Source organism: Hemicordylus capensis, chromosome 2 (genome assembly GCF_027244095.1).
Source record: "Hemicordylus capensis ecotype Gifberg chromosome 2, rHemCap1.1.pri, whole genome shotgun sequence".
Classification (NCBI taxonomy): Eukaryota; Metazoa; Chordata; class Lepidosauria; order Squamata; family Cordylidae; genus Hemicordylus; species Hemicordylus capensis.
The window spans coordinates 307202561-307274649 of record NC_069658.1 but is presented as its reverse complement, the minus strand read 5'-3'; the positions used below and the strand labels follow the sequence as shown (position 1 = coordinate 307274649).

Here is a 72089-nt window from a genome sequence, read left to right as displayed (position 1 = left end):
CTCTTACTCTCTGAGGTTTTGTTCTTTATTCTTGCCCCAACATGAGACTGTTCACATGAGGAGCCCTACCTGGGCTTGTGCAGCCCTACCGGAGTGGGGCTGCTCTTGTGAGGTGCCAGGATCGTGACTGATCCCGGTGCTGTCCCACCAGGTAGCCCAGGAATTTTACCCTGGGCTATTACCCAGGTAGGGGGGTGAGTGCACCCTTCTGCTGGGGATCCTGCTTGGCAGCCCAAGCAGACACAGAGCTGGGTGCCTAGAGCACCCACCTTGAGAAGGAATCCCCCAATGCACTGCACTCCTCACACAGTACATTGTGGGATTTCTGGAGGCCGGGCAGCATTTCCCCAGACTCCAAAACATCACAACGCTCACCACGCAGCGATCGTGTATGCGGTGGCACAGCAGAAGTCTACAGGAGACTGTGTGGGGGAGAGGTAGGTATATACTGCTGCCTTCCCTCCCCCCCACCGCCCTAGCTATCAGGGATTTCAGACATGTGAACGCCCTTTTTATGTTTTGGTATTTTGGGTGAATTTTGGTGATTCGCACTGAAATTTTTATTACAAGATGACTAATTGGGGTTTCTATTCATATTCATTGTTCTGTTATATTCAGAACAATTGTTCTAATTAGAAAATAGATAAATTGAGCTGGATTAAAGAGTTTAGAAGCTGAATCTCCTCTTACTCTTAGGCAAACCACCCTTCTGGAATTTGTTCAGCTCAAAACCATTGTTGCCAACCAGCAAGAGATTTCTCACAATATACTCCATGAAGGCATTAGGTACTCTTTTCGGAAGTGGTGCAGACCAACATTCTAAGGTCTGTAGGCAGTGGCTTGCTCACATTTTCACTGCATTCTGAGGCACTGGGACTACTTCTGCTTTACATGCAGAAGGTCTGAAGCCAGTCCCTGGCTTTCCATATACAATTGGGAAATACCAGTTTCTGAAATTCTGGAGAGCAGCTGATCTATCTAAGACACAGAGATAGATCAATCTATGGTCTGATTCTGTATAAAGCAGTTTCATATGTAAGGCAGAGAATGAGTGTTCAAATAACTTCCACCACACTGCAGAATGGTTGTCTTCACCAAAAGGTACTGATGAAATAATTTGAGGGCATCGATAAGAGCTGTCCTGGCTTTTAGCATATATCTATGGTCTTTCTAAAAATATCTGTGTGTCTTTCTAAATTCCTTAACCATAAACTGACACTTTGATTTGTTGAGCACTGGTAAGTTTGGTGAACCAACTGTTAAGAACCAGAGCAGTTTAATCCTTTTTTTCCATTTGCACTGTTATGAGAAAGGAATCTTCACAGTCTCCTCAGAGATTCAGCAAAACAATTTGGACAGGCAGGATGACTCTGATATAGATAGTAAACCAAGGCCACTCCCCGAACTCTGAAGTTAAATTTATAACATGTAAATGAATAAATAAATACTGTACACTTAGAAAGCAATCTTGCTTTCACTTCACTGAATCCATTCCTTTCTACTCAAAATAGCAATCTCCTTCACAAAAGATCTGTTAAGATTGATGTCACTAACCAGACACAAAGACATGAAAATTCTGTTAGGTTTTAGAACAAAAGGGATCCCAGTAGAACATTGATTGATAACTGATTAATGAAGCACCGGTGCAACTGGAGAAGCACCAGTGTAGACCAGTGCTTCTGGAGAGTTCCATACTAACACTACACTGATACTAGTATGTGGGGGGGGGGAATTTCAGTGATCTCCCCTTCCCTCTCTGTGTCAACCAAAATTATGTTCCTGAGAGCTGTGTGACCCTCAGGGACATATTTTCAGATGGCACAGAACACTACCCATGGGAAGCCTATATTTATTATTCATTCATCCATTAATTTATTAAATTTCTATACCACCCTTCCAAAAATGGCTCAGGGTGGTTTACACAGAGAAATAATAAATAAATAAGATAGATTCCTGTCCCCAAAGGGCTCACAATCTAAAAGAAACACAAGATAGACACCAGCAACAGTCACTGGAGGTACTGTGCTGGGGGTGGATAGGACTAGTTACTCTCCCCCTACTCAATAAAGAGAATCACCACATTAAAAGGTGCTTCTTTGCCAAGTTAGCAGGGGTCCGCAATACCGAACCATTTGTCCCCAGTATAGAACTAGCAGTGGTGATGAGTTAGTTGAACTTTTCAGAAGCACTGATGCTTCTTCCATTGCACTGTGCTTCATTAGTCGGAATGTCAGTCACTGTTGAGTTTGGGGGCTTTTGCCAGGAATTCAAGCTAAACATCAAAAACAGACATTCTTCTTCCTCATTTTGGAATCTTCCTCATTTCTATCTTAGTATTTTAATTTAATTTAATTTAAATTTCTTTTTAATTGTGGTTAAAATTTATACTGCATTCAGGAACTCTAATATTATTCAGGCACTATTTGGCAAGAATTGAATTCTGTCAAAGAAATTGGAAATAGGGCTGTTGTGAACCGCCCTGAGACCTTGGATTAGGGCGGTATAAAAATGTGCTAAATAAATAAATAATAGTAACTATACAAACTCTATAGTGATACAGGCAGCAATAATGAAGTTTTCCTACCAAGGCATCTAGGCTATCTTTGATTCAGTCTCAGAGGACAGTTCGGTACAATCAGGCAACTTCAATTATTCTTGGTCATGTTAAAGATCAATCAGTCACAGGTGATTTGAGATTTTGGAGGATTCATAAGGGCATGCCCTATAAGCATTGCCTCTCCTCAAATTCTGGTCTCTAAATTGTGTTGTCAAATAATACATACAGCGGAAATGTGGAGGAGAGGTAAGAATTCATTAGATTTGAAAGCTTTTCAGAATGGAATCTAAAGATCATTGTCTTGAATTCTAACAAGCCACTCAATTTTCAGAGGATCCTTCTGTGCATGAAAGAGGAGTTTCATCCACGTAAATGGTCCTTCCACAAGTGGAAGGTAAGAACCGAGCTCGAGCCAGTTCACCATTGAACTTGGCCAGCTCGAGGGCTCACCCCCGCCTTGCCCTGGAGCCAAACCAGACCCAGTTCAGCTCGAACTTGAGCCGAACCCCACCCTCATGGCCGGCCCAGGGGTTCCAACAACAACAACAAATATTTATTTTGAGAAACTCATCCCCTCCAGGGTACATTGCATTGGGTGGGTCTCCAGAGGTTCCCCCTCCCCCTTCCGACCTCCCCCAGTCTTTAATTGGCCCCGTTCGGACTATTTTAGACCATTTTGGCTCACTCTGGGCCTCTTTGCGCTGTTGGTGGCCATATTGGAGGCCACCAAAGATGCACACTGGCCATCTACATGCCCCTGGTCATGTAGATGACCAGTGTGCATGCACCTCAGTCTCCAAAATGGCTGCTGCCAGCACAAAGAGACCCACAATGGGCAGGAAATGGACTAAAATGGCTAAAATTGGCCAATTGAAGACCAGTGGGGAGGCAGTGGGGAAAGGGGGAACTATCAGAGACCCTCCCATGGCTGCAGCAGTGCCTCCAAAAGTGGTGAGATTTTTTAAAAAAAAAAAAAATGTTAGAACCCCTGGACTGGCTCGGATTTGAGCCAAACTGAGGGATCTGTGGGGGGGGGGGTAAAACCAAACATGCCAGGTTTTGTTTGAGTCCTGTTCAGACTTGAACTGAAATGGGCATACCAGTTTCATGCACACCCCTAGTGGAAGGGGTTCTCCTTACATGGGTGTACTCTCTTTCTATATAAAGAAGGCAACTCTATGAGAAGAGCATTAAGCCACTACAGTCATCCCTTGCCAACCACGAGGGTTCCATTCTGGGAAAATCTCATGGTTGGCGAATTCGCAGTAGATGGGCCATTGGCAAACAGGGGGTTAGGGGAATCGCGTTCGCCAAAGGATTGAAAAATACAGTAAAAGAAAAAAGAAAATAATTCCTCCAAATCATCAGGAGTGAGTATGAGGAGTGAAGGGGACCTCAAAACATTACCCCGACCCCCGAAAATAACCCCCATCCCTCCAAAATGACCCCAACCCCCCAAAAATCACAACCACCCAATTGCCAAAATAATCTCACCAAACCACTCATGTTGGCGAGATGTGCCACAATTTCCTGGTTGCGGATACTCAAAATCATAATTGGGAAGCCTGCAGCTGGAGAGGGATGACTGTATTTAGAGACTCAAAGGATACTCTTCTGTCTTTATTTAGCTAAAATTGTCTGTTTTAAAGATTTTGTCTGTTGAGATGAAGATTCATCTAGATCTGGTTAAATACTGGATGAAATGTTCATTTTTATCTCAAGACAGACTTCCTAACATTGACCTGGCAGAACAACTGCAAATAAACAGTTTGTTAAAGTTATGCAGATGGATTTTCTAATGAGAAAATGAGAAAATCTGTCAACATGTGTAAACAAAATATGCCAGATGATTCATGATTCATGACTATGGTTGTTCTGTTGAATACTTGAGTGGAATCAGGCTAGGTGTCTCTAAAAAAGAATTTGAAATGTGTTAATTGTATTCAATCTGATTTGACAGTCTAAGATGGCCCCATATAGGAATGCTGCCAGTGACTTCAGGTTGCTAGAAGCCCAGCAGAGGAGAGGGAGAGTCCATCCGCTTCCCAACCAGTGCTGCCTGGGGTGAGAGACCAGGTGGGTGCTGTGGGCTTCTTCTGCTGTTGCCTGCCTGCTCCTGCTTCCCCTATGGGGCTGCTGCCTCTGGGTAACATCTGTGGGGAGTGTGTGAGGTTGCCCCTTTGGGGGAGCCACTTCAGGGATAACGAGGATGAGAGCCAGGCTGTTTGGCTCAAGATCCCTTGTGGGTGTGTAAAGGAGGATGGGTATTATAATTGGGCTTCTCTTTGAAATCGTGGGTGAGTTGAGTTTCAACGTGTCTGGGTCTGTCTGGAGATGGAGAGACAGGGGGTGTATCCACTGATTATGGGGCAGATATTCCAGTGGTGGTGGGGAATAGAAGGAGTAACATTGACAGGTCAGCAGGTCGTTGCAGGGCAAGGGAAATCTGAAACTTAATTGCTGTCTACCCTTCTTGCTGTCCTGCCAGCTCTTTGACTTTGGAAAGCAATGCTAACCATCCACAGAGCCTGTTCTTGCTCCTTTGTAATGCCAGGTCAGTCCAGAATAAACCTGAAATCCGAGCCGATCTGGTATGTTTTATGGAGACTTGGTTGGGAGAAGCTGGTGGCCCAGTCTGGTCCGGGCTTCTTCCTCCAGGGTACTCTGTTGAGGAGCAGGGATGGGGAGGTGGGCGGGGAGATGGATTGGCTGTGGTCTACAAGAGCAATATCTCCCTTGCCAGGATCCCTGTCAAAGTGTTTGACCATATTGAATGTGTGTACCTAAGTTTGGGGACCAGGGATAGACTGGGACTTCTGTTGGTGTACTGATCGCCACGCTGCCCAACATAGTCCCTAGCTGAGCTGACTGACTTGGTCTTGGGTTTGGCATTGAAGTTTCCCAGGCTTGTGATGCTGGGGGACTTCAAAGTTCACTTTGGGACCAATTTGTCCGGGGCGGCTCAGGAGTTCATAGCGGCCATGACAACTATAGGCCTATCCCAGGTGGTCTCGGGACCAACACATATTTCTGGTTGCACGCTTGATCTGGTCTTCCACTCTGAACAGGGTGGTGTTCCGTGGGTGGGGACTCCTGTGATTTCCCCTTTGTCATGGACAGACCAGCATCTGGTTAAGGTTGGATTCATGAACATGTCCCACCTCCACAGAGGTGGAGGACCCATTAGGATGGTCCGCCCGAGAAGGTTACTGGATCCAATAGGATGCAGAGAAGCCTTGGAGGGATTTAGTGGTGGCTCTGCTGGTGACCCTGTCGACACCCTGGTGAAGAATTGGAATAATCAACTCACCAGACTAGTGGACACGATCACTCCTAAGTGTTCTCTCCGACTCGCTTCGAAACTGGCCTCTTGGTATATGGAAGAACTACGGGGGCTGAAGCAGCAAGGCAGACGACTAGAGTGCAAGTGGAGGAAGACTCAATTTGAATCCGGCTGATTATTACATAGAGAACAGTTGAAGATCTATGCTCAGGCGATATGTGAGGCAAGGAATCAATTCTTTATCTCCCATATCGCCTCCACAAGTTCATGTCTGGTGGAGTTGTTCAGGGTCGTGAAGGGGCTAATGTGCACCCCTTCCCCCTTGAATCAGAACTAACAATTACGTGCTGTAACATTTTTAATGAGTTCTTTGTGGACAAAATGTCTCTTATTTGGACCGACTTGGATTCAAACTCCACAAATGTTACAAAGTCTGATACCAAGCTGTCCAGCAGCTCCTTTTACGTTATGACCCTGGATCAGTTCAGTTTGTGAGTCCTGAGGATGTGGACAAGTTGCTCAAAATGGTGCGGCCTACTACGTGCCCATTGATCCTTGCCTGACATGGCTTATACTATCTGGCAGGGAGGCTGTTGTAGAGGGCCTGGTATAGATTATAAATGCTTCTCTGAGGTAGGACAGCATGCCTCCTTGTCTTAAGGAGCCACTTGACCACTTCTGAAGAAGCCTGCCTTGGATCCCTCAGAGTCAAACAATTACAGGCCTGTCTCCAACCTTCCATGGTTGGGCAAGGTGATTGAGAAGGTGGTGGCCTCCCATCCCCAGGCGGTCTTGGAGGAAACTGGATTACTGCAATGTGCTCTATGTGGGGCTGCCTTTGTACGTAGTCCAGAAGCTGCAGTTGGTTCAGAACGTGGCAGCCAGGTTGGTTTCTGGGTCATCTGGAAGAGACCATATTACTCCAGTGTTGAAGGAATTGCACTGGCTGCCGATACGTTTCCGGGCAAATTATTGCTGGTTATTACCTATAGAGCCCTAAACAGCTTAGGCTCTGGGTATTTAAGAGAATGTTTTCTTCACCATGAGCCCCACCGCTTGCTAAGATCATCTGGAGAGGTTCACCTGCGGCTGCCGCCAACTCATTTGGTGGCTACTCTGAAACGGGCCTTCTCCGTTGCAGCCCCTGGACTTTGGAATGCACTCCCTGTTGAAATAAGAGCCTCCCCATCTCTGGCAACTATTTAAAAGGCACTGAAGACACATTTATTCACCCAGGCTTTTAATTAGATTTATAGTTTTAAATAATGTTAATACTGGGTTTTCATGTTTTTAATCTTTTAAATGATTTTAATAGTTAATTGATTTAATGTTTTAAATTATTTTAATTGTAAACTGCCCAGAGATGCAAGTTTTGGGTGGTATAGAAATATTTTAAATAAATAAATAAATAAATAAATAAATAAATAAATAAATCATGATTAAGTATGCTCATAAGCTCTTAAGAGCTATGCTTATTTTTCATTTCTTTCCACACTTTATTGTGCTTAGAATATAATCAGCTATTTTAGATGGGAATTATTCTAATGGTCCTTCAACCCCACACTTATATTTGCAAAAGAAAAGGAAAAGGAAATATTTCTCATTTACGATACTATTTAAGACACTTTTAAGTTCCATTTAAGATACTAGGCAACATTTCCTACCTTGTTTACAGATCAGTCAAGCTCATTGACTCTAACTTGCAGAAGTTAGGTTATTTGCTGGCCAATAGTAATAGGAGATAACACAAAAGATAGCTAATCTCACTATGGCCACAGCAAAATTCTATAAGTTTCTGTGATGCTCTTATTGGATTTTTGATTTTTTTATCATTGTAGCCTAGTGATTTCTGTCATTTTATGTATTGTTTTATGCTTGATTGAGCATTTTGTATCTTGAACTTTGCTATGACTATAATTAAAGCAAATAATATATTGGAAAAATAAATATAGCAGCATAGAAATACAAGCAAAATATGTATGGCTTGGCATTAATAAATTGTACTTAATAAAGTCAAGATGTTATTTTTTCCCCCTTTATTCAGAAAAAGCTATTATTCACATGCACAGGATGAAATTCTGCTTGTGTTCCTGTTAACAGTGAATCCCTTTTTGGCTCTGGCAGAACGAAGATCTCACCATGCATCTGCAAATTGATACTAACCCTTTATCATTCTGTTCTTACATTTCTTTTCTTTACGGTGGATGTGGGGATTAAATATTCTGCCTTTTGTCACTGTCACCTATTGCTGGCACTCAGATCTTCTATTTAATTTAAACATAGCCTTCTTTCTTTCTTTTAAAAAGTAGAATAGCAATCTTTTCTTTACTCCTCCTGATTTCAAAACCTCAGGTAACATTAAAATATTTTATACGCCTTCTCTGATTAAAGGAAGACGTGGCTTGGTTTTGTACAAATTGTTGGGGGTGGGGACAGAATCTAAATAAAACAGAATTAAAAGCAGACTTATTTGGAAGAGGCCTTAACTCATGATCTCACCTATAATTATCAATCAGCACCACGAAGGAATGTTCAGTATCTACACATGAGCTACATAACCCAGGCACAGATTTCTCTCAGTGCTTCAGGTAGCTTTATTTTTCCATCAACAATATCCCTTATGATTTCCACTGCTGTTCCTTTCTGGTAAAGAGCACTTTTTAACTGAAATTGAGTCATTTTGTAAATTTGGGGTCTGAATGAAACTCCAAGACCAAATGGTTTTCTATGAGGTAGTACACATGTGTAGGCCCACCACATATTAGCCTGAGCATTATAGACAATCCAGACATCAACTATACTGATGTCGGGACATGGCCAGACTTGTACCTGAAGAAGCTTCCACAGAAGAGGAAAAGACCCTTACAGAAGCTTCTGACACTGACCAAAATCCTTCAGTGACTAATTAGAGGAGGAGGAGGAACTTCAAGGAGGAGCTCCAAGGAGAACTGGAGGAGGAGCCAGCGCTAACTCCACAGGATAATTCAGAGAACTTGGAGGATCTGATGCCCCCATCTTGACCATGGGCCCCATTTCAGGCTCCTTCCAAAACCCAAAGAGCAACAGTGGCCCAGATCAGGGCTAACATTCAGAAGCAAAAGAGTGCCAACCTGGCTGCTGAAAGCCTCTCTTGTGATGGCCCTAATCAGGAGGAGGAGGAAGCAAGTGTAGGCACAGACCTCAGAACAGGACCAAGAAGAAGAGGAGCTGCCTGCCTGGTTCTATTATCAGCCCTTAACTTGCAGTGAGACTCTTGGTGGTACAGCAGCTCAGTCTGGGACTTGTAATAACATTGGTTTATTTGGCAAATTAAATGCAAAAGTTTCACAATAGAGTAAGGCCATCACATGTGAAAATAATATGCCCCATTACATTTTCAACCCACTATTGTGATTTCTTTTTGAGAGCCTCCTTGGAGTGAGATATCATAAATGAATTTTAATACACAGCTCCTTCAACAACAACAAATATTGATTCAATTGTGATGACAACAACTACTACTACTACTTATATACCATTTTCCAAAGAAAGTTCTCAAAGCAGTTTACATAGAAAAATAAAGATGGCTCCTTGCCCACAAAGGGACAGGGGAAAAAACCCCTACAAAAACAATCTACAAAAAACAAAACAAAAAAGACACCAGCAACAGCCACTAGAAGGATACTGTGCTGGGGTCGGATAGAGACTAAGGATGTGTGAATCTATTTGGGTCCAGAATGATTTGTACCCAAATCTAGCTGATTTGGGTGATTTGTAGACAGAACAAATCACCCCTGTGCTCTATTGCCCAGATTCAGGTACAAAACAAATCACCCAGATTCAGATCCCCCCAAAATTAGGGATTTGGTCCTCCATTTTGTGGCCACAGTGGTAGTGCCCAATGGGTAGAAGCTACCACCCAAATTTCAAAGAAATTTGGCCAACGGGTGGTTCTTAATTTTTTGAAGTTCATGCATCTTTAAGCTTTTCCCCATAGAGAATAATGGGGATTTCAGCAGCCTTATAACTCCACTTGGGGGACATCAGGGTGGCCCAGAGGGGATTGTGGTGGGTGGTAGTGCCCAATGGGTTCAAGGAAGCTACCACCCATATTTCAAATAAATTGGGCAAAGGGGTGATTGTTAACAATTTTTTGAATTTCACGTGGCTTTAAGCTTTTTCCCAAAGGGAACAATGGGGATACAGTTGTAAAGGGGAATCTGGTGAGGATTCCCCTTTACAAGTACAGGTGATGGGAGATCCTTGCAAGGATAAGGGGCGGCTGGCAGGGGCAGAAAGAGGGCTAAAAAGCTGCTTGCCTGGCTGCTGTGGATGCCTGCATGGCCGCTTGCTGCCGCTCACCCACCCAGCATGGCCCCAGGCATGTTACCCCCTCCTTTACCAAGCCATTGCTGAGCTGTGGGTGGAGGGTGGAGTGTGCTTGGGGCCATGCAGGGAGGACAAGCAGCAGCTAGCAGCCTCACAGGCATCCATGCTGGCTGGGTAAGCAATTTGTTTACCTATCTCGCAGCCTCCACCCAGCCACTGCTTAGTGTGTCAATCCAATTAACCTAAACCAGGTCATTTATGGACCCAACAGCCCCCAGTTTGGTCTGCAATCAAACCTCCGACCCAGCCCCGCTTTGAGGTGAACTGATTGGGTATGAACTGTTCGGGCACACCCCTAACATCGGTGGTCTGTGTAAATATTTAAAGTAGCATGTCTCTACTTGAAGAACTCTACTTAGATTGGAAACAATGGCCACATTCACATTCACACGTAACATGAAAACAGAGGTCGCAAGACCCGCAATTTTTCTAACAGTGAATAGCATCACCGATGTTTGTCTAACTGTGGTCCGACAACCTCCGTTTTGAGGGCAGGGAAGCCCCTTCCTCATCCTGGTCCACCGAGGCCACATCCCAGCAAGTTCTGTAGCACCCCATCACCAGACTGCAGGCGAGGCATCAGAATGTCACAGGAGCAGCAGCCATTGGCCACAATCTTGGGGGGCACGCCCGCCCTCAGCAGGGAAGGGCATTTAAATCCTTTTAAATGCCATGCCATGCAAGCCCTTCTTCTGACAGAGATTGCATTGCCACCCTCACAAGAGCCCCACAACAAAACTGTCTCACAAAAGCACAATTTCTGGGAGAGGGATCCTAGGGTGCACTATTTCCCTGTTACGCAGAAAAGGGAAGGCATGATCACTTCCGGGGATATGTATATGAGGGAAGGTAAAGAATCCTGCGGTCTGGCCCTCTGTGACCTAGGATGCTCTTGCAAGGGATCACTCTGGCAAAGCAATCCATGGAGACCTAACCACACTTCTGTTCCCCTGGCAGCTTGCTCCCAGGGGACTAGCACTGGGGAGGATCTTAGGCTTGCCAGAGCCTTTGGTCTTCCACTGGACTGTGTGCTCATGAGCTGAGGTAACCCAACAAAGGGAGTCCACTTGTGTGAGGCCCCAGCTTCAAAGGTTAATGATAGAACCTTTGCACAGCTACTTCCTCCTCTTCTGGGAAGCCTTTCATGCACCCAAAGGATATTTTGATGCTCCATGTGTCCAGGCATTGCTGGGTGGGGAGACTGGGGAAACAACGGGGACAAATCTTTACTCTCAATCAGAATTCCCAGGTTCAGTCCAGCACTGAGCCGTATGCAGATCTGCCACTGCGGGGAATCATGGGAGTGGGGAGCCCCAATTTTCAGCAATCCCAGGAGACTGGAATCGCTGTTTCAGGCAAAACCAAAGATGGATATGTTCAAATGGATGGGCAGGCTACGAAGGGCACACTTTGACAGCTTCTTTGCGACAGTTGCCAGAACAGGGAAAGCTGTTTCTGGGGAAGCTGTCCCCATGACTTACTTGTATAGAGCAACCTGGCTGGGTGGCATCTGCCACCCGTCCCCCATGAGAGCACGGTCCATGGGAGAAAGGGGATTGTCATCACAAATTATTAGAAATCCTTCCCAACAGCCCTGTTCCCACAGATGGGTCCCACAGATGCATTGTGAAGGGGTATCGCCATGGCCTTATGCTCTCATGAGTGAGCGGTCTACTCAGGAACAGCATCCATCCTCAACATATATGAGGAATTGCTCCTTTCGCTGGGGCAATGCTGATCCTGATGCCTGGCCCTTCTCATGAATAAGCCTAGAGAATGCACTGGTACCACCAAGGGGAGGGGGCTGGGGCCCCCTTCCCCAACATCAATGTACAAAAAATAGACCTTGGCCATTCAAGAATTCCTGGCTGGGGCTACCTTTTAAACCTGACTCTGGGTATCTCCACCCTGCCATATGCCAGAATGAGAAGAGGGCATGCCCCTGCATGACTTTGCTTTTTGACAAGCTGTCAAGCTTGGGATGGGATGTCATGGCATCCCAGTTGCTGGGCAACGGCTTTGTTGGATCAGAGACAAGGAAGGTGGGGTGAGTGCTTGGAGTGGGAGCCAATGAGAAACACCACAGGCATGGAGCAAGGGCATTCCCAACTGGGTCTGTGCCACCATCACTATGATTAAGGTTCCAGAAAGTGAACAAAGCCGTGGTTATGGTGCCATCCACGTTCAGATGTAATGCTGCTTCTGAAAAACCTCAGGTTTCGGCAGCGAAACTCACTACAAACTGAAGCTTCAAATTGGAGTTTGGCAAGGCAAACCACAGGTCACTTTTGCAGCAAAACTGTGGTTGCACACATTCGGATGTAGCTGAGTTCCAACCTCTTCTCCATTTACCTCCGGTTTTGTGTACGTGCAAATGCTATCAATCAATAGTGGGTGAAATCAATATTCAATGTAAGCTCTTGCTCAAAAACTCAAGACGACCAGATGTTGTTGGACTACAACTCCTGTGGCCTTGAATTCTAATATTTGGCAGGACAAAGACTGGGAACCCCTGCACTAGTTTATACCGCCTCACAATAATTTCTGGGTTATGTTTTGTTTTTGAGAGGAGGGATGAAGAAACATGTACATTCATAATTGGGTTGGAGCCAATATACATCATACTTCTCCAAAATAACTTATATGTATTTGTATTTCTTTTTAAAAAATATACTTGCTGTTGCTCTTTGTTGCCTCTTTTCACAAATATATAACCTGAAACTGAAAGCAGCACTAACATGTTTTGTCTTTACAAAACATGTGGACAAACTCCCTGCATAATACATTTTCTACTTATTATGGACAGAGTACCTGAATACTCTCTCTTGAAATGAAGGGGTTGATCAGTGTCTGGTTAGGATAGTCCCAGGTAAACTGCTCTAAGCTTTCCAAGAAAACAGGAATAATAAATGTAGTCCCATGCCAAGTTTTGGGCCCATTAATATTTGATTGCAATATGGCAGTTGCTTATCAAAAGCTGAGTTCAGCTCATGATATCAGCATTCACATGACCTGCTTAGCAACAGATCTGAAAGTTAGCATGAGCTGATGAAAAATTCCTGCTGCCAGAAGCATAAGCCTTTAGTGGGAACACTACAGAAGTAGGAGTACTATGGGTATTTCTGGTAAGGAGCTCTCTCAAGTATGGTTGCCAACTTTACAGGATTGGCCTAGAGAACCTAGTAATTAACAACAATCTCCAGGTGACTATTTAAAGCAATCCTGGAGATTTTGATGACTTGGTATTGTGAAAAATATTGTGGGGAATTTGGGAGGTGGGGGAGTCTCCAGGAATAGCCTCAGTCAGGATTGTCAACCCTGCTTTCCATGTTTCCCATACAAGAGACCTGCAGCAGTCTCCAGGCCCTCCTATCCACTCTAAACTGGGTGGCTCCTGCTCCTACCAACTCTGTCACTGTGGCCACTACCGTCTTGCTTCCCTGTAGAGAGCTGCTTCCTCTGCTGCTGCTTCTACCTCTCCCTCCTTCCCCAACCCTTCCTAGCATGTTAGTGACCTGCCTCTGCATAGGAACATAGGAAGCTGCCATATACTGAGTCAGACCATTGGTCCATCTAGCTCACTATTGTCTACACAGACTGGCAGCGGCTTCTCCAAGATTTCAGGCAGGAATCTCTGTCAGCCCTATCTCAGCGATGTCAGGGAGGGAACCTGGAACCTAGATGCTCTTCCCAGAGTGGCTCCATCCCTTAAGGGGAATATCTTACAGTGCTCACACATGTAGTGTCCCATTCATATGCAGCCAGGGTGGACCCTGCTTAGCTAAGGTGACATGTCCTGCTTGCTACCACAAGACTAATTCTCCTACCAAGACTGATCAAAAAGTGAGGTGGGGGAAAACATGTGGCACATAGCAAGGGCTCCCATTCCAACACCAATTAGAGCTGGAAGGTATTATGAAGGTTGGAGGAGATTATGGAAGAAGTGCCTTGAGTACTCAGTACTTGGTTGTGCTGGGAAAGGAAGGGGTGAGAAGGAAGGATGAGAGCAGAGGAAAAGGCAATGGGAGTAAGAAGGTCATGGAGGCCTGGCCCCTCTCAGGGTGTGGGACTCAGCAGATGCCCAGAAATGCAAACTGCTGATGCTTCCTGCAGTAGCTTCCTGCAGACCAATAGTGAAGTTGGTAATAGTAAGGTAAGTGGCCCAGTACGCTGGCTTGATGGTACGTGCTTTGAAGAATGCTGCTTGCACCACAGCAGCCAAAAGTAGCATCCTGACAAATGAGACAGAGTTGTCCTGCTTGAAAACATAACTCCCTTCTTTTCGCCTTCAGCTTTTCAAACTTCAGTCTGAGCACGTATTAAAGTTTTGCTCCCATTACTCAGTTGCTCCAGACAGGAATATCAGCATTCTGCTCAGCCAGCTGGAATGAGAGATAATGCATGTGGCTAACTTTGCAGCCTATGCCCAGTCCAGATGTTCTTCCCTAAATAATATGCCGATGTGAACAGTCTACCAGAAAAAGCAGGATCCTGGACTGTGGTCACACTCAAAATGGCTCTTTGGTGTCCACAACTGGAAGCCTGCCTTGGACAATAAAAAAGAGCAAAATCTCTTGAAGAACAAGTAGGTACTAATTGCTGAAAATATATTTGTCTTTATGCTCCTGTCTCTCACAGAAGCATATGGCATTTCCTTTTGGAACTTCCAAACTGTTTCCAGGACCTAATTATAGGCACATCATTCTACATGGAAAGGACATGTTTATATAGAAGTGGGTGCTTACAGCCAAATAAACATATAAGGAGGTTTATGAATGAGGTGATTCACACACTTTTAACTGAACACTAGCCTGTTGCTTCAGCAAGGAGTTCTGCCCTTTGTTGTGCGAACTTTATGGTTATGGGATCACCAAGATGAATATTGTGATATAGCCATGTACTACTATTTTCTGTGAATCAGACTATTTCAAGGGTCTGTAGGCGCTGTTGGGATACATATGCTGCATATGCTGCATGTGTATGCTGCATGCTGTTGGCCCAGAGAATGCCCAGGAAGAACCTGATGTTGTAGCATTGTTGAAAGTTCTTAGAGTGGACCTAATCAGTGCTTAGATGGGAGACCATGAGAGTCTTGTGCTAGCTCTGAGCTTTTGGAAGGAAGGACAGAATATAAGTGTAATACAGTGGTCCCTCTACTTACGAAATTAATCCGTTCCGAATGCACATTTGTAAGTCGAAAAGTTCATAAGTCGAAAAGCGGTTTCCCATAGGAATGCATTGGGAACGGATTAATGCGTTCCAGAGCCTAGAAAAAAGACCCAGACCCCCAGTAAGGCTTGCAAACTGCACAGGAACATTTCTTTTCAAGAATAAACAGGCAGTAAACAGGCAGGCAAGTCAAGGAAACCGCATGTAAAATTCGTAAGTCAAGGAAACCGCATGTAAAATTCGTAAGTCGAGGAAACCCCATCTAAAAATTTGTAAGTCGAAAAAACCGCATCTAAAACCGGATCTAAAACTGCCGTTTGTAACTCGAAAAATACTTATGTCGAGTAGTTTGTAAGTCGAGGGACCACTGTACATCAAACAGATAAGAATATCATATATCAATGGTGAGTTGACAATTTGTACTGGCTGACAGCCAGAGAATGTCACTTCTGCAAATGGAGAGGCCATTGTCACAGCAGAAGAGGTCCTTGCACTAGTGCCATAGCCCCATTTGGAGAAGCAGTGTGCCACTGATGGAACATTAGTCTGGATGTTGGCTACTGTTTCCTGCCGGCTATCATGGTTGGCAACTAGAGCTCAAAACTGTGGGTCATCGTAGAGACAGTATGGGGCTTTTCTGGAGATCGATTAGAAGTGCTTTCACAAAACAAAAATTAGTTCTGGACTCAGGATGAGGTTATAGCAAGGATATATTAAAACCTTATATATCTCCTTATCTCCGTTAAACTGAGATACAGCCATGGCTTGGATGGCTAGGTTTATCTCCACCCACTCTACAGCAGGGGCTGTAGATTTAGATCAGATAGCTAACATAGCCGACAATTCTGGTGACATGCTTGCTATAGATTTAGGCATGGACCCCATGGCCAAAACAGCCCTCCATCCTTTAGACTGTATACAGGAGGTGCTAGTCATTTTATGCCCCAACAAGTCCATAGAGTAACTCTATTTTATGAGAAGGCATAGTGCTTCAGAGCTTCCCAAGCAGTATATAATACACAAGCAGCTGCTGGGACTCCTCCATGGCTCCCACATGGCAAACCAACCCCCACATGGAAGCATTCTTCAGGTGCAGCCCCTGGAATCTTCCAGAGCACCTACAATAGTCTACACCCCAAGTTGAAAAATGCCGTCGGTCCATTACCCACTATCTGCACATGGGCACAGTTTGTTAAAAGAATTAGAATGGCAGGGAACCTATGGTGGGACTCTGGAGAATAAAAGTGAAGTGCTCCAAAGTCAAGGGCTACACTCAAGCTGGTGCAAGCCATTATTTTGAGTAATTTTGGCAGCTTCTCTTCCACCAGGTATTCATCCGCCAACCCTAACTCCCCCAACAGAAACTCTTTTCCTAAAAAGCCCTTCAGCCCTTGCTCAGCAGAATGATGAAAAGGCCTGGACTGCATTAGCAGCTTCGGCTGATACATTAGCTATGCTAGTTTATTTCTGGAGGTAATGACCTTAAAACAGCGGTGCTGCATGTGCTGGAAACTTCCAGTCTCAACTATTGCAAGGCACTCTGCATGGGGCAGCCTTTGTACATAGTCCAGAAACTGCAATTGGTACAGAATGTGGCAGTCAGACTGGACTCTGGGAAAACGTGAAGGGACCATATAACCGATTTTAAAAGAATGGCACTAGCTACTGATATGTTTTGGAACAAAGTGCTGGTTATCTTCTTTATATTTAATTCTCTAAGACGTACCCATGGCTAATCCCATGCATGGCAGCTCTTCCGAGAGTTCAGAGAGCTGCCAGATAACTACAGGCACGGGCGGGGGGCAGGGAATGGCGGTGGCTGGCGGGCAAAGAAAATTGTGACAGATGGATGGCAGTGGGATGGACAAGTGGGCAAGCCAGTGGTGAGCTGCGCGGGCAAAACAGCGGTGATGACAGTGGCGGGTGAACAGGGGAGGGAGAAAATGACATCAGGCTGGCACGGGGGAGAGAAAAACAATGGCAGGCGGGTAGAGAAGTGGCGGTGGGGGCAATGGCGACAGCGGGGGGAAACGGCTGCTGCGGTGGGGGGGGACCGCGGTGGGGGGTGGCTAGAGATGTAGATGCTCTGTGCCCAGCCCAGCTAGTTACCTATAAAGCCCTCAATGACTTTGGTCCAGGGTACTTAAGAGAGCACCTTTTATGTTATGAACCCTGCCATCTATTAGGATCATCTGGGAAGGTCTGGTTACAGTTGCTGCCAGCTTGTTTGGTGGTGACTCAGGACCAGGCCTACTCTGTGGCTGCCCCAGGCAGAGGTGTAACTATAGGGGGGGCAGGGGGGCACGTGCCCCGGGCACCATCTTTTCTGGTCACGTGGGGGGCGCTGCCATGACCAAACTTTTTTTTTAATTTTTAATTTTTTGTTAATACAAATGTTTCCTGCTCAGTGCAGCAGCGCTGCAGCAGTCAAGGGAGCGCGTCGGTGCCCCCTTCCCCACGAGCGGTCCCTTCCGTGCCGCTTGTGCCCCCCCCCCCATTGCTTTGCTGGCACCTGGCGGCCAGTCAGTGGCCTGGCTTGGCAGCGGCGGTGGGCACTTGTGAGGAAAAACCTAAGTATAATGTAGTATGTTGGGGGGGCGGGGGGGGGGCCATTTCAGTGCTTGCCCCGGGCGCCGTTTTCCCTAGTTACGCCTCAGGGCTTTGGAATACACTCCCTATCAAAATAAGAATATCTCCATTTCTGATTGCTTTTAGGAGGACTCTCAAGACACACCTGTTTTCTCAGGCTTTTATCTTAAAATAATTTTAAACTATGTAATTGTTTTTATGCCATGAAGAGGTTTTAACTTTTTTATTCTGAGAAATTGTTTTCACTTTGTTTTATAGTGTGTTTTAAATTGTGTGCACCACTTAGAAATACACATATAAGGCCGTATATAAATATGATAAATAAATAAAATAATAAAATACATATGTGGATATTTTCTGTATTTGAGTAGCTATACTGTAATACAAAACATTCTGGCAGGAGCTGAAAAATGACTTTAAGAATTTTTGCATGTGAAGGCACTGAATTGAATCTGTTGTATCTGGGCTAGTAGGGCAAGGAAGAGTTCAGAGTCTGAAGCACAGAATCAAAAGGGTGTGCCTGGGTGGAAAAATATGTTAATTATAGTAATCACAATCACTAAAAAGAAGCAAATGAGTTTGCATAGTCTTGAGTTAAGCTTAATTACCCAAGTAATGCTAGAAGTTGATTTTATGTAACAATAAGATTTGACAGTTGGTTTTCTTTTCTTTTGACATTTTTTTTTGCAGGGTGCAATAGTATTGCATACATGTGTAGATTTAGATTACCACCTGATACTGTTTTGACAGCAAATGATGAATGGCATCATTACCGGTGTAGAATTATGGAAGTAAAATGAAGCTAGTTATTTTTTATTTTTGTAGTTAAAGCAATTACCACAAATTACTTTCAAATTATAGTGTGCACAGCTACGACTGCACTACAGGTGAACAATGGAAAGCAGCCATTTTGAGTGTCCTTTGAGTTGTCAACATGCACATCACAAAGGCGTCAGGCTTTGTATTAGAACACAGTGGTGAGCTCATGAACTAGAAAGGAGAAAGATTGAAGGCACAGTCTTTTCCTATGGCTCTCCTATGACATTTATGCAAGGACTAGAGGTCTTTTAGGTAACTCCTAGAAGTTTTCCACACCCGGCTTTTAGCCTGCATCTCCTCTGGAATGGAGTGGGCGTGTTCACATATTGGGCAGATTTACCCCAAAGTCCCTCCTTACGAGCTATTGGGGATCACTTCACACACAATTTGGGTTTCTCACTGCTCATTAGATTGCAACCCGATTTATATCCATGGTAAACAAAATCCGCTGTTTGCATCAGTTTTTGGATAACATTGAGTTCGCAATAAAACCGCGCGGAAAACTCACAGTAAAGCCTGCTGTGTGAAGAACTCTCTAGTGCTTATAGAGAACAGGGGAATGTGCTGATGAGTGGGAAAGAAAAGTGAGCCTTTTTTCTCTTCACCCTCGTGAAAGTGCTTCCCCATACACACATACATAATGCCTGAATATCACTACAGGCTGGCTGGAGTCCTGAATAGGAGTATCCCTCTTAGGGGCCAGATATTGCAATATTTTGATGTAGGTTGTGCTTATCTTCTCTCATTGGATCAATACATTATTTTGATTGATTCTTTTTGTAGTTGTTTCCCCCTATCTAGATCTAAAACTCTCTGTTGGGGCGGGGGGTTACATTAGTGGGGAGGATGGAATTCCCAGGCCACAGGCCTCCATGGCTAATGCAACAGAGCAGGTGCAGGGCAGGTGAAATCAAACTATCATATGCGAAGAGTCTGGAAGTCTTCTTGGAGTCTACCCATTTTATATCAACTCTGTTCCCTATGTTTAAAGAACAAATTAGTTTAATGGCAATGAAAATTAAATTTATAGAAATCAAAAATAATAATAGAAATCAAAATAATAATAATAATAATAATAATAATAATAATAATAATAATGAGTGAGGCACTACCATGGCGTGGTTGTGGGGCTTGCATGCTCTGAGGAAGGTGAGAGCTATGCCAAGGTCCAACCATACCGGACAGGTCTCACCAGAGGAGCCAGATGAAGAGTGCCTCTCCCATCAACAATATGGTGAGACGTTACTTTAATAAATCTATACCAGATCGGTCATCGCCCAGGTCAACAAGGACCGTGCCAGGTGCTGGAGTTCCTGCACATCTGGTGGCAAGTGGGCAACAGCACTCAGGAACTTCAATTGAGCAACCAGGGCTGAAGACTGCAAAGTTACTGGAAGAAACGTCGCTTAACTGGAAAAAATATACGAAAAATGCCAACAAGGAAATAGTGATCTGCTATTACAAGTCTAGTCCAACTAGAAGAGGTTATTTTAAAAGAATGTACCAAATTTGGAAAGAGAAGCATCCAGATACAGAAATAACGGAACAAAGGCTAGCAGACCAGAGAAGATTCATAATAAGAAACAAAGTATTCACAGGAGTTGAGAGGGAAGAACTGCAAAGAGCAACACAGGCTAAAGATATGGAAGAAGAATTACTACCAACTGAAGAAGTTGCTCAGGCACAGGTGGAGGAGGTGTTGGAAATAGAGGATGCCACTGTTGCTGAACTGTTTCAAAATCAAAACCAGGCAACCTCCCCTTTGTCTTCACCTCAAAAACCCAAATTCTGTTTTACAGAAAAGCAACAAGAACTAAAGCAAAAAATAACTGAGCACATCAACCAAACAACCACCAGGGTTTGACTTCCAGCTCTAAAAAAAGTTGCCAAAAAACAACTTGCTCAGGCATTAAAAGATGTAGATGCTGCACTTGCAGAAATAACCAATAATTTGCAAGAAACAAACCAACTAATGTACAGTGCAGCAACAATAACAACACAAGAGCTCAGATATAAGATCAGTGGGCCTGTAAAAAAAGAAAGCAGTGCATCACCTAAATGGAAGATTAGATTAGAAAATAAAATCTCCAGGCTTAGATCAGATGCTGGTAAATTGAAAGATATGAAAGAAAAGAAGCTGAAGAATGAAAACACCAAACAGTATCTGATCCAAAAATACCACTTAGATTCAAGGAAAATTAGAGAAGTCCTGGAAATAATAAAGCAGCAAATAACAGCAGTGTCAAAGAAGATTAGCAGATACGAAGCCAGAATTACACAACACAGGCAGAATCTCCAATTCCAGTCGAATCAGAGACGTTTCTACCAAAGCATAGAAGGAGAAACTGCAAGAAACATAGAAACACCAAACAAAGAAGAAACAGTGCAATTCTGGGGAAAATTATGGGACAATCCAATCGATTATAATAAAAAAGCAGGCTGGATGAAAGAGGTCAAAAAATGTAACCAACAAATGCAAGATCTAATAATAACACCAGAATTAATAAGTGAAAGAGCAAAGAAAATTAAAAATTGGACTGCTCCAGGCGACGATGAACTGCATGGCTTTTGGCTTAAACACCTAACAAACCTTCATAAACAACTATCAAAACAGTTCCATCACATTTTGCAAGGAGGTGATATTGAACAATGGCTAACAACTGGGAAAACTTATCTCATCATGAAAGACCCAGCAAGAGGTGCAGTTCCAAGTAATTATAGACCGATAACCTATCTGCCAACCATGTTCAAATTATTAACTGGAATAATAGCAGATGAAGTGATGCAACACTTATTAACTAACAAACAGCTTCCAGTTGAACAGAAAGGAAATTGCCCAAACACCAGAGGCACAAAAGACCAGCTGCTGATTGACAAAATGATTTTAGAAAACTGCAAGAGAAGAAAAACAAATCTAAGTGTTGCATGGATTGACTACAAGAAAGCCTTTGATTCATTGCCTCACACATGGATACTAAAATGTTTAGAAACAACTGGTGTTAGCAAAAACATTCAGATATTTATTTTAAAAAGCAATGAGCATGTGGAGTACACAGTTAACAATCAATGGCGAGACACTTGGACAGGTTAGCATTAGAAGAGGCATTTTCCAAGGGGACTCACTATCCCCTCTGTTGTTTGTAATCGCCATGACTCCACTTTCACAAATACTAAACAAAACAGCCCTTGGATACCAAACATCTAAAACATCAGGTAAAATAAACCATCTGCTGTACATGGACGATCTGAAGTTGTATGGAAAGTCCCAGTCAGAAATCGAATCACTGCTAAACACTGTCTGTATATTCAGTAGCGATATAGCAATGGAGTTTGGACTAGACAAGTGTGCTGCATTAATAATGAAAAGAGGAAAAATAAGAAAAACAGAAGGAATAGAACTGCCCAATGGAAGCAAGATCAAGAACCTTGAAGAGAAAGAACATGACAAGTACTTGGGCATTCTCCAGGCTGATACATCGCACACACTGAAGTTAAAAGAAAAATGGGAAGTAAATACATCAGGAGAGTGAGAAAAATCCTCAAGTCCAAACTCAATGGTGAGAACACCATACAAGCCATAAACACCTGGGCTATACCTGTTATCAGATACACTGCAGGAATAATAGACTGGACCCAGACAGAGCTAGAGACGCTGGATCGTAATACCAGGAAAATAATGACCTTCAATCATGCTCTGCACCCCCGCAGTGATGTCGATAGGCTATACCTCCCTCACAGCTCAGGAGGAAGAGGAATGCTGCAAGTCCATCAAACAGTAGAGGAGGAGAAAAGAGGCCTTGAAGAATATATCAAGGACAGTGAAGAAGATGCACTTCAAATGGTTAATAACGAGAAACTATTCGACACCAATGAAACAAAGCAGGCCTACAAGAAAGAACAAGTCAAGAGCCGAGAAGAAAAATGGAAAAATAAGCCCCTGCATGGTCAATACTTGCACAATATAAGTGGAAAATCAGACATCACCAAGACCTGGCAATGGCTTAAGAATGGCAACTTGAAGAAAGAAACAGGGGGTTTAATACTGGCTGCACAACAACAGGCACTAAAAACAAATGCAATAAGAGCAAAAGTAGAAAAGTCAACAACAAACAGCAAGTGCCGCCTTTGTAAAGAAGCAGATGAAACAGTGGACCACCTAATCAGCTGTTGTCAAAAGATAGCACAGACTGACTACAAACAAAGGCATGACAAGGTAGCAGGGATGATACACTGGAACATCTGCAAAAAATACAAGCTACCTGTAGCCAAACATTGGTGGGACCATAAAATGGAAAAAGTGGTAGAAAATGAAGATGTAAAAATATTATGGGACTTCTGACTACAAACAGACAAACATCTGCCACACAATACACCAGATATAACTATAGTCTAGAAGAGGGAAAAACAAGTCAAAATAATTGACATAGCGATACCAGGGGATAGCAGAATAGAAGAAAAAGAAATAGAAAAAATCACCAAATACAAAGATCTATAAATTGAAATGGGAAGGCTGTGGCAGAAAAAGACCAAAATAATCCCAGTGGTAATTGGCGCCCTGGGTGCAGTTCCAAAAGACCTTGAAGAGCACCTCAACACCATAGGGGCCACAGAAATCACCATCAGCCAATTACAAAAAGCAAATTTATTAGGAACAGCCTATATTCTGCAACAATATCTATAACAACAGCAACAACATTGACAATAAAATTCAGCCATCCCAGGTCCTTGGGAAGGACTCAATGTCTGGATAAAACAAACCAGTCAATCACACCTGTCTGACTGTGTAAATAAATAAATAAATAATTGGTCTGACATGATCTGTTCTTAAGAAATTGAAGTTTTCAGCTACAGTATTACATAATTATTGCTGGGATTGAAGAACCCCACATGAGCACTTAATACACTTCCACATGTGCACAAGAACACCACTGATGCTTTACTTCTGGCTGCAGTCCTTACACTGAATTCGGATGGCACTCTGGAGAGTCCCTCAACATGAGTTGTTTGGGGGGCAAAAAGGGGATACTGTGCAAATCCTTGTGGAAGGCCACACACGAATCCTGGCCTATATATTTTAGCTCCCTAAAAATAAGTGAAAAATGTGTAAAGTATAGTCAACTGCCTTGAATTATATAAAATTCTAGTCAAAGGTCTTTTGATAGCCTTTCCTTTCAGTGTTCAATATTCTGCTTTATTACAAAATTATTTATCAGCTATCCTAATTCCATTTCCCCCCCACCGCCCCAGTGCATCTTCTCTCCACTCAGTGTAGTTGCTGTTGTGCCACTATATTCATAGTCCATCTTCTTGACATGTTGAAATTTTTCCTTCCATCCTAGCCGCCTTTTTATCTCCTGTTCTCTCTTGTTTCACAAGGGTATGATGTTTCATAAGCACCTGGTGATTTGGTTAAAATAAGGAACTGGGCTTTTTACAGGCTAACATTCTTAAAAGCTTGGCATTCAGATATGAAACAGATGTTTGTTGTGCTTTTTCAAAACGTCCAGGAAATCTTATTGGAAGAGTCTGGCACGTCCTCCATTTTTATGTAAAATTGTAGAGTACCCTTTAAAAGAAATAATAATATTGCTCGCATAGGCTTGCCTTTTAAATAAATACATTTATTATTGAAGAACAGAGTTTGAAGGGAGACACTAAGTTATGACCTTTGGTACATGCACATGACAATGGGCTTCACAAGTGTCTGAATCAAAGGCTTCTGCTAGGGCTTTATTAACAAGTCTAATAAAACTAACTGTTGATTGATGTCAAACATCTGTCATGTCGAGACCCTTTCAGGTTTACCTGTGCATTCTGGAGACTAGATTGACCCATGCCATCTGTGCACCAGACATATGGGATGTAGCATGCCCACAGGGAAGTATCCAGTGTGGAGACAGACAATCTGCCCTAAGCTTCACATACCAACGGGGCTCCAAGGTGGGTTTCCCAACACAACACAAGAGAAAGAGACTTCTTTAAAGGAGAAGACCTTTTTGGTACTCGTTGTTTCTGCTGCCGCCCTTGCCTATCATTCAGGGGGCTTTTTGTGCATGAACTGTTTGACGGGGTTGCTACCATGTTGGCCCTGTGCTGGGCTGAAATGTGGAGCTCAGCTATTGGTTGTTGTTTTGGTTGTTGTAGAAGGTTCCTGATAGCAGCCTTCTAATGGTCAGGAAAAACATTTTTAGGACGTGATGGTGAAATCGAGTGTGGTTTGCCCCTCACACCTCCTTTTCAGTTGCTTTATTAGAAGGCTAAGGTTGTACCAGCGGCAATTATCAACCGTGTAGAGAAGCCATTGGAGAGGAAAAAATTTAAAATATCCCAATTAAGCAGCTCTGTATCCCAACTCCCCTTTCTCTGTCGTCCTCAAATTTATATGATTCAGCTATGCTCCCTTTTCTGCCCCCCACTACCCCGAGGGAGCATTGCGTCACACAGTGCCAACATCACCAAATAGTGCTGTTCCTAGCCATACCATGTCCTGGAAATTTTCCCTGATCCTAAATTTTAGAATATCCTAAATTTTAGAATATGGGGTCTAATTGCTGGAGAGCCAGCGTGATGTTGGCTACTAGACCAGGGATACCCAAGTTCAAATCCCTGTTCAGCCATGAAACTCACTGGGCGACTCTTGGCCAGTCACACATCTCTCAGCCTAACCTACCTCACAAGGTTGCTGTGACAATAAACATAACCATCAGCACAAGTCTGGACTCCTTGATAAGTGTAAAACAAACAAACACATAAACAAATGAATAAAAGTCCATTAATTTTATTATTTATTCGATTTTGATTTCTATACCGCCCTTCCAAAAATGGCTCAGGGCGGTTTACACAGAGAAATAATACATAAATAGGATGGATCCCTGTCCCCAAAGGGCTCACAATCTAAAAAGAACACAAGATAGACACCAGCAACAGTCACTGGAGGTACTGTGCTGAGGGTGGATAAGGCCTAGAGAAATTTACCTTTCTATTTGTTTGAAATGCCTATGGATCCAGCAGCATGTTTCATAATGTGTATGATTATGTTTAAGTTATATCATTAATAGAAGTGCTACCTTGAAAATTAATAGTCAATACACCATTCATACTTTTTAATCCTTGGTACACAGCATGATAATGTGGACAAATGCAAATTTATATCATAGGGGATCTAGATGATTATGGAATTAATCAGCAGCACTTCCTCTGATCATAGTGTCATTGATGTGCTTGCATAGTGCTGAAAGCAGATGCAGAGTGGTTCCCACAGGACACCAGTATAAGCTTCCCCTCACCCAGAAGCCTTTGCATGCAGCAACCAGCACTCTTCCAAGGATGATGCAGCTCAAGATAGGCCCTTCACTTCCTGCTCAGGCCCTCCAATGCCTTACTTACAATGCAAGCACCCCACTGCCCATTCTTCTTCATCATGAAGAGCAGAACTCCCAGCAGAGTTTTTCACCAACTCCCAGCACAAGCAGCCATAGAGTCATCTTAGGAAGCCTGGGAGAAAGTGCACATTGGGATGCTGGAAGATAAGGCACAGAAGAGCTTCAATTGCATTTCAAGAACTTGTCTGAATCACAGTGGGCTTGGGAAACAGTGCTCCACCATATGCAGAAGCTGCCACTAATGAGAGGAGAGAGTTTTACTAGGGCCTAATGGCTCTCTACATCCTGTGCTCAAGTTGGTGATGATGTTTGCTCATGCAAGCAAGTACACAAGTAAGAAATGAACTCATGATGTGAAGGAAAATGCATTGTGTGAATCAGCCCTAAGCTTACCATAGTGTTGGAAAGAAAGAGTGTGACACATTTTGCAAAGCTAATAAGTTTAATGGAAGCAGTGGGAAAACTTCAAAGCACAAGCAAAACATGGAAACACAAAAATGTTGTTAATCATTGGAGGAGAATATGGCTGCAACACTAAATGCACTTGCTAGCTAAATGCTAAATGCACTTGCAACTAGTGGTGTTCATGGAATGGGTGCCTGCCAGTTCAAAGGCAGAAGGAACAACGTTAAGGACTGGGCAGGGAGCACTTACCCCCCCCACCCCCCCACCCGCCAGCCGCATTTGCCCTGCCGGCACTCTCTTTAAAAATGGTCTGGCAGGTTGTCAGTATGCCTCACTGCCGCCCCATTGCCTCCTTGGACCGGAAGTGACCGGAAGTACCCAGCGCATTTGAACATGTCAGGCATGTGTGAGAGTGGACATGACATGCGCACACATGTACCCAAAATGCACACGCATGCCAGGTACTTCTGGTCACTTACAGTCCGAGGAAGCAACGAGGTGGCAGTGAGCTATGCTGCCGCCCTGCTGGACTGATTTTATAGAGAGCGTGGGGGGGGCATGGTGGGGGGTAGAAGTGCACCCTCCCCAGTCTTTAAAGTTATGCCCTCCTGCCTTTGAACTGGCTGATCTGCAAGTCTTTCGAACCTGTTCAGAGGTCCATGAAAGGGCCTCTGAACAGGTTAGTGCACATCCCTACTTACAGCTAGGGATGTGCACAGAACAAGCTAGGCCGATTCAGTTCTAATTCAGACTGGATTTGAACTGACCCAGCCTAAGCCAGTCTCGGGTCCGGTTGAACTGGTCGTTTCGTATACTTGTAAAGGGGAAGCTAGTGAGCATTCCCCTTTACAAGTAAAGAGAATTCCCCTTAACAATTATACCCCCCAAACCAGCCCATGAACCAGTTCTTAGAACTGGGGCCGGTCCAGTTTGAACTTGGACCTTTGGGAAGCTGGACTGATTCGAACCCAGACCACCTGAACTGGGCCAGCTCAATTTTAACTGCAGTTCGAATCAAGTCGGCTCACACATCCCTACTTGCAACCCACTGGACACAGTGACTCACACACAACACTGCTCACTATCCATGGAAGAGCAAGGCACATTGTTCTCACTTCTCCAAGTTTGGAGATGCTTTGTTGCTACTAAGGATTGCTTATTCACTATGGAAGGCTTCTTGCTGCAGTGATGATGCAATCCTTAGTAGCAGCATAGCTTCTCCATGCTCAGGGGAAGCAAGAACTCAATTTTGACATGCACAGAGCCAGCACACATGCCCTGCTGTTCCATGGGTGGTTCACTGCGCTGGAAGTGCCGGTGGAACTAACTTCTGAGTAGACATGCTTAGAATTGCACTTCCAATCAAACAACTGAAAAGTAAATGAGAAATCAGAATATTAACTTAGTCACTTTGTGACTAAGAAAAACTAGTTATGCTGGGTGGGATAGATAGATTTTATTTGCACTTCATTATCTGACCATGACAAAACATAATAAAACTATACAATCAAATCTAATGCTGGATGGGAAGGAAAACCTGATAAGTAGAGAGTGAAGTAGGAGAGGGACTCATCAGAGTTTTTCTCATGAGGTTGCATTTTCAAAAGGAAACCTAAGAGGTTCAAAAGCAACTTTTAATGAAATATGCCTGGCAACATTCCAATGAATTTCCAACACAAAGGATCCACTCCTGCAGAAGTGATTAAAGAGTAAAAACATGGATCTGCATACATAATACATTCACAAAAGAATCAGTTAAGATCAACAGAACAGTACTGCATCTAAAAAAAAGCTTCCAGACATTCTAATAATACCAATAATAATATGTAAAATTGTAAAAAGACATTACTGATTACAAAGATATTAATATACCAAAAGCCTTTAAACAGCTTTTCCCCCACCCTTCCTTATGTTGATCAGGCACTGTGGCGACAATTCAGCATGGAATAATGTGTGCAAAAAAACCTGCTGATTTCCCTTCTCTGACTTCTACTTATCTGAGTTTGAATAGTGAAGTCACTACTCAGTGGCTTTCAAGCTTTCTGGGATGAAATAGTAGTTTGAACAGTGCTCTAGAACATGACCGCATGTCACCTACAACTGTGAAGCACCACAGTAGGATTGCCTATATTGAGTGAGAAAGAATATGCAACAGTGCAGACTCCTTATGTTAATTAAGTTTTAAAAAACAAAACAAAACACCTCCCCCCATGCCATGGTCCTAATCTGGATTGCCTTGTCTCCCTACAGCTGATATTTACTAGGCATGTGAACAAAGTGTTACATGCACATCTAGGGTGGTGGCAAGCGGGTACTTTAAATGGAGGGCAGGAGGTCTTACCTGCCCCTCCATTGCTCCTCCTCTGCCCCTACCACCCCAGCACAGCACTGTCCATAGCAAACAGCCCCGCTGTCCATTCTTACAAACTGTGCCATGTGGGGGCTTCCTGTTTGGGAACAAGGAGTTCCCTGTTCCCAGCATCCTGTGGGCATCATCATCATGTAAATAGCATCTGCGTGTGCACGGACACCATCTCAGCAGTGTTGCTGAGCACTCAAGATGGTGTCTCTGCATGCTCAGATGCCATTTACGTGACAATGATGCCCACAGGATGCTGGGAACAGTTAAGGCAGGTAAGACCTGCCTCCCTCCATTTAAAGAGTGCCTAGCTTGAGGGGAAATCCTATTCCCACTCCCCCTCACCTGCCCCCCACCAAACATTTCAGTCGGGGAACCCGAATCGTTTTGGTGCCTAGAATAAGAGGTGCCAAAATGCTTTGTGCACATCCCTACTATTCACAGAAGCACACCAGGACCAATTGCATTATTAATATAACATGCAGTTTCATGACTTGATATTGTTCCAAATCACTTATTTATGTTCTCTTGCACTGCATAACAGATGTGGCTTTTTTTCTTTCTTTTTTTTTACAAAGGTGAATATGGTAAATCAGCTGCTTGCTCTGTTGACTTACACTGAGAGTGGTTTTCAGAAGAAGCAATGCTTCTTGATCTTTCTGCTGCCCATGACACAATCTGGCACTTTGGCAAACTAGTAAAGCTGTCAAGGATGTTATTACAATCGTTAGCTGACTCAGTGGAACTCTTACTCAAAAGCTAATAAAGATAGGAGATGAAACCAGTGCCTAAAGGTATCAGACTGATGGCCTTCTGTAAAGGTTAGCTGCACTTCCAATCCTTTGCAGTATGAGCACTCATCATTTGCACACATAAAAGTTGTTCTTCTGACCATTACTGGAGCAGCAGGGGCAGGCCGAGAGGAAGGCAGGGTTGAACCTACCTTCCCTCCAGACGATTGATTGTCCTTCGCGTGGAGTGCGGCTTGCGTGCCCACACAATCCATGCTGCTTTGAGATCTCTGGAGGACGGGGAAATGAAGCCCGGCCTCCAGGTTTCCCTAAATGCACCATGTGAGGAGCACAGTGCGTTGAGGGATTTCCCCTCAAGCTGGGCACTCTAGGCACCCAGTTTTGTGTCTGCTTGGGCTACGTGCAGCCCGAGTATACACACAACCCCGTCCCTGTACCTGGGTAAAAGAGCACACTTACCCAGGCAAAAAGGCAAGTAAAAATCAGCCTCAATCCTGGTGCTTCACACAAACAGCCCTACCGAGATAGGGCTGGCCAAGCCTGGGTAGGGCTGCTCATGTGAACGGCCTTATGCAGAAATTCTCATTATCCTCTTACGCAGAAATGATCCTCTTATGCAGAAATTCTTCCTGTCCCAGTTTCAAGTATTGAAACCCTGCCTGATAACAATGCAACACATTTACTTCCTGCAAGTAGCCAATCACTTGGAGAGTGACTGAGAGATGAGGTTTCCAGGAAAGAAGAGGGAAAGGAATCCCCATTAGCTGGTGCAGTCCATGTGAGCAATGAGGGAGTGGAGCTAATGTTCCAAAAAAGAATAAACGGGACTTTCTCGGCAGTCAAGGCAAGAGCTTGAAAGTAAATTTATCTGGAGAGGAAACACAAACATGGGCAAACAGATTATTTATTACTTATATTTATATCCTACATTCCCCCCATCAAGGCATCCAGGGCACTGTACTTGAAATTTCTAGGTGGTTTCCCATCTAGGCATCAACCAGTCCCAGACTTGTATAGCTTTAGATTTCTGAACATATATAGGTGCACCTGGGACCTATGGCAATTATTATCATGATATGGAGATGCATGCAGGTCCCAGAATATGGTGATGCATGCCAATCCCAGGTGGTCCCAAGGCATGGCCAAGATATGGTGACAGCCAACAACCAGGACGGCTTTAAGAAGGGTTTGGATAACTTCATGGAGGAGATGTCTATCATTGGCTACTACTCGGAGGGCTATAGGCCACCTCCAGCCTCAAAGGCAGGATGCCTCTGAGTACAAGTTGCAGGGGCGTAACAGCAGGAGGGAGGGCATGCCCTCAACTCCTGCCTGTAGGCTTCCAGCAGCATCTGGCGGGCACTGTGTGAAAGAGGATGCTGGACTAGATGGGCCTTGGGCCTGATCCAGCAGGGCAGTTCTTATTTTCTTATGGCACTTTCATATAATTTATGGTATCTTTTCCTACATATCCTCAGAAGCTACAAGATGCTGTAAGGAATGTTATTGAAAACATTAGGGGAAACTTTAAATCAAAAAAGACACTATCTACAGTTACAATTCTCTGAATTAGTAGAGTATCTGTGTATACCAGCAGAGTCCGGGACATACAGAAATGTAAAACACATTGGCGACATAACAGTACAGTCTACAGAGCATAATTTTGTTTGCATTGAATGATTGGCTCTACATGTTTCATATTAAAAAGAATATGGAATAAAGCCTGCTTTCTGCCAATGTAAGCTGGTTCCCTGTTAGAATCTCTGCCATCCATAAATCTGAACCAATATATTTATGAATATGCAAAGCAGTTGGGTTGTATATTTTTATATATATAATTATTTACAGTACATTGCCATGCTTGCTAAGGAATTGCTGAGTGGAAGCAGTAACTGGCATGTGTTCTGGATCGTGACATGTCAACAACAGACATCTTTCATGCAGACTAGAGTCGTCATACCACTTACTCCAGAGTTACACAGCTGTCTTCTGTGCTCTGACTCCAGAGTAGGTAGTATGAGGATCATAGCCTTGAGTTTACTTGATGCAACCCATTTAAAGTTTACAAGTACAAATGCCCTATCTCTTCCAGGAAGGGAAATTAAAGAGCAAAGGAAGAATGTGACTGTTCACTTCTTTCAGTTTATGATGTACAATAAGATGCAGGCTTCTTATAGTCCCTTGAGGCAAGTCGCAAACAAAGATTAGCAAAGCACTGATTTAATTGTCTCTTCCCAAAAGTCTGCAGTGCGCCTGTTTAAAGTTAACCTTAACAAGGATTCTTATATCAAAGGAGTATCACCCCTACATTACAAAGTACTTTTGAAATATTTTACAGCTGGACCAAGAAGGGCAGGCTAATGTTTTTTAATCAGCTGTCAGACATTTGAAGTTTCATGCACACAACCGTTATTGTAGCTACACTTCTGGCTCAGATGTCACAGAGTCCCATGGTTTGCATTTGTGTTTTATAAATACACTTATATATACACGACATTCGATATTTGCGGCTTTGGCCTAATAGGTGAATGGCTGTGATGGCAGCCATTCTGTGAATTTGCCAACAAACTGGACTGTTGCCACGTAGCTTTGAAAGTTAATAAATACCTTCAGGAGCTCAACACAACACCACACTTGGCATAAATGAGCAAGACCAAGCAGTTCCATGGTTCTGATGTTTTATTTTCCAATGAGGCAGAACTTACAAATAAAAAAAAGCAGTATGGAGTTAGATGAGTTTTCATAATATTCAGAATTATATTGTCTTGGCTGGACTGACTGTCACACATACGCCTGTGGCAGTAGGAGGGAATTTTCCCTGGAGTGGAAATGAGATCCTTTGGTTAACTGAAGTCCATTCAAGTTTATCAAATGGTCTGCTAGCTGTAGCACAGACAATTTCAAAACTGTTTTGGCTATCCACCTGAACAGAATGAATTTATTTATTTATTTATTTATTTATTACATTTCTATCCTGCTCTTCCTCCAAAGAGCCCAGAGTGGTGTACTACATACTTGAGTCTCACAACAACCCTGTGAAGTAGGTTAGGCTGAGAGAGAAGTGACTGGCCCAGAGTCACCCAGCTAGTATCATTCATGGTTGAATGGGGATTTGAACTCGAGTCTCCCCGGTCCTAGTCCAGCACTCTAACCACTACACCACGCTGGCTCTTGTGCAGATGAGATTTTTTTTAAAGGTCACAACCATCTGCAGAGGGTTCATAGATGCTAGCTTTGGTTGTGGTCACTGAAAGGAAGATTTGCAAAAGTTCCTTGACCTCATATGCTCTGAGTTTGTTGCTTCTGAGGCCTACAAATTTATCTTTTGAAACCAGCACTGTCTGTACTTCCTTTCTGTGCCTCCCTGGTTCCTTTTTGCATTTGTAAATAAGCAGGGGTTGTTGTTTTTAATGACATTTTCATTTTTTAATGTTCTCTCCTCCAAAGGAAACTCATTCCTCAAAATTCAATAATTTCTTCTGTTCGTTCTTTAAACAAATATTTACTTCTGAGGAAAAATGCCTCCTCCTCCTCCTCCTCCTCTACTGTGAATGCTGCCCTCTGCTGCTTCCCTGAGTAATATTTCCATCACCTATTTTTAGAGCAGCATGAACGGACTAGGTAAGAAGAAGAATGTCACACACAAGTGATTAATATTGCCAAAGCATTTGTTATTTAATCAATGAAAGTTTACCTCAGCTCTGGAAAGTTTTTAAGAAAATCATACATAAAAGGAAAAAAAGATACAGCTTTGATTTCTAGCTCTTTTGATTTGACTACTTTGCTTTGTCCAAGAAGGAGGTAATTGGGCAGTATGGGTGGTACTTCCACCCCCCCCCCACCTTACTTTAGGATCAGGCAAGGAATGAGACATGCAAAGTCATGATGATAATTGTGATGGTAATTATTTTTATTTACAACTTTTTTTAGCTGCCTTTCCTGAGTCTAGCCCAAGGCAACATAAACATTAAAATACAGAAATTGAAAAGACTAGACTGTTGACTTGGTTTTTTTAAAAAATCATTTATATTTTAATTGTATTTCCCCCCCCCCCCCGCCTTGTTGTGCTGGTCATAGACTGTAATAAACTTTGAATGCTGAGAATTCTGAAAAGAAGTTAAATGGGGAAAATACAACAACAACAACAACAACAAAAACTTATATATTGCTTTTCAACAAAAGTTTCCAAACCAGTTTACACCGAGAAATAATAAATAGATAAGATGGCTCCCTGTCCCCAAAGGACTCACAGTCTAAAAGAAATGTAAGATAGACACCAGCAACACTCACTGGAGGCGCTGTTCTGGGGGTGGATAGGGCCTGCTGAATAAAGAGAATCATCACGTTAAAAGGGTGCCTCTTTGCCCAGTTAGCAGGCGTAACCAGGGGCGTAGCTATAATTGAACAAAAGCGTTCAAAGAACACGGGCCCCCAGCTCCTGAGGGCCCTCCAGCTCCACCCCTCCCTATTTTCTTCATTATGTCCCTCACTCTGTGGGGCTGCCAGAGAGAGGGATGAACACGGGCCCCCTCTCTGCTAGCTAAGCCCCTGGGCGTAACAAAACAACAATAAAATGCAATAGCAGCAGTAAATAAAACAATTCTGGGCAGCAGCCAAAAATCTTTACCTATAAGTAAAATGCATATAAAGATGGCTTATAATAGCAGTCACATGGCAATACTCACAGGCATAAACTCAACCATGCACACTCTTCTGTGCTCCCCAAAAGAGTGGGATATAAAGGTAAAAACCAAAGAAAAATAAAATATGTTGGTAGTTAAGCTTTCGAACGGGTGTTCTCAGGTAACCCCCAAGACAGTATAAATGCAAATATTTTGCAAACCCATTCATATGGAGGCCTTTGTATCAGTACCAGTTGCAGGGGAGTAACAGCAGGAGAGAGGGCATGCCCTCAACTCCTGCCTGTGCCTTCCGGTGGCATCTGGTGGGCCACTGTGCGAAACAGGATGCTGGACTAGATGGGCCTTGGGCCTGATCCAGCAGGGCTGTTCTGATGTTCATATAATGTACTTATAAACTATAAGGTCATTCACACGACTTTGGAAGCAGGGCTGGGGAGGGCTGGAGGGAAGCCAGGCAAGCTCCTGTCTTCCCCCATATGTGGTGGCCAGATTGGGCTCTGCTGCACTGCGTACCCACACTAGCAGTGGCTCAGCAGAGTCCCAAGCTGGGATCGGGAGGAGGAAGTCCTCCCACATACGAGTGTACCCTATGCAAACAGCGGAGCGGCTACTCTCAGTAGAGCAGCCACTCTGTACGGCACAGCCGCTTCTACCCCCTGGCTTGCTACCCAAAATGGTGGTGTGCCATGGTGGGGTGGAGCCCAGCTACCTAGTGGTGATTGCAAAGGCGATTGCCTGCAAAGGTAGAATGAACCATTGGTTTGTCCTACCTTGGTAAAATGCCGGGTAGAAAAAGTGGGCTACCCAGGACTGGAGCAGCTGGGAGCGGAGGGCTCCTGGTGCTCCAGATAACACAAGCTGCCTGGAGTACCGTGTCATCAGAAAGCACTCATTCAGTGTTTGGGATTTTCCAAAGCATGACCCATTAGAATAGTTGGAATGGCTGAATAGGGCCTTAAGCCCCTTACTATTGTGGTTCAAGTTTCTTCAGGCTGGAGATAAAGTGGCACAAGCAGAGAAGAAGCATAGGATTCAAGGAGAAAAATGACTGGTTTGCTTGTTTTTTAAGCACAAAGGGCCAAAAAAAGCAAGAGAGGTACAAGAGTTAGACTGATGTTGAATAAGAGAATAAGACACCTGATGCAGGTGTCAGGCAGATACGGCATTTCTAGGAGTATATAAGTTGTTTTAAGATAGGATGAGGGTTCAAAATTTCATAAATTTGTGAAACACTATTTTAAGGCAACTCAATCTTCAAGTGTATGCATATGCATATGTTTTTATGTTATTTACTTCTATGATACCTGTCTTATCTCCTAGGCCAGTGGTGGCGAACCTTGGCACTCCAGCTGTTTTTGAACTACAACTCCCACCATCCCCAGCCACAGTAATTGTGGCTAGGGATGATGGGAGTTGTAGTTCAAAAACAGCTGGAGTGCCAAGGTTCGCCACCACTGTCCTAGGCTTAGGATGTATATTATTAGGCTTAGAGTAAAGTAAAGTTCTGCCATCAAGTCAGTGTCAACTCCTGGAGACCACAGAGCCCTGTTGTTATCCTTGGTAGAATACAGAATACATTGCCATCTCCCGCGAAGTATGAGATGATGCCTTTCAGCATCTTCCTATATCACTGCTGCCTGATATAGATGTTTCCCATAGTCTGGTATGGAAACATACCAGCAGGGATTCAAACCAGCAATCTCTTGCTCCCTAGGCAAATTATTTCCCTGCTGTCCTGTTAGGTGGCTAGGCTTAGAGCACATATGCAATATAAATACTGGTCTTGTGGTAGCAAGCATGAATTGTCCTCTTTGCTAAGCAGGCCCCACCCTGGTTTGCATTTGAATGGGATAGTACATACTCCCTTTAGAGGAGTTAAAAGAGCACCTGTATGCTTGTATGCAGATAGGGCTGAGAGAGATTCCTGCCTGCAACCTTGAAGAAGCCGCTGAGAAGACAATACTGAGCTAGATGGAACAAGGGTCTGGCTTTTTATAAGGCAGCTTCCTATGTTCCATTGCTCCTACATGCCAAGAATGACTCTCAGTACTCTGATACAATTCTTGGGATCTATGTCATGATCATCTTAGAACATTTGGGACCAAAACATAAGATATAAATACATCTAGATAGACAGACAGGCAGACAGATAGATATGGTATAAATGAATCATAATGTGGGATATGAAAAAGATAGAGCAAACATACATAAAAATATATATTAATCAATAAATAAAACAATCTGACTGGAGCTTGATCAAGAGCTTGACTCTTTGGAGGAATGTAAGACACACCCCTATGATCAATGACCCACTTATGAAGGCCATTGGGATAGACGGTATACAGAGAGGTGACACATTAGTTAGTCATGACAATGACCCAATCACATCTAGATTGCTTCAAAAGCCTCAGAATTCCTTGGAGCCTGAGTTTTTCTAGATACTACTGTACAGCGTGTCTGCTGTTTCTATTTACTACTGAGCTACCACAAGAGCAGCAGTAGTGATATCCTAAGTGGAAGTCAACCAAAGGCAACTTGCCTAATGATATGAGTGACAGTCATTACAGAGACAAACGTTGATCTCTCAAGTTTAGGGATTAATATCTTGGATGGATCCAGTGACTGACATCCAGACTAAGGAAGTGCTAGTTCACTGGACATCTGAAGAGAGGTATGCAAATGCAACCTACTACACATACCCCCTTCATAAGTTTCTCTTTGGACATTACAGAATGTGAGTGACTGCACATTTTGTCTGGCCATGCGTCTTTGTAATATCTGTTCTACAAAATCATTTTTCACAGCAAAAATAATATTTAGCTATTGTTTACTCGCCCAACTTTGGTCTGCATTTATCTGGACACTATTTAGGGCTGGACCTCCCCATGATATCCCTCCCAATGCCACGATTAGAATCAGATACTTCTTTGAAAATTAATGCAATAATAATTTGACCCGGCAAAGGGAAGAAGTTGTATAGTTTTTGGAAGTAGGCATAATTCAACATGAGGCGCTACTCTGAATCTGAGTTATGCCTACCTCCTCATATTGCTGCAGGTAGATGCAGCTGAAATTATTGAAGATATATTTGAGATGTTCCTGTTTATGTTATGCAGGTTTTGACAGATCAGCAGTAAAACTACTAGGTTTTCAATCCCAGGATTTAGATCCTTCATTACTGGTGTTGGATTTAGAGCATCAAAGGCTTCCCTGTACTGAGGAATAGCTTGGATTACTCAGTATATACACACAGATGTGTTATATATAGTTTTACTGATGCAACATGAGCAAAACAGCAGGCCAATCACTCATACCTTTGTCACATTCATAGCTTCAGGGCTCAAGCACAAATCTGTTTAAAATATGTGAACATGAAGCACTGTGTTTTGTAGGGCACCTTTGTAATAAGGATGGGCAATAGACTTCTAGCATTTTAAAGCACACTGGGGACTGAAGTTCAAACATCACTTTATTGACCAATTCACACATCATAATCCCAAATAATGGATCATACATGCCACAAGTAATATCCTTGACTGGATAGACATGGCTTAGAAATGATTTACTCCCCAGAGAAGCTGTGAATAGAAACCTTGAATGCAGTTTCTGGGATCACCAGGGAACCAACAGAAGTAGCTATCTATTCCAGTGATGTATGCAAGGGTCATCCTGTGTCTGGGAATTGTATGAATTGTTTCTGTAACTATAACACCTAGATTGGCTTTAAAGTACTTTCCCCCCGTGTTTTAAATTTTCAGTTCCACACAAGTCTTCTCTTCCTAATTTTTAAGTGAACAGCTTAACAATAACCTTTTTTTAAAGTTAGCAGCTTTTCAGCCAAGTAACTTGGTGCTCATCCAAAACTGCATTTTATTGTTGTGATCATATATTTCTTTTTAATGTAAGTCACCTAAAAATTTTGTTTGAAAAGCAGGATTTGAATAACTTGTTCACATAAACAATAAACAATTGTTCACATAAACAATAAACAATGTTCTGATATTCAGAGATTCTGATAAATGAGTTGTTTGTATAGTATTATCCTGCCTGCCTTTCAGAAACAAAACATCCCAATGTGGCATACAACAATTAAACCATCATGAAATACTCAAAAAATTGTTAATGTTTTGAACAGTTTAGGACCAAGCTAGCTCTGGAACTGCCTGCTCTGACATGAACCTGTTTAGCTCCTAAGATGGCCAGCAAAGGTGATGTTCTCCATCTCATTGCTGAGTAAGTCAGGAGAGTACAATAGATAGGACCTTTTCAGTAGTGGCACCCAAACTGGAATGCCCTCCTTGTGGAGGTACACCAGCTTAAACCTTTTTCAACAAGCATTTTAACATCTGCTTGATTTGCTGATTTATGGAATTTGATGATCTGCTGCTCTGCCATTACAATTTTGAATTGATAACTTAGCATTGGTATTTTAATGTCTTGTATGTTTTTAATTTTAATGTTGATTGCATTTATTGTTTTGTAAACTGCTTTGATTGTTTTTTATAACAAAGATGGACAAAAACAATCAATAATGATAACTCCCAAGTTAAGCTTCTGGGGTCCTCGGGATAGCAGAAAGGAAAGATGCCAGAGGCAGAGGCAACTCACAGAACTGAGCTGGACAGTCTTTCCTGCTCACAACAGACTGCAAGCAGGCCTATGTTTGACTCAGTCCCGAGAGCAAGCATGTAAGCAGGGGCATTCAATATGCCCCTCTATTTCATTCCTTTGCTCTACGTACCAGCCTGTTTCCAGGACAGAGCAGGATGTTGACACCATCCTATTGGGGGTGCCTGATAGTGGAGAAAATACGGTTGCAATACTATACAAACATTAGTGTCAGCTAGCTGCCACTACAAAGATAAGTGCAAATGTGCACAGTTGATGTAAAATCTTTATCAAAGAGGTTGTGACTGACAGGCAACCTAGCAGGATGAGCTTGCTTCACTTGCCATGCTCCAGATGTCACAGTAGCTACATCTGCTTAAGCAATTCTGTGAAGTGCAGGCACACATATCTTTGCAATCAGGCTGCCTGCCTAATGAAAATCATAACAGATCCTGCAACCTGTGACTCTACACTGTATTCTCCCATAGAACTGCTTTCTATCTGCTCTCAGAGCAGTCCCTGGTGACTGGCTTTTCCATTTATTTTCAGTCATGAATGACTGAAAATAAAACTCTACCTGTTTTCTTATTCTTCACAAAAATCTAATTTTTTCTGTTTGCAGTATCTTTGTCATTCTTTTGTTCTGTAGCTCTTGGGATAAGTCTCTGGAGGAGTAAGAACAACTGCTGATCAGCTGCTATATGAATGTGTCTGATTATGCTCCCAGCAAGAAGAAATTGTGATATTAGCCACTTTGAATTAAGCTTTTACACAGCTGGCGGAAAGCAATGTAGAGCCTAGGGAAAAAATCTTCCTGCATTATCAAAATATTAGAGTTCTCGCCTCTTCTCTCCATGCTTTTCTCACTTGTCAGTTTGAACTGGTATGACAGCTTGTGTGGTCCAGTGAGAAGGACACAGTGTGATAAGTCTATTTTATCTGTTAAACGAGGATACGAATGCTGACATGGATATTCGGGGAGTGGCAGTATGGGAGAGAGTGAATACAAAATAGTATTCTATACTGATGATGTGATGGTCCCTTTTTAAGAAATCCCAGTGTATCTTTGAAGATATTAACGATCATATTACAAACACATAAAGTGAATCAAACTAAATGGAAGCCAGTAGATAACCCTGTGGATCCTGATCCTGATCCTGTGATCAAGAAAGAAAAGGATATAAAATTAGACCTAAGTCAAAATGGAAATATAGAGAATTGGCTACCTGGAGATCAAAGTATGCAAGACAAAGCAAAAACTGATGGGTTAAATTTAAAATACCATGTTAGGGGACAATCACATTCACAAGAGCAAAAATGAACCTCCCCCTGAAATTTTTATTATAATAAGTATACCACATAAAAAGCTTAATTTAATTCAGTCCACTATAAACCATTTCCTACAGAATAACAAAACTCCAAGAATAAAATCAAGAACAATGCACAAAAATATGAAATAATGACAAATGGCATTTCCAAACCTTGCCAAATGCTACTAAATGTAATACTGACTTGGCTGTGCTGGTGGTAGAATAGAAAGGGTTATGCTCTGCTGGAACTGGAGTATCTCTATCCTAAAAGAACACATTTTGATATTGAAAATAGTGTGAAACTGAAAATATAGCCAATTCTCACATAGTACAGTATGGGGTTTTTATAGATGTAAAAAAAAAAAAATCAGCATCTTCACAGTCACAATCGCATAAGGACTCTATCAAGATTTTTCTGTTGTCAAATATGTTTGCAATTTTAATGCATGGGATATAGCTAAGATGATTGGATGTCATTATCCTATTGTTCACACACAGGAGACAAATGTATGACATATAATGAAATAAGGGCCACTAACTCTCATATGAACTTTCATGTGAATTCACTTCTCCAGATACCTGTGCTGTCTGAGGCAAGGAAGATGGTGACCAGGGGAAAATTCTTCTTGTTGGTAACACCAAAGCCTGGCTCTCCCCAGGGCTTACTTTCCTGCAATGTGATCTCTGAATCTTTTTCCAGAGCAAGATTTCATTATTCTGTAGGAAGCTCCTTCCTCATGTTTTACTGTTGCCTTCCTGTTGTGACATTTTATGGATTTGTACTTTTAGTGATTGTAGCTGCTGGATTATTTGGAAAGCTGTTAAAAGAGAAGCACATTTGTTTTTGTTTGCTTGTTAGTTTTAACCACCCAAAATGCAAGTCTCTGGGTGGTTTACAACAAAACAATAAAAATAAATAAAAAGGTTAAAACATTACAACAATCTAAAATTCAAAACTTTAAAACTATTAAAAATCATCAAACTATTAAAACAGTATCTAACTACATGGGATTGGTTGGTGATTTATTAGCTTGTGCAACAATGTTTCTTGAAGAAGACTAGAAAATGTAACAAGAAGCCTTCTGTAGAGGAATGGTGCAGCAAGTTACGAACATAATAAGGCCATTCTCACAACAAGCTTAACCCAGGTTAGGGCGGCCCTACCCAGGTTAGGGCAGTAGAGTCAGTCGTAAGAAGCACCGGGATTGGTCCCCATCCTGACGCTCCATGACTGAGTGGCCCAGGTTTTTTACTTTGGTTAATGGTGGGGTAGAAGGCCGCCCTTCCCACCCCCCGTCAGCTCAGGCTGTCTGCAGCCCAAGTGCTCACAAAGCTGGGCAGCAAGAGCACTTGGCAGTGGAAGAATCCCCCAGTGTAACATGCTCCTGTGGGATGATTGTGGGATTAGTGATTGTGGGATGATTGTGGGACAGTGACTGTGAGATACCAGAGGACTTCCTCCTCTGGCTCCTGGCTTTGCCGGCACCACATGAGTGGCAGAGCCCTCAGGGAAACTGTGTTCGTATGTGGTGAGGCGGGTAGGAGCCTGCACCCGCTAGCCCTCCCCAACCCCGGGCAAGTTGTTTGTGAGAACAACCTTAATGATTATTTGCAAATTAGCAGCTATTACTATATCCCGTTTTGTGAAAGACAGGGACAAAGTTGCACTATATTAGAACAGGAGCTGAGGAGCAATCTTTGAAACAACCGTAGACACCAATACCACTGCTATAAAGAAACTGTTTGGTTTAAAGGTGTTTTGGTCTAACCACTGTTTGTTATCTGATGTTCTATATTGTTTATTTCTTAAAATAAAATTAAAAAATCAGAAAAAGTATACTCAAATATCATAGTGGTGTTATGAAGAGTAATATGATAGTTATTGCAATGCACTCAGTTTGTAGACCACTTTGGCGAGTGGACCACTCCCTTTTATATCCAAATTCATGAAAACCATGCAAGATGCATGAAATCAGAAAGAGAAAGAAATGCATTCACCGCAGAGAGCTGACATTTTGTAAACTCTAATATAGATGGCAATTATAATTATGTCCATAGTACTTTTTGTGCTGTTCAAAAGCTCCAGTGCACAGGTGAAGATTCCAGTACACATGTATTCAGTTCCATATGAGCTGGGGATTGCCCCACACAAGGAATGGTCCACATTTGCAATGCAGGAGGATCTACTGTGTGTGCAACACGTAATGAATGAGAGCCACTGCTTGAGCAACAATCAGTCATCCACACTGAAGATTTATGGAGCTTTGGAACACAGTGGTAGGACAGCTCAGGGGTGTTACATAGTTCTTATTAGTTACATTCTGTAACTAATGCAACTAATAATGGGAAAGAATGGTCTTCCATTTCCCTTTTCATTAGCTGCCAAGCATTTTAGCTGGTGAGACTAATTTGTTTTTATTTGTTTAACAGTCAAGCAGTGTCCTTTTTAGTCAATCTTTAATTATCGTGATATCCTCATTTTGCATGTGGTGTTGATGTGCTCTTCGTCTCTAGATCCCTTTTGCTAAATTAAAAAACAAAACAAAGCACTATGCCTACAGTGTTAGCTAGTATTATCACATTCACTTGTTTTTATATCATACCAAAATGGTTTGCAGCCCAGAGATTATAGTCTGATCCACAGTTTAGTTAAGCTCAAGGACTCTGATTTAAACCAATGCAATTGTCTGGCTTCAGTAAGACAGCAGTGACTGATATCCAATGATTTCAGGTTAAGCAGCTTGTGGATGATAGATAAATAGATATTGCTTTGAATTATTCATCTATAAAGCAATTTTCCATTTTTTTACATTCTGCCCTGAGCAGTATGCTATTTTCTGTTCTTTGATTTGTCCAAGGCTACCCCATTCAGCCACTGAGTAATGATTTTAACCCAAATCTCACAATCCTAGTCCACTGGACCAACTAGGCATTAAAAATGGATAAACTAAAGCAAGCTGGCCACCAGCTTGGGTGGCTTTAAAAAGGGCTTAGACAAAGTCATGGAGGACAGGTCTATCAATGGCTACTAGTCTGGTGGCTATAAGCCACCTCCAGCCTCATAGGCAAGGTGCCGCTAACTACCAGTTGCAGGGGAGCAATGGCAGGAGAGGGGGCAAGCCCTCACCCCCTGCCTGTGGGCTTCTTGAAAGCATCTGGCAGACCACTGTGTGAAACAGGATGCTGGACTAGATAGGCCTTGAGCCTGAACCAGTAGGGCTGTTCTTATGTGTCTCTCTATACCATTTAGAAGACTTAAGAATATCCAGCTTTGAATATGAGCAATTGATTTCTGCAACTGGTTTATTTCTTTATTGGGCATTAATGTAATGAGACGTTCATCAAAAAAGATTATCATTAGCCAGCACTGGTTTATTTGCTTAACAGGTCTGATCATCAATCATCAGGTTTCACCACTTGTCTTGTGGCATTTTATTTCATCACTAGGTACACTATGTAATACTATAATTCCTTACACAAGTTTGTTAACTGCATATTTATTTGAGTGCGTTCCACTATAAATAAAGTTTGTCTACATATTTTTAATAAGAGGGATTATTATTCCATCAACTGTTTGCTTTCCTTTCCTAAATCTCTGTCAAGGAAAAACCAAGACTGGAGAAGCATGAAAACAGAATTATTTCTCACCTATATTGGCTGATCGTTCAAGGTCAAGTAAAGGGCTTTGGGTGGGATGTTGCAACTGACTTTCTTGTCCAGAGAATTTGTTTATCTCTAATTCCATCTGACTCACAGAGATATCAAATTTGTTAAGGTACACTCAGTAACATGTGATCCAAGCCATCCTGATTCCTAGAAGAGTCTGCAAAATGTACCACATAGTAGCAGATCACCCTTTAGCAAACTAAGCCACACATGGGATAGAATTCATGCACAGAGAAGTCAGGGATGCCAGCTGGCTATTGTCTGGAACAGAAGCCTTTTCTGGAAACAACCAGAGGACTTGGATGCGGCAATGGCTCACTACTGAGCAGACATTCTGTGCTGGAGAACTTGGCCATGCAAGGCAAGATCATGACATGATGCTGCTTTACATACCAATTAGTCTCCAATACAGTGAGATGAAAGTTTTAAAAAAGGAAAAGAAACACCCTGAATCCTTCTGCTGCATCAAATGTGTTTGAAGAAGCTGAACGTGCTACATTTCTTATTGTGTGCCTGGAGTGAACTGTGGAGTCCATCTGGGGCTGCAATCCACTTCTGTGAATAACGGAGGTTCTCCCTTCTTATGGTCAAACCAGGCTCACGAAAGAGAAGATGGATTTGTATTGGCAACAAGGAACATTGGTCTGAAAACATGACAAGCCACACATGCAGCAGCAGCAGAAGAGAGGGATATCAGAATTCCCACTCGCATATTTTAATAATCCTCAGACTGGGGGAGGGCAGGTTCCAGTGGCAGCCAAGAACATATCTGTACTTGCAGAATGTAAGCTGTATTTACTTGTATGGAATATATTTAACAGAACATTGCTGCTAGGAGTGGTATAAAGTTTTGTGAATATTTTTGGCACACAGTTTCTCTGCCTAGGGTCTATATTTTCTTTATCTAATTTTGTTGTTTCAGATGCTTTTCCCCTTACATTCAAATATTTGGGAGAAAAATTGGCAGGCTATTAGTCCTTAATACGATCTTATATACCTTTGGGCATACATTCAAAATGTAAATCTCTATGGTTTTCAAGGTTTGAGGTTTAAAGACTGTGCCTAGAGTCTAACTTCTTTCAAAAACATTAGTATGCATATTTACTACCCATGAGGCTTCTACATTAGAGATTAAACTAGTGATTGCACTCTAAAATATACAAACTCCAGCTCAGGAACAAACAGTCCCATCCACTTCTGTTCAATGCCATTGCTTGTTTTAAAAGTACAGCAAAAGGAAGCAAGATACAGAACAAGCCAAGTCGGAGAAACATTATTAATAGTCGAACTTCTTTACTGCATGTGATAATGTTCTGTTATCCCTGCAGGAGCTGATTCAAAGTTTGCTGAAACCAGTAGGAGTCAATTGACTTTGTAGGCCTTTTACCAGAAGTCTTTGTTCAGCTGGTTGATGACTGCATTCCAGTATTATACTGTGGTAGCTATTACATTACACTGTACAGCGATATGTATTCTGTAGCAAGTGGGGAAGATCCTTCCTGCTATGCTCTCTGTCAACACTAATATCTTTCTGTTTGCTGCTGTGTGTCAGGTCCTTAGCTGTGAGCCAAAATAAATGGCTCATAGGTGCTAGTGATGTGTTTAGGGTAGTGTACAGCAGATCCCCCTTTCCCCACTCTCTTCTTGCACATAGTTTTTACTGTACAATAGATTTACTTGAGAGCATTTCACTGAATTTATAGCTGACCCAACTCTTGTAGTGTCACCCTGTATTGGTGTGACACTGGCTTATAGTATTGTGAGAAGTCATAGTCATTGTTAAGATATCGTATGAGCTGGAGCTCATTCCCAAAACCTGGAAGCTCAACTTCAGATCCTGTTAATAACTGAGAGCTCTGAAAGCTGAAAGCATGTACAGTATCCTATATTGGCAAAGTTCTTCCCTACACATCTGGATTTGCAGGCAAGGCTTCCAGATCCAAGGGTGTGACTTCTAGCTCAGGGATTCTCAATGTTGGGTCCCCAGATGTTATTGGACTTCAACTCCCATAATTCCCAACTACAGTGGCCTTTGGCTGGGGATTATGGGAGTTGAAGTCCAATAACATCTTGGGACCCAACATTGAGAATCCCTGTTCTAGCTGGTCCTGAGCACTGGCACCTCCTTAAAAAAAAAAAAAAAAGTACCACATAATGAATCCTACCCAGTATACATTTACTGCCCCAGAAGGTCTTAGAATTAACCTGCTATGGTGGGACTACATCTCAAAACATATCAATATATGCTGGTGCCATTCACAGATTCTTGGTAGGAGTGCCTCCACAGCAGGAAGCTGCATGGGGTGGCGGAGAGCAGGCAAGGACCAGATCTCCCCCTTTTCAAAGATCCCACTCAATGCTCTGCACTGCCACCACCCCCAAGCAGCACCAAACCAGTTAGGACCTTGTCAGGATCAGTTTTGTGCCAAACCTGTGCAACATCCCCATGTTGCACAAGGAAACAAAGTCTGTTCCAGACTAGATCTAGGAATAGAAGATGCCAGTATGTTTCACAATGCATTATGCAACATGTGGCACAAGACCTTCCACATCACATTGTATAACCTTGTATGAGGCTGTTCACACAAGCAGCTGAGCCCAGGCTTGGGCAGCCCTGCATGTGTTTGGCTGCTCATGTGAAGCACTGAGATCGACACTGATCCTGGCACTGCCTGCCCCATAAGCCCAGGAATGTACCTAAGGCTATAGTCTGGGTTAAAGGGCGCAAGTGCACCCCTTTCCCCAGGAACAGAGTCATCTGTGTACTTGGGCTGCACACAGCCCGAGCACACACAGAGAAGGGTGCTTAGAGTGCCTAACTCAAGGGGAGAATCTTGCAATGCACCATGCTCATCGTGTGGTGCATTGTGGGATATCTGGAGGATGGGCGCATTTCTCTTGGGCTCCCTGCTGCTGTGCTGCTTGCCACAGTGATGTCGTCTATAAGCGCAGCAGAGAAAGCATGGATTCAGCCTAGATTATGAGCTTGTCCTTCCCCGGCTTTGAGAAAGAGGTCATGTGCACAACCTTTATATGTCCCAGATAAGGGGGCTATTCTTACGATCACAAAAATCGGGTTAGGAAAATCCTGTGATCGTGTGAAAATCCTGTGATCCTGTGAAAATCCAAGGAAAATCCTGTGATCGTCAGAACCACCGGGCTCCCAGCCGAGCCCGGTGGTTCTGGAGTGGCTAACCCGCTCCTGTAGCCCGCCCCTTAGCCCGGGTTTGCAGAGCGAGCGCGCCGCAAACCCGGGCTATCTGCTTGTGAGTAGCCACAGCGTGGCTCTGCACCGTGGCTACTCATGAGTAGACCTCTGGCCAGGAGGCTTAAAAGCAGCCTCCCAGCTCGGGGGTCTCCCCAGTATGCCCTGCACGCTCAGGGTTTCCGAGCTTCCGGGGGCCGCACGCCCCCCCGATCTGGCCGCCCAGGGCTCCCTGCCCACTCGTGAGCAGGGAGAGCAGGCTTAGCCCGCTCAGCGCCCTAAACCGGGTCTCACTGATCATGAGACCCGGTCCAAGATCTTCCATCACTTGCCCATCATGGCGCACCACAATTTTGCACAGCTCTGCAAACTTCTTAAACATATGCAGCTTTTCCATTGCACTAGTGCAACACTAATCTGCCATTTGTATAGGCCATTATTACTGCACTTAAAAGTCATTTTTAACAGTGTACTTAGGCAAACGTTGTATAATGGTCATTCAAGTGTGACAAAGTACATTGTTCATGTAATCAATTAGAAATGTCTGTATAACATACAGCCACTCATTAGGATGTGGTTCCTAACACTGAGACAACGATTCATTCCTCCTGGTGATCTGTAGATACTTATAAATGCTAGCCAAGATGCTGGCAATATCCAGGCACCACTGCAGACACCTTGCCTCGCTGAACCTGAACTTTAAAAGTGGTGGTTAAATATGTTGTCTGCTTCAGTTTCCTGTCTATCTTCATCAGAAGCCAGCACCTGTTTCCAATAAATTATACACGGAGCTGTATCAGCAACACCTTGGCAACAGCTGCCACCCCTAAAAGCAGAATCCCCTTGAGGACAATACACCTGTGAACACAGAGCATGTTTATTTAACTGAAAGCCAAACTTTAACATACATAAAGCAATTATATGAAGCCTAATGTATGCTAGTTATTAACACAAAATAACTTTGGTCTTAAACTTGGTTTTTAAAGGATCTTTCCAAATTCTAGTGCAACATGAACTATGGAGTGCTATTAGTCAAAGACTTAAAACCTAATGGCTTTCTTTGCTTTTCAAAGCATATCATGCCACAGGATAGCTAACAAATAAAAATCATAGAAACCAATCAATACAGTACAGCCTATGTGCTCTCAATTATCCTGATTAAAGAGCTAACCATGACTGCTGAGCCCTGTGGAACTGGTTGTGAGAACATAGATTTCCTGGGCAATCCTGGTCAAACCGCTCCAGTTAACCAGCATTTAACTGGGATAGATAACTAGGATTCACTGGTTGAAGTATTTTGTGGCTGTGATTTGTGGTTCTCCTGGCACTCCCAACATTTGATTGCCACATATTTAATGAACCCCAAGCTTTGTGGTAGATAGACTCCTAGACTACTGGATACTTAATGAGGATGTAGTTTCTAGAATTTACTTCTCCCACCAGAAACAATTGTCCAAACAATGCACAGGGGCTGATATAAAAAGCAAGTAGCTGATGGATCCAATGTCCCTGTATAATATCAAGTTTGACCTGTCCATAATTCCAGCTACTAGTTTAGCGGTACTAAACATCACATTTTAAACATGCAATCAAAAGGAGCCAGTAACCATAAAAATGAATGCAGCAATTATTATACATTTATAAATTGTCTATACATCACACATAGGTCCCTCAGATTGAGGGTCAAGGGACTACATGCAGCCTGAGGGACTACATGCAGCCTGACTACATGCAGCCTGATTTTTGCAGAAGAAAATCTAATGTCCTTACTATGCCTTGAAGTGAATAGCAAATCCATAGATTTGCCAGGTGCTTTAAAATAAAATAGTTCAATGCAAATATAATTGTGAGCTAGAGGTGTGCAGAACGTTTTGAGCTCGAAACATTCCATGGGCCATTTCGACTGTTCCGAGCTCAGAAGAGAACAGCCCTGTTCTGAAATGGAATGTTCTGAATGTTCCAAGCATCATTTAAAACATTTTTTAAAAAATAAAAATAAAAATTGAGGCCTGTGAGGGTGGCATTGGGGGGTGTTGAGAGTTATTTACCTTTAAGCAGTGGTTACTGGTGGGCAGGCAGGCTGCCAGCACCTGTAAGTCTCCCTCCCAGTTAGATCAGCGGCAGCCCATGCAGCGATGATGTGAATCCAGCACTGACTTGGCCTCCGGGCATGCATAGAGGCCAGGTCAGTGATGGAGCTGTGTCACTGCCGTATGGGATGGTGGGCGGGCCACCACTGCTCTGACAGGGTGGGAAACTTACAGGTGCCAGCTGTTCGGTGGTACCACTGGTAATCATTTCTTAAAGGTAAAGAACTCTCACTGCCTCCCCCCCCCCCCCCGCGCCGCCTTCCCCAGTCTTCACCAGTTTTTGTTTTTGTTTAAATGTTTTAAATGGTGCTCGGAAAACTCAGAAGAACTTGGAACATTCCGAATTCATTTTGGCAGTTCAGCCAGTTGTTCCAATGGAACATTCTGAAAATTTGTGTTTCATTCTGCGTTTGGAACACAACAAACATTCTGTGCACACCTCTATTGCTAGGTTTTTCTTTATGAGTGTGCCATTATGAAAAGCTGACCTTTTTCCTTTCATTTCCCTTTTTTGCTTTGATTTCAAATATTTCTTGAAGAATTCTTATAAGATTGACTTCATAATTACAAAATTGCATTTGGGAGCATACAATTAATAAGCACGCCATAAAATAAATGTTTTTAAATTCTCCATAATAAACTCCTTCTCACTAAATGTCTTATGAATAATTTTTTAAACTGTTTAGAGAATATTTGCATTGTACGATATTGTGATATTTTCTCCCTTGAGTCATTCTCACACGTCAGTGTGTTTAGCTAAAGAGCTGTGAGCTCCTCCTCTCACTAAAAATAACAACCCAGTTATATTTTTATTTTATTTAGCACATTTTTATTCCACCCCATATAAAAATCTCTATGGTTTACAATTTCAAATCACAATTAAACCATTAAATCAATTAAAACAATTTAAAATATAAAATATATAATATAATATAAAATATAAAATATAAATTTTTATTTTTAAAAAATTATAAATTAAATAAAAATAAAAATAACTTTGAAAATTAAAACTTTAAAACTTATGAACTAAAACCCCAATTAAATAGGTATGTTTTAAGAGTTTTCTTTAAAACATCCAGAGATGGGGAGGCTCCAGTTCTGTTTGGACACGTGTTCCATAGTCCTGAGGCAACCCTAGAAAAGGCCAGTTTGAGTTGCCACCAAGCAAGCCAGTGGCCGATTCGGTTCGAGTCCAAACTGGTCTCAAATTGAACTAAGCATGTTTGGTATTGTGCCCCCTGAACTTAGCTCAAATTTGAGTCAAGAATTGAGGCTCAATTGAGAATTGAGGCTTAGCTCAAATTTGAGTCAATTTGGGAGTTCTATGGTTACTTTTATTTTTAAAAAATCGTTTTTAATTATTGTGCTCTCCACTGGGAGAGCAATTATTGTGGCTGGGGATGGTGGGAGTTGTAGTTGAAAAACAGCTGGAGTGCCAAGGTTCCCCACCCCTGTTCTAATGTTTTTAATCTCCAGAAATGGCTTAGCTAGCATATCAGTCAAAGCTGATAAAAAGCATTCCTGGCCACTGCCTCAACCTGAAAAACCAGAGTGATATTTGGGTCCAAAAGTACTCCCAAACTATGTATCTGTTCTTTCCCAAACTATGTATCTGTTCTTTCTGAGGGAGTAACACCATCGAGAACAGGCAGCTCTAAACCACTTCCTAAGTTATAACCTCTACAATAAGTTCTTCCATCTTGCTTGGATTCAGCTTTAGTTTGCTCCCTGACTCCAGGCAAACATTAAGGGAACTTAAGCCATATCCTGATGAAGCTGACACAGAGAAATAGATTTGGGTATCATCAGCATATTGATAATACCCTGCACTAAATCTCCTGATCATATCTCCCAGGTGTTTCATATAGATGTTAAAAAGCATTTGGAGATAGAATTGAGTTTTGTGGGATCTCAGAGAATAGCTCTCATTTGAAGAGCAACAATCTCCAAGTGACACCATCTAGAATTTACTCAAGAGTCATGCCTCCCACTCCCTACCCCCTCAGGTGTTCCAGAAGGGTATCATGGTTGATGGTATCGAAAGCCACTGGGAGAGCAAAGGGGGGGGGGGGAATGTCACACTCCCACCACTGATTCTTAATTGGAGATCATTCAACAGGCTGACCAAGGCCATTTCAACTCCATAGCCTGTCCAAAAGCCAGCTTGAAATGGGTCCAGATAATCTGCATTTTCGAAGACTGCCTTCAGTTGAGAAGGGGAGCAGCTGAACACCTCCATAGTAGATTTTGCAATAACCATATAATCCAGTTCAGTTCAAATACAAGAGCTTTTATCTGTTAAAGTAACTCAATAAAACTGTCACAGCAGGTAACTCATGGATCCATATTTTATTCAAGGAGGAGTGGCATGTACTAGCCCTTTCAGAACCCGAGACAATTCTACTGGACGTTCGCTTGCAGAAGGAGTGTGAGCAGAAAAGAACTTTGCTTCTATTGCCAGAGCATAGGTCTTCAAATGCACACTTATCTCTCAGGCCTTATGGGCCTGACTGAAGGCCCGTGAGTCTTGCCTGTTGGCCCCATTTGCAAGAGGAAGTGAGGTCGTGGTACCCCAACCGGGACCGCAAGAGTCTCAGGGACTTGTTGAAGATTGCGCAAATTCTCACAAGAATCTCAGACCATCCCCATGTCTAAAAGTGGCTATTTGAAAGCAAACTATTCCCATGTCTTGAAAGGGGCTATTTAATAGGGACACGGCTGACACAGCTCAGTGTCAGGGACGGACACTGAGGAGAGTGCAGAGTGAGCGAGCTCTGGGATTCAGGAGGCTAAGGGCCAGAGAAGGGGGCAGAGATGGAAGAACCTCCCCTCTCTGGCAAGGACTGTGAGGCCATCCCCACCGTTATTGGTGAAAGTGCCTTGCAGAGCACTTTCTGGCTGGTGTGGGAGAGCCACAGTGCTCTGTGCTGTAATCTGTTGGTTTCAAGCAGAGTCTTTCTCCACTTGTGCTCTAGCTCTCTACCTTGCCACTTCAGCCCTGATACACTGGCCTAATTTAGAAGAGGGTCAGAAAGGGCGATTAGCTCTCCTGCTGTTGCTCCCCTGCATCTGGTATTGAGAGGCATTGTGCCTCTGAGGCTAGAGGTGGCCTACAGCCACCAGACTAGTAGCAATTGATAGACCTGTCCTCCATGAATTTGTCTAAGCCCCTTTTAAAGCCATCCAAGCTAGTGGCCATCATCCCATCCTGTGGCAGAGAATTCCATAGATTAATTATGTGATGTGTGAAAAGGTACTTCATAGGAACATAGGAAGTTGTCTTCTACCAAGTCCAACCATTTGTCCATCTAGCTCAGTATAGACTACACAGACTGGCAGCGGCTTCTCCAAGGTTGCAGGCAGAAGTCTCTCTCAGCCCTATCTTGGAGATGCTAGGGAGGGAATCTGGGGCTTTCTGCATGCAAGCACAAAGGTGATCTCCCTGGAATATCCCTATTCCCTAAGGGGAATATCTTACAGTGCTCCTTTTAGCCTTCCATTCAAATACAAACCAGGGAAGACTCAGCTTAGCAAAGGGGACAATTTATGCTTTCTAGTTTCTACCACAAAACCAGCTCTCCTCCCTTCCTTTTTTCAGTCCTACATTTCCTGGCCTTCACTTTCATGGGATGACCCCTGGTTCTAGTGTGAGAATGGGAGGGGAAAATATCTCTGTCCACTCTCTCTACTCCATGAGTAATTTTATACACCTCTGTCATGTCTTCTCATAGTCACCACTTTTCCAGACTAAAAAGCCCCAGTTGCTGTAGCCTTGCCAAGGTGCTCCAAGCCCCTGATCATCTAGTTTGCCATTCTTCTGCACCTTTCCCAGTTCTTCAATGTCCTTCTTAAGTGACCAGATAGGGCTGTGAATGGAACCCTATCTCAAAGTTCAGTTTGAATCCAAACTAGTCTGGTCTGGCCAAACTAGGTCAAACCGGTTATTGGGCCGGTTTGGATATACATATAAAGGGGAATCCAGTGACGATTCCCCTTTACAAGTACGGGGGCAGGGCCTTCAGGAAGTAAGGAGTAGCAAGAAATGTAAGGAGTCTCCTTATCCTGCTGGCACAGCTGCTGGCACTGGTGCTGGTTCCCTCCTCCTATTACCAAGCTGCCAGCTCAGAAGCGGCTCGGTTTTGCTGTCTGTGCATGCGCAGACACCACACAAATGCCTCTGTGCATGCAAGGAGACCAGAACCTAGCCAGTGGCTTGGTAAAAGGAGGGGGAGTGTGCTTGGGGGCAGCCAGAGGCCACATCAGCAGCCACACTGGTAAAGTCGTTACATCTCTCACTGCTGCTGTCCAGCTGCCCCTTACCATGCAGAACTAGTTTGCCCAAACCGGGCCTAGTTCAGTTCGGTCCACGACTGAACATTTGAACTGGTCCTGGTCCAAGGCAAACTGGTTCTGCATGAACCATTCATGCACACCCCTGTGACCAGAACTGTACTCAGTACTCCAAATGCGGCCAAACCATAGATTTGTTTAAGAGCATTATAATATTGGCATTTTTATTTTTAACCCTCTTCCTAATGATCCCAAGCATGGAATTTGCTTTTTTCACCGCTGCCGCACATTGAGTTGACACTTTCAACAAGCTGTCCACAATGACCAAGATCAATCTCCTGGTCAGTCACTGACAGCTCAGATCCCAACAGTGTATATTTGCCCCAATAAGCATCACTTTACACTTGCTTATACTGAACTACATTTATCATTTCATGTGGCAAGCCAGAGGGCATGCCCTCAGTTCTTGTCTGTGGCGTTCCCAGAGGGATCTGGTGGGCTACTGTGTAAAACAGGATGCTGGATGAGATAGGCCTTGGGGCTGATCCAGCAGGGCTTTTCTTATGTGCTCAACATGCATCAGTCCCAAGACCATTTGGGATAGGCCAATAGTTGTCATGACTGCTATGAACTCCTGAGCTGCTCCTGACAGAATGGTCTCAAATTGGTCCCAAAGGCAACATCAAAGTCCCCTACAACTATCAGTCTGGGTGACCAACTCTTTAACCATGCTAGTCAGCTCAGTTAGGGATTCTGCTGGGCAGCAGGGTGAATGGTACACCAACAGAAGTCCCAGTCTATTCCTGGTCTCCGGATGCAGGTACACACATTCAATATAGGCTATCCCTGGCAGTAATGCTGGTAAGGGAGATATTATTATTATAGGCACAGCCACTCCACCTCCCCACCCACAATTCAGGGATACAAATATGCCAAAGGATTGTTTGTTTGTTTAGCATATTTGTATACCACCCAAAACTCATGTCTCTGGGTGGTTTACAATAAAACAACATATATTAAAAACAAAGTTAAAACATTAAAATTATTTAAAACAATAATAAATTCTATAAATCTAATAAAAAGCCAGAAAAGCTGGCCATATAAGCAGCTACATATAGATGCCTTGAAGAATGCTGTGAATCTAAAAACTCGGAGCATGCTTCAAGAATTGTTGCCACGTAAAGATGTTTCAAAGCCATTATGCATGTGTTGTAATAGTATACAAAGATCAAAACAAAACTTTTCCAGAAGGTTATTTTTAAACCTATTAGCACCTAGCTTAATTCTCTGTAGGTCTCATCATTCCTTTTACCAGAGTGAAACCTGGCCCTTCTTTTTTACGGATGCTTTTATTTGTATTCATTTGCATTAAATATAGGACCATATACTGCCGAGCACTCTCTTTTTTTATAGGTCTGTGCAACAATATGAGGAAGTAAATTAAAAGGCCATGGTATGTAAGACTAATCTTTCCTTTTGCCGGATTTGGTTCAACCCACTTTTAAATTGACATTTCATTGTTGAAAAATGCACACCTGCACATTAGCAGTCGTGGTAAAGGAGTTTATTAGCAGAGGAATGTCTGAATAGTTACTGGAAATCCATATGAACCTTGTCGTGTTTTTGTGTTAAAATGCCCCCCTGTGGAATTAAATCCCATCAAATTGCTCTATTGTAGGGCGGGATAGAGGGAGTATACAAAGTCTGGTAAAAAAAGAAGACGACGACGCCGTTAAAGGCATTCCTAGAGCTTATTTACTCATTCTATAGAGAGTGTCTTTTAGAAGGAGAATAAATTAATACAGATCTGTTTGGGATGTGACTGACTCTGGAGTCACTGGAGCTCTCTGCGTGATAATCTGTTCCTTTATATGAGTAATGGTGACTTGAATTCATCGCGAGGAAAGAGTTCACTCCAGGGTTTGGGCTGAAGGCACATCATATAGTCACTTTGCTAGGAAGCCGGTCTGGGTCTGGCTAGTGCCTGAATGAGTGACTGTCTGGGAACCCCATGTATACTGATGGAAGGCAGGCAGGATATAAATCTAATAATGAGGGTAAGAGTCAGGAAGGAATCAGACAGGTATCCTGTGCCATAGAAAGATTACCAGGCAGACTATGACTCCTGCACTGGTCCTTGGCAGCTGTTTAGACCAGCCGGGGTTAAAGTTCTCCCTTTGTCTGGTAGTTCACAGGCAGGCCAAAGCCTCCCACCCTACCCTGTGCCTGAGGTGGTGTGGCAAGGCATGGCCTCCCTTGCATGGTGCCTTGAGACAACAAATATTCCTCCAGCTGTGCACCCCCTCTTATCTGTGCCACCACCGCTGCTGCTGCACCTTCTCCTCTAATCAGCAGCATGCCAGGACCACTACTGTACATCCTCCTCTTCTTCCCACTATTTTAAAATGAGGGGAAAGGAGTGGGAAAGGAAGTGAAGAAAAGAGAGTGTGTGTTAGATGGTGGCAGTGGTGGTGGTGAGCCCACAGGCACACTACTCAGTATTTATTTATTATATTTATTTGGTACATTTATATACCGCCCCATACAAAAGGTCCCTGGGCGGTTCACAGTATAAAACCAGTTAAAACATTAACCTAATTAAAACAATTTAAAATACAATAAAACCTCTAAAACCGAAGCTTTAAAACTATAAACTAAAACCATGACTAAACAGGTATGTTATTAGGTCCTTCTTAAAAACATTAAAAGAAGGGGAAACTCTAATTTTGTTAGGAAGCATGTTACAGAGTAGGGATGTGAGAAACGTTCCGGGTACAAAACGTTTTATACTCAAAACGGGCCGTTTCGGCTGTTTTGTAGACAAAACAAAACACCCATTTTCCAAATCCAAAAGTTCTGTACACAAAACAAAACGTCCATGTTTTGGCTACAAAATGTTTTGTTGTTTGGGACGTCCATTTTGTGGCGATCTCTGAGTCAGTCTCCATTTTGTGTTTGACATCTCTTTGAATTTCCCACCCTTCCAGCCTTCTGATCAGTGACCTAAATCATGGGCTGACCTGCTGACTATTTCCTCCTTGTTCCCCATTGGCTCTTTTGCCTCTTGCCACTCTTTACTGACCCCACATTGGCCAGGGGGAGGGTCGAAGAAGGGGCAAAGGTAGCGGAGAGTTCAAGAAGGGGTTTTCAATTCATTCAGCAAGTTAGTAGTCGCCATTCTGCCTTTCTGCCTCATTGAAGAGAGAGAGAACTAGTTTGTATTGCATGGCATGCCTCAAGTTGCCATGATGATGCCATGCCATTGCCTATGCCTGCCTGCCTTGTTGCCAGCCTGAGCCCAGTCTGCCAGCCTGCTATGGCTACTGCATGCGAGCCTGGGGATGGATTTATACGCTGCATTGCTTTTTTGTTCCAGAAGAATTTTTTTCACCCCCTTGAGAGATGCCATGCCATTGCCTATGCCTGCCTTGTTGCTAGCCTGAGTCCAGCCTGTAGATTCTCTGGTAGCGTATGAGATTTTCAATGACAAACCATGAATCCACTCTCATATGCTACCAGAGAATCTACACTCAAAAGATTCAGAAACAACAGAACCCAGTACCCCATGGGTTAGCAACCCATGGGGGTAGTTGGCACCCTATGTGCTCTATACCACCATTCGCTCTGGGCCACCTCAGTGCCCCCCAACGTGAAGCTATATTTTTGCTGAAACCTCCATTATTCCCTATGGGGAAAATCTTAAACTTCAAAAATTCACCAAAAACCAGCCCTTTGCCCAATTCTTCTGAAATTTGGGTAGTAGCTCCCACCCATTGGGCACTATCACTCCCACCCATTAGTTTTTTCCTGGGCCATTTGTTTAAATCCAAAACATTTTTGATTCAGATTTTGCAATTTTGAACAAAGAACAAAATTGTGGTGTTTCGGATTGTCTGGTTTCAAACAAAGAACAAAATGGGGGTGTTTCGGATTTGGGCCAAAAACAAAACGGGGGGGAATGCACAACCCTATTACAGAGTCCCGGGGCAACTCTAAAAAAGGCCCGGTTTTGAGTTGCCACCAACTGAGCTGCTGGCAACCACAACCAGACCTCCCCAGATGATCTTAACAGGCGATGGGGTTGATGAAGAAGAAGGCGCTCTCTTAAATACCTCAGACCCAAGGTATTAGGTAATAATTGTAGGTAATAACCAACACTTTGTATTTTACCCAGAAATCTATTGGCAGTCAGTGTAATTCTTTTAAAATGGGTGTAATATGAACTCTTCAGGCAACCCCAAAGACCACCCCGCGGCTGCATTCTGTATTAATTGCAGTTTCTGAACTACATACAAAGGTAGACCAACATAGAGCAAATTGCAGTAGTCAAGTCTGGATGTTACCAGCATATGCTCCACTGTTTTAAGGTCGTTTATCCCCAGAAATTGATGTAGCTGGCCAATAAGCCAAAGCTGATAAAAAGCACTCCGGGCCACTGCCTCAGCCTGAGAAATCAGGGAGAGGTTTGGGTCCAGAAGTACTCCCAGACCATGTACCTGCTTTCTGAGGGAGTGAGACCCTGTCCAGAACAGGCAGATCTAAGCTACTTCCTAAGTCTTGAACTCCCACAATGAGTACCTCCATCTTGATTGGATTCAGACTCAGTTTGTTCTCCCTCATCCAGCCCATTACCACCTCCAGGCATGCATTTAGGGAAGTTAGGCTATTTCCTGATGAAGTTGATATGGAGAAATAGATTTGGGTGTCATCAGCATACTGATAACACTATACCATCTCAACCCCATAGTCTGCCCGAAAGCCAGTTTGAAATTATCGATGTACAAACAGGTTCGACTTTGAACTGGTTTGGTTCAACTGTTCAGGGTTGAATTGAACCATGCCCTGTTTGGTCTGACCTCAGACTGAACACACACACCCTGGCCATTTGGATGGTTCACTATATATACAATTTAATTTTTTTTAACTTACCCCCTCCAGAGGAGTTGCTCGAGGTGGCATGGGGGGGATCCCTGGAGATTCCCCCTCCCCCCACCAGCCAAAACCGGCTGGCTGGCTCTTCCCCCTCTGGTCTGGCGGCCATTTTGGAGGCAGCCATGCCTGCGCAATGGGCTTCTGCATGGCCCGGCAGAATGCTTCTGCCTGGTGTGACCTTCATCCACTTGCCTCACTGAGGCAACTCCTCAGTCTCTCTCATGGCTGGCTGGCCATGGTGTACATCCTGTTCCATGACAATGAAAGAGAGTACTTGACTGCTGGAAATACAATAGCAGTTTGAAGAAGACCTATGTTTCAACAAGAACAAAGACTTGTGTATGAAGGAGGTGGGTTTTTATGTTCTTTATTCCTATACCTTTAAATATTTAATGAGCTATAGATATTACACAGAGTAATGTTTAAATATTTTTATCGTGTTCAAAAGTAGAATAACATGACTGATTTCCCCACCCCCACCCCCACCCCATTCAAGTAAAATTAGGATCCCTTTTTCATCACCTCCCATCAGGAGAAGATAAGTGAATTTGTAAAGACCTGGGCAATAGCTGGATACCTGCCCAGGTAGGACCAGTGCAAAGAGGGTCATGGGATTGAATCCATGGAAAATGCTGTGTGAAGAGGTGCTGGATAGAAAATCCCTCTCTCTTTCCGGCAGGCATTGACTCTGCTTTAGCAAGAGCTAAACTTTGCCCAGGGTAAGGACTGGCAACAAGGTGGAGCCATGATGGGTGGATAACTCATTTAGCTCCTTGGCTGCTGCATGCAGTATGAGCCTCTTGGCTGCAACTCCAAACTCTGCCAGTGGGTCCTAGAGAAAGAGAGCTGTCTCTCTTCTCTGCCAGTGAGGCTGAAGTTGGAGCATAGCATCACCTAGTGACCTTACTTGCAAACACTAGATGGCCATAAGCCACTTTCCACTCTGCTTCTCACTAGATTGCATGTAAAATAATGATTTCCTCTGTATATAAGATTATTAGTACAATGTCTAGATCATATTTGTTTCCTAATATCTTGTTGAGGTTTCTTAGACTCCTTTTGTTAATCACCTCTTTTGGCTTGTACTTTAAATCAGCTACATCCAAGTCAGCAATGTCCTTGTGTGATCCCTGTATGGATGTGCACAAAATGAGCTTAAAACAAATAGCGAGCTCAAAACAAAACACAAAAGGCCAAAACATTTCATCCAACGATCCTATGGGGGTTGGGGAGGGTGAGGTAAAGGTTAAAAATGTGTTTAAAATTACCCACTTGTCCATTTCTTTTGTGAGCTGGGTGGTAAGTAGCACCTATCATGCCCTACCACACAACCCACTTTGGTGTTCCTAGGAGCTACCCAGGGGAAACAATGCGGTGTTTTGAGTTTCCCCATTGTTCCCTATGGCTAGAACAAGCTGCACTCAGAGAGTGCACACACAAGATTTGCATTGCAATTTGCAATGCATTTTGCCACCCTGCCTTGAAAAACACTGCAGATTAGAAGCACACAGTAAATGGGAAGCTGTCCCCAACACAGAACACACATTTCAAACACAGTCCAAAAATGGCCAAAAAAGAATCATTGACCCAGAATCCATTGCCAACCACAGTACCTGCGCTGCAGTAACATCATTGGCACAAGTTGCTCTCTCAAACAACAATTATGACTCCTTACATTACTTCTTAGCATTGCAACAGCACCCTTAGCAGCAAGCAACTAGAGAAACTTCAGCCACATTTTGACTGAGTACAACACCTTGCAATACACCTTGCAATACACCTTGCAATACAGAGCAGCGTGTGAAGCACAAATTAGTCTCAAGGCCAGACATAGCACTCATGACAGCAATCACCAAGAAATATTACTGAGGGTGGGGGCTGCCACCATTCATTTCTCACCACAACACTATCTCACAAAGAAAACAAACTACAATTCAAGCAAGGAAGGCATTCAAGTTCTGACTTTATCAATCTGAGATTCAGCAAAACCAAACAGTTATAGCAGCAATAGTACAGCATATTCTACTCAGTGCTGAGAAAAGAAAATCACAAAATCAAAACTTCCTTAATTCCTTCCTTTTCTTCTCCTGATGGATCCTCTTCAAGGGAGGCACACTATAAGGGCTCTCTCTGCCTCCCAATCCAGCATCCTGTTTCACACAATGGCCCACCAGAAGCCTCTGGGAAGCCCACAGGCAAGAGGGCATGCCCCCTCATCTGCTGTTGCTCCCCCCCAACTGGTATTTAGGGGCATCTTGCCCCTCATGCTGGAGTAGTAGCCCTTGGAGTAGTATCCATTGATAGACCAGTCCTCCTTGAATTTATCTAAGCCCTTCTTAAAGCCATCGAGGCTGGTGGCTATCAACTTGTGGCAGAGAATTCCATAGGTTAATTAGTAGAGATGTGCATGGAATGAATTTTTCTATGCATTTTGAATTCGAATTGAATTCTGAAAATGTGTTTCAAATTCAAATCAAATTAAAATCTGTCTGAAGATTCAATTCAAATTTCAATAAAATCTGAATTGCTTCAACCCTGTTTTGGCACCTTTTCTAAACAATCAAGGAGACAGAATGGTTTTTTAAAGATGCCAAATGGCTCTCGAATCAAATTCAAATTGGATTTTTAAAATCTGATTTGAATTCAATTCAAATTGCCCTTTTAAAGTGTAATTCAATTCAAATTCAAATTACTCAAATCACCCACATTCGAATTGAATCGATTTGAATTCAAATCGATTTGCACATTCCTATTACGTAGGTGTGTGAAAAACTGCTTCCTTCCGTTGGTCCTAAATTTCTTGACAATCAGTTTCATGGGATGACTCTTCATTCTAAAGTTATGCAAGAGGGAGAAACATTTCTATCCTCTCTCTCCACACCTTGCATAATTTTATATACTTCTACCACGTTGCCCCTCTAAACTAAAAACTTTTTAGTTTTTTCTAAACTAAAAAGTCCCAGCCTTACCTCATAAGGAAGGTGCTCTAGGCCACTGATCATCTTGGTTGCCCTCTTCTGCACCTTCTTCAGTTCCATAATGCCCTTTTTGAGGTATGGTGACCAGAACTGAACACAGTACTCCAAATTTAACTGCACCATAGATTTATATAAGGGCATTTAAATACTATCAGTTTTATTTTCAATTCCCTTTGAATACATTTTGAAATTTCTTCCTTTTGTGCTCCGTACTCTGTGTTCCCTCCTCCCTCCCACCAGTCAGTGGAGGCACAGTTGCCTATGACAACACTTGATTTGTATGATAACAGGCCAACCAAGAGGCAAGGATATTGCAAGCCAATCAGAAGCCAGTACCAGAAAACCAATCAGCAAGGGGGAAACAGGCCTCCAAAATGCCATTCCATATATCAAAATGTTTCAATCAAACTGAATTGTTTTGTTCCAAGCTCAAAACAGGCCCTTTATTTAGGAGGCATTTTAACCCCTGTTAATTGAGCAAAGAGACACCTTTTAAAGTGTTGATTATCTTATATTTAGCACGGGGAGAGCTAACTAGCTAGCTGGCCCTATCCAACCACAGCACAGCATCCTTCCAGTGGCTGTTGCTGGTATCTTCCTTATTTTTAGATTGTGAGCCCTTTGGGAACAGGGGGCCATCTTATTTATGTATTATTTATTTTTCTATGTAAACCACTTTGAGAACTTTGGTTGAAGAGCGGTATATCAATATTCAGAGTAGTAGTAGTAGTAGTAGTAGTTTTGTTGAAATGTTTCAACATCGAAACATTTTGCACATCCCAAGATCCCTGGTGCTTAAAAAAAAATCGACACAGTAAATGTGTGATGCTAGCTTCCTCGTATATTGTTTTCAAATCATCATGCAGATCTCTTGCAACTGCCAATCAGTTCAAGTTTCCATGGGCAGAATGTCAATTAGCAACAAGACTGGGAAGAATAAACTGATAGTGGTTTAAAGTACTGGACTCTACATAGTATACATTAAAGAAATAGACCCTTTGCATCACACCTGGTAGGATATGGGTAGGAAAGGATTTTTATTTATTTATTGGAAACTGCTGGATTCAAATAAATGACACCAAGGATCTTATTCTGTATGTTCAAGGATCAGGGTTTTAAAACTAAAGTCTCACTCATTAAATACTATGAACGTGGTCTATGGGCCAATTCACATATATGTGCATATATGTTTTAGAGATTTGCGCCCCAAAGTGTGAAGTTCCTCCTCTGAAAAATAATGTGTTTGAAATGAAATTAAATCAAAGCTGTGGTGCTTAACCTGTGATGTTGTCATCCTTTGATGTTGTAATTGTGCAACAAATATGCACCTGTGAACTTATTAGGTACTTGAAATATCTTTCATGTAAGAGTTTTCAGTAGTCAAAAAAAAAAGGGTTGTTTTTAATTCTGTTAAGTTGTGTGTGTGTGTGTGTGTGTGTGTGTGTGTGTGTGTGTGTGTGTGTAAAACCCTGCTTCCCAGCGAGGGCCTTGTCTGCCATCTTTTCCTGGCATTATCAATTGCTCAAAGCCATGGTTCTGATTGGACCCTCTACTATCACCACCACAATAAATGGCTTCCCAAGTGAGGTGTGGGCAGCACACTGTGAATTCCGTAACCTTCACAGAGGCGCTAAACGTATAATAAGCCTGTACCCTACCAATTCCTAAAGGTATTTAGGACGTACTGCATAGGTGCACATCAGATCAGGCTATTCCCCACCCCCCACACACACCATGAGCAAAGGATTTGAGATGGACATCTGGATTCTTCATCTCTAGGTCAGTTGGGCTAACCTCCCAATGAAATTCCAGTTTTCATGCAGAAGTGCATCTAGTAATTTGGGGAGGGTGGGGGGAGATTATCATTGAATTCAATGATAGAAGAAGTGGGTTGTCACAAATAGTGTGTCGGGATGCCATGTTACCTGGTTGCTTGGGTGGCCTTGTGGAGTCTGAAGAAGGGCATGGCATCCCTCCTGTGGGGTTTTCATTCCCCTCAGGGGCAGTAGGGATGAGAAGGGCCCAGGCGGGTCGGATCCCAGTGGGGTTGAGAGGGCAAGGCAGGGAGAGCTGCAGGAAACAGCTCCAGGGAGACAGCTAGGTTGGGTGTGGCAGGAAACAGGAAGCGAGGCCAGGAAGGGGGCGGGGCTGGAAGTTGGCTTGAAGCCCTGTCAGCTCTGCACTGGGGCATTTAAAGACAAGGCAGCTGAGGAGGAGGAGCTGCTTCTGAGCATGGGAGCCAGGAGTTCTCCAGGAGAGAGAGCTGGCTGAATGCAGCGAGCCAGGAGGAGGACTCAGGTGACAAGCTAACCTCTTCCCCTGGTTGTTCCTGAGGCTGACCTTTTTTTGGTGCTGACCCAGTCATTCTGGAGTCCAAGAAGGGCTAGGAGCCCACCCCATCCCCTGGGAGTCTGACATAGTGTTAAAATGCAGCATGGATAAAACTATATTGAGGATGAAGGATACTTCTTGCTGTGGTATATAAAACACTAGAGCACTTTTCGGATGAAGGAAAACAGCATACTTGGCAGGAAATTATGGATTTCAGTAAGTCTCTTGCTCTTTCCTGGAACTGTGGATTTTTAACCAAATTTTGTTTTTAGTGGAATTCAGTAGCAACCCCTTAAAAAAGAAGCAAAGTCAATTATATTTATGATCATATCTCCTGCTTAACTGCAGCCAATATGCTGGCCTTTACAAGAGCCGAATTTGGAATCGGGTAGGAGTATAATTTCTGAACACTCATCCTCACTGCAGAAAACATGGAGCCATTATGAGCTGAGTCCAAGCCCTTAAGTCCAGCCTCGCCCACAATGAGTGTTCTTTGCATCAGCACACCACACTCCCAGACACTTGCTTGCTGCTGGTCCTGCCCCCTTTCCAAAACTTATCCTTAAAAGGAGACCTTGAGAAAGAGGGTTTGTAGCAGCAGCTGAAGCCTGATCTTTGGGTCCTGGACATTTGTACAGAGCATCTTTTCATTGCCACTGGGGAGCCTGGGAAATTGAGTTTTCAATGTCTCTCTCCCCAAGAGATTGAAGTGGAAAGCATTTGAAATGTTATTTCCTAAGCCAGGAGCGTAGTGGGACCACTGGCGGCCTGTGTACAGCCGCTGCCACGCGGCCCTGCTGACCCCACCCCCGCGCCTGACATCAGACGTGGGGGCGTGGTCTGGCCGAATGGAGCCTGAAGACTCCGTTCGGCTGAAAGACCTTCAGTTACTCTTTAACTGCCAAAGAGGCCGCATGGCCCCTTCAGCAGTTAAACGAAGGCTGGTGCTGCTTTCGCTGATTTTCACAGCTCCTGGGCTGTGTTGCAAAGGCAGCACCAGTCTTTTAGCTCCTGAAGGGGCCGAGCGGCCCCTTATGGAGCTACTTAGGCTGGCGCTGAGTTTGCAGAGCTCAACCAGGAGCGGCTGTTCCCTGCCTTTGCAGGGAAGAACCGCTCCTCCTGGCTGGCTCTGTGAACACAGCGCCAGCCTTTGTTTAGCTCCCAAAGGGGCCGCACGCCCCGGCTTCAGAGCTAAACTACCGCCCCCCGCGTCTGACGTCAGACGTGGGGGTGTGTCAGGGCCGCGAATGGCAGCTCCTGATTGGGCAGGGCCCAGGTTCTTTGAACCCGTTCTCCCAATGATAGCTCCGCCCCTGTCCTAAGCTTCCCAACAGCAATTAGCACTCTGCATGAGCATCCAGGCTTTAAAAATTAGCTTGCCATTGCTGCTGCTGCTGCAAGTACTCCATATCAGTGTTCCCTCTAAGGCATGTACATGCTCACATGGTTTTTGAAGTCTGCCAAGGTTAATTTTAGATCCCGCTCAGGTTGAATCAGGAAGGCCCCATTCTGAATGCATGTGCGTGCAGACTGCCTTGATACTGCTGCCCAGAACAAAACTCATTCTGCACACAGATGAAAAAAAATTAGAGAGAACCCTGCTCCACACCAGCCCTCCTTGCCACTGCCCTACCCTCCAAGCATAGATTTGGGGAAAGGGGGAACTGGCAGTGAAGAAGACTGGGAAAGAGCTCCCCTAAGTGCCCCAACACTGAGGTGTCTCAGAAAAATCCCACGTTTGTCCTAGAGCTTTTCCAAAGGTGAGTCACCCATCACTAGCATATTCTGAAAAGAATGATGGAGCAAAAGAATGGGCTATTTGCCATTGTATTAGATGAAAGGAGCATTGGTGGATATTTGCCATGGGAACACTTGACTTTTACGCACTTGATCAAATGCCTCGGAACACATGGGAATTAAACCAGAGAACTCAGGAAACCTCAATTCACTTGTTCCCACTGCATACAAAGGATAATCCAAACCAGAACCCCACTAGTGAACTCATGCTAATGGAGTGGAAGAAGCTAGAAGAAAGAATTTTAAGAGATGAATTGCATTCCAGACCACCACCACCCACTTTTGATGCCAGGTTTTTAGTATTAGCAAGACATTCTGAAGATTTTAGGTTCTCCTTGAAACAGGTGATATGACAGCTGGATGGATCAATTCTTCTTGGCCTAATTATCTGCACCGTAGTGAGAAAGGGCCACACATTGTACATCCCAAATGAGCAGAAGAAAATTTCAGCTGTGGTGAATAACCACACTCGTAGATATGTTCATCTAACAAGCATCCAGATAACATTTTTCATCTAAATGTGTTTGGTTAACTTGTGAATAATTTCTTGACCACTTGACCCTTTAACTACCCTGCTTTAGATATTTCCACTTTGTATATCAAAGATGTACATTTTTGTACATCTTTCCGCTGCCTGCACAATGCATCATGGGATACTGGAGAACTTTAGATCCCTGTGAAGACATCTCTGCTGTGTTGATCATGTGGCGCAACGGAGTGCATGTTATCCCTTGCTTGTGTGGGGACAGGAAGGTATAATCCTGCCTTCCCCCCAGCCCTGCCTAGCCCCAGGGATTTTGGTCATGTGAATGACCTTAGTATGCGACAGTGAGGTATTGAGGTCCACATGTGGGTCCTGCACATAATGACTCAGACTGAGTTGCTGTTTGGAAAGTACCCGATTAAGGAAACTGCACCTCATTTATCCATTACCCATGGGCTCAGGGCCTGATCTTTATTTTGTTCTAGATGCAGTGGCAGCCCCAGAAAGAAAAATGAGGCAGAGCAGAGAAGGAGAAAAGTGCATTTATGGGTGGGTGTGCAGTTCAGAAACATATTTGATTTCCGAAACAGAATTGGGGGCAGGTGGGGAGGGCAAACTACTTGTCTGGGTAGGGTACTTGCTCCCTGCCCCGCTGTCTGGAGCCATCCTTGGCTGGATGGACTGATTTCTTGCCAACTGGATTCTGGCATGTCTGTAGCCGTTAATTCTGGGCAATTTGCTACATCTACAAGTCACAATTCAGCATGCTAGCACTCCACACACATTAAGGTTGTTCTGACATGATGCACACCATTATGCCACCATCATGATAGGTCCTGGGGCTGCTGCAGACTTGGAACACAACCCTGATGCTGGTTGCGCTCACAGTAGTTCCACGGTTTCCCCCATTCTGACAAGTGTCAGGGCTATATTCTCCGTCCAGAGCAGTCCTCCTGTGGTGCAGCACTACATTACAGAGGTGGAATGCTGCACATCCTGTGGACTGTTTGCTGTTACATGCCGAATCCCAAGTCTGGTCTACAGCTGCAGTAGAATGAAAGTGATAGAATCCTGACATGGTATAATGAGTTGTATACCTTCAGGCTGCTGATTTGTGAATGCTTCCTCATATAACATATTTCCTGGTGGGGCAAGAGCCCTTGCTCTGGCCTTGGGATTGCTTCCAACTTATCTGATTTCTTCTTCCCTTCACAGATCAGGAGGAAATTGGATAGTTTTGCAAGCAAATCATTCTAAGCATTACTTCTGACCCCCTAAACCAGGGCTACACAACCTTAGCCTTCCTACAGATGCTGGACTACAACTCCCATAATCCCTTAATATTTGACACTGTGGCTGGGGATGATGGGATGTGTAGTCCCAAAACAGCTGAAGGGCCTAAGTTGTGCAGCCCTGCCCTAAAACATCCTCACTGCCAACATCTTCATCTTTAAACAACTGATTCCCTTCCTGCTTTTTACTGAGTGGTCCTCCAAGAAAACAGGTTTAGCTGCAGCTCTTCCCTTCCTGCTCCGCTGCAATGTAAAAAGATACATAAGACCTCCCCCCCCACCCTAAAATTAACTTCCTGCTGGCAGTGAAGAGGGAGGGGAAGAACTATATTGAATTAGTAGTCTTTCCCCAGGGCTGATTTAGCAAATCACCAGAGACCTCCTCCTGACAGGTTCCAGTCTCTCGTCTGCCCACCTCTAGGGGTGTGCACAAAACCAATGGCCTGTTTGGTTCAAATTCAAACCCAATTTGAACCAGGTTTTGTTTGGGTTTTGCTCAACCCCCACCCCCACACCCCACCCCCGGTTTGGTTTGAATTCAAGCCCAAGTCGAACCAGTTCTAAAAGGTTCTACAAAGAGTATAATGGGGACTTGAACTGGCCCATTATTCCCTATGCAGAGCACCTAGGGGCACAAAAGCACCCATGGGTGGTAGGCACCCATCCTACCATCCACCAAACCCCAAAGCAATTGGACACTCCTGCGATTATTGATGAATTTCTGAAGATTTTTACATTTTTTGCATTTTCCCATAGGGAATAATGGGGATTTGAGGATGCCCCATCTGCCCCCCTGGGTGGGGGTGCCTGGGCACCAAAATGGGTTTGGGGGCAAGGCACATTGTGCCACAACTCTCCCTGGCAACCACTGCCAGGTTTGGCCAGACTGCACACAGTCTATCTCTGGGTCTTCCTCCACAGGGTCCTCCAGAAACTACACAAGGCATTGGGCAGCACTGGTGGGCTTGGTAGGCCAAGCCTCCTGCAAACTGGGCAGGCGCCAAGATACACCCGCTTAAACCACTGGGCTGATTTAGCGGGAGGAACTGCCTGTTGTGTTGGTGCTGCTGCCTGGGATGCCACACCGCTGGACTGGAAAGAGGAAGAGGTGGGAAATGAATTGCCATCCACACTACTGCTGCTGGGTGTGGATCATGCACGCTTGTGCGGTGCACCATCACCACCCTACTGGTCTCTGGTCCAATGATCCTCCTCTTCTCTAACTCTCTGGACCAGGAGGTCCCTCCACCTGGGCAGGTCATCCGTGCAAATGACATTGTCCTTCATGGTCATGTTGCAGACACAAGACAGGACTTACTCCCCCATGTCACCCAACCCATCTACCAGCCTATCAACAACCCCATCCCTCAGCCTTCCAGCCAGAGCACGCCCCTCTGGCATGATCAGCGAGGTCCAGAGTTCACCCATCAGCTTTTCCTAGAGAATAGCAGCATGCAGGCCCTGACTCAGAGGAGTGGTATTGCCACACAAGCTCTTCATGGCAAACAGGAAGGGCTCGAGTGCTGACACCATCTTGGGCATGAGCTTCCACTCCATGTTGGGTAGGTTGCACATGCCCAAAGACTCATTCCTCGCCAGGTTGTTGAGGGCCACCTCCTGCCCCAGCAGGCGCTGGAACAAGAGGAAGGGGGAGTTCCACCAGGTATTTACATCCATGGGGATGAGATGGTGAGGAAGGCCATGGTCACGTTGCCATTTGTGGAGCAGGCACCTGGACTTCTCACTCTGGTAGAAGTGAGCACAATCTTGCGGGACTTCTCCACAAGCGCAGCTATGGCAGCAACAGCACCCTGTATGGGACGGCCCTGTTCCATGGACGACTTCACCTCCTTGAGGCGAAGGGCATCCCTGACAGCCAGGTGGAGTGTGTGTGCCATGCAGCAGATGTTCACACACTCCAACACTGACTATACTGCTGCTGTGATGCTGGAGTCATTGTCTGTCACAATGAAGTCCCCAGTGAGGTGTGGCAACCCACCTATCCACTCATCAGTTTGGTGGCTGAGTATGGCTGCTACCTCCTTGGTGTGCCTGACATCCAAAGTCTCCACGTGCAAGACGGCCCACCTGTGCTGAAATGCAGTGTGTGATGCCCTTGAGCCAGAGGCAGTACCAGAAGTCCCCTCTCTCTCCGGGCCCCACCAGGGAGCAGTTAGGGCTAGGAAAGCAGTGTGCATTCCACTCACACTGTTCCAGAGATAAGTGGTGAAATGCACACTGGTGCCAGCCGGCACTGTACACAGCATGGCTGGCACAAGCTCCCTGCCTCTCACATATAGGGAGGGGACCATGGTCCGAATGAACGTGGTCCTTGAGGGGATCGTGTAGCTGGGTGTGAGCTGGAAGCTGGGTTCCTCAACCACCTGAAAAGGTTAGTGATCAGTGGCCATCATCTCCCCTATTAAGCGGGTATGGAGACATGGTTCCACATGACCAGGACGCTTCTTGCCTGATGATTGTGTCCACCACTTGTCCAGCAGCATGCCCTGCTTCATGGAAGCCTTTGCATGGCCATGGTCAGCACTAGTCACAGGCATACTGGGTGCACTAGCACTGTCAGCAGAGCCAAGGTGATCCGGGTGATGCCGTCACATGTGTCGCCACATGGAGGTCATCCCCAGATGCTTAGCATCCTTGCTCCGACTGACCTGTGCCCTGCAGTGAACACAGTGAGCAGTGGCTGGGGCATCTTGAAGGATTTCAAAATGCTGCCAATCACTGCTCTGGGTGGCCTTGGACATCTTGGATGCCTTCTTGGGCCTCTTTGGTGACAGCAGAACTAAGGGTGCTGCTGGTGGTCTCCCACGGATGTCACCCATCCCTCTTCCACCTGCTGCATCATACTTCCACCCGCTGCATCGAAGACCCGGCTTCGGCTGAGGGGGTGCCGCCACCTCGGCAACAGGCCTTCCTCCTCAGAGCCAGAATGGAAAGACCCAGAACTGGACTGTGCCATGACTGGGCATAACCAGGGTGTCCCCCATTGAGTGGCAAGAGGAGCATTGGAGGGGCAGCAAGAGGGAGGGATAATCTGGCTGCACTGCCAGCCATCAATCCGCTGCCCTCCACCCCCACCACAGAAGCAACTTCCCTGGCAGGAGAGCCCCCCCACACACACACTGCCAGGCTCTGCACAGGGTGGCAGCACTTTTGGTGTACCCGATGAACCTGCCACTGATCCTGGACCTGTCTCAGCAGCAGCAGGCTCCTCCAGATAGGAGAGCCTTTGTGCCACCACCTCACCTGGGCCAAAGAATGAGGTGCCAGTGGGGATCTGTGGGATCCTATGCTGGCATCTTCTCTGCTGTTTGCCATTGCCATCTCCTGTGCAGTATGAGATGATGCCTTTCAGCATCTTCCTATATCGCTGCTGCTCGATATAGGTGTTTCCCTTAGTCTGGGAAACATACCAGTGGGGATTCAAACCAGCAGCCTCTGGCTTGCTAAGGACAAAGGGTGCACCAAAATGAAAGCATTTACCCCTCGTTGTCCTGTAGAATTTTCTGCCCCACATACTGGTCGGGGGGGGATACAATGGCAGGCTGGCAGATGGGCACAGCCAGGGTGGGGAGAGGGCAGAATGAGCAGCCTCCTAACTGCTCACCCAAATAAACAAACAAATTAAACGAGAAACACTGAAGAAAATAAAATAAAAAGTTGTTGGGGGTGAATGTGCTGGGGAATAGGTAAGAGAAAAGGGGAGGGAGGGTGAGAGAGAGGAAGCAGCTGCTGCACTGGAGTCTGGAGCAGGCAGTGTGCTAAGCACAGCAGGAAAAGGGTTAAAAAAGAAAAGTGCCTGTTCCAGCAAAAACAAAGACACGCCCCCCAAAAAACCCCCCAAAATGAAATAAAGCCAATGAGGCTGCTGAGCTGAGGACTCCTCAACTCAGCCCAGAATTAAAAGAAGCAGCCACCAGTCAGTAATAAGTAACAGCCAAAAGGAAGAGGGGAGGCAGCGGGGTGAACCAGGGAAATGGGCCAGAGCGGCCTCACAAGCCAAAGGGCCGGTGGGCACAGAGCAGGAGAGACAGTCACTCACTTCAAAAACAAAAAATGCAGCAGCAGCACAGACACACAAATACTCAGCCAGAGGAATTTACTTTGGAGAAGGGGGAGTGGGGGAGTAGGCAAAAAAAAAAAAAAAAAAGGGGGGGGGGACTGGAGAGACCTCACCACCAGCAGCTCAGAGGCAGACAGGCACAAGAAGTCTACAGCCAAACTCTTTCACCAGCAGCAGCCAGCAAAAAGTGGTTTTTGCAAGGCCAGGACTTACCTTTAAGTAGAACTTGAAACTCCCTCCTTTTGGAGCCCACACCTTTCCCCTCCTCCCTGGCCAGTATCCCAGGACTGGCACCACTGGAAAGCCTCCCAGAAAGCCAGACACATCTGGCCAATCAGTGAAGCAGGAGCTTGGCAAATGAAATCAAGGGAGACAACTGACACAAAATGGCTGCTAGCACCTAAAATGGAGGCTCAAGCCTTTGAGCCTGTTCAAACCAAACCAGGCTCATTTGGTTCGAACTCAGACCAGCATTGCCAATGCAATTCACTGTTTGGAGCAAATTCGAATCTTTGAGCTGAACCGGTTCAAATTCGAACCTGTTTGCACACCCTCTAGGCCAGAGCCTACTTGACCAAAGCACCGCCTACTTGACACAAAGCACCGCCACTCTGTAACAATTTGCTATTCCTTCAGGACTTGTTGCTAATTATAGTGAATTCCACAGGACTTTTCGCTAATTCTAAGGAGCATGTTTCT

General features: G+C 43.9%; 1 long non-coding RNA gene across 3 annotated transcripts; it reads right to left on the bottom strand.

Annotated features, from left to right (window-relative positions):
* Positions 1–27144: 27144 nt before the first annotated feature.
* Positions 27145–71721, bottom strand: LOC128341804 (uncharacterized). Of its 3 annotated transcripts, none has more exons than XR_008314588.1 (3): positions 71604–71721; positions 40824–41062; positions 27145–30551 (listed from the first exon to the last, which is right to left on the bottom strand). It is a non-coding gene; the product is annotated as an uncharacterized LOC128341804 (long non-coding RNA). The 3 variants fall into 3 exon arrangements; XR_008314586.1 differs by lacking the exon at positions 71604–71721 and adding an exon at positions 63331–63741; XR_008314587.1 differs by lacking the exons at positions 27145–30551; positions 71604–71721 and adding exons at positions 37778–40091; positions 63331–63741.
* Positions 71722–72089: the final 368 nt, after the last annotated feature.